Source organism: Peromyscus eremicus, chromosome 12 (assembly GCF_949786415.1).
Source record: "Peromyscus eremicus chromosome 12, PerEre_H2_v1, whole genome shotgun sequence".
Taxonomy (NCBI): Eukaryota; Metazoa; Chordata; class Mammalia; order Rodentia; family Cricetidae; genus Peromyscus; species Peromyscus eremicus.
The window spans coordinates 72,604,360-72,671,023 of record NC_081428.1 but is presented as its reverse complement, the minus strand read 5'-3'; the positions used below and the strand labels follow the sequence as shown (position 1 = coordinate 72,671,023).

At 52.2% G+C, this 66,664-nt stretch overlaps 2 protein-coding genes across 2 annotated transcripts; both read left to right on the top strand.

Moving 5' to 3' along the window:
- Window positions 1-44,323: 44,323 nt before the first annotated feature.
- Septin5 (septin 5) lies at window positions 44,324-52,574 on the top strand. Its single transcript, XM_059277141.1, is given in 13 exon segments — window positions 44,324-44,452; window positions 44,605-44,615; window positions 48,915-49,011; window positions 49,109-49,195; window positions 49,419-49,542; window positions 49,643-49,777; window positions 49,872-49,989; window positions 50,083-50,184; window positions 50,877-50,937; window positions 50,940-50,972; window positions 51,071-51,206; window positions 51,389-51,491; window positions 51,613-52,574. Coding segments are annotated over 13 exon segments (1,107 nt in total). The 5' UTR covers window positions 44,324-44,409; the 3' UTR covers window positions 51,670-52,574.
- A 217-nt stretch (window positions 52,575-52,791) lies between these two features.
- Window positions 52,792-53,913, top strand: Gp1bb (glycoprotein Ib platelet subunit beta). Its single transcript, XM_059277142.1, has 2 exons — window positions 52,792-52,801; window positions 53,036-53,913. The coding sequence occupies exons 1-2, from the start codon at window positions 52,792-52,794 to the stop codon at window positions 53,644-53,646; spliced, it is 621 nt and encodes a 206-aa protein (XP_059133125.1). The 3' UTR covers window positions 53,647-53,913.
- The last annotated feature ends 12,751 nt before the right edge of the window (window positions 53,914-66,664 follow it).

Here is a 66,664-nt window from a genome sequence, read left to right as displayed (position 1 = left end):
CCTGAGTTTCCGAACACTGTATCGTCCAAGTCTTTCCAGGTGAAGTGGCGCATGCCTGTCACCCCAGAGCTGAGGAGGCCGAGCCGGAGGCAGGTGAATCTCCGGGAGTTCTAGGCCAACTAGTCTGTCTCAAAAGTAAATAAATAAATAAATAAACTTTCCAGGTCTCAGTGGAAATCATCACCAGAAAGATGGTTCTGGGTGCCATGAAACTGAAGGGCCTGTTGAGTGGAGCTAAGGGGAACGGGGCTGTCACCAAGCTGGTGGTCAGGCAGCAGAGGAGGCAGAATGTTCCCACAAAGATTAAAGCAAAGTCACTAAAATGCTGTGGCAAGAGATTACAAACACGCTTGAAAGAGCTGAAAAGACAGCATGTGAGAGAGAGAGAGAGAGAGAGAGAGAGAGAGAGAGAGAGAGAGAGAGAGAGAAACGGCCAAGAGACAGGAAAGGTGTTCGGGTGGAAAATCTGGAGGTGAAAACAACTCAGGGTGAGCTCAAGAGCAGAAAGGAGTGAGGAAGAGATGGGAAATCAGTGAATACTAGAGCAAGAGAAATCAGCCAGCTAGTCAAGACAAGGAGGAAAGAGAAGGAAGTAGAAGGGGAAGGGGAAGTGGAGGAGGAAGAACAGGGGGAGGCTGGGGATGCTGTGTCCTTGGTAACCTGGAAGGAAAGACAGCAGAAGAGGCTTAGAAAGTCAGAACAGAAATGATGGATTCAAAACTCTCCAATTTAGCCGGGCAGTGGTGGCGCACACCTTTAATCCCAGCATTTGGGAGGCAGAGGCAGGCAGATCTCTGAGTTCAAGGCCAGCCTGGTCTACAGAGTGAGTTTCAGGACAGCCAGGGCTGCTCAGAGAAACCCTTCTGATTACTCCAGCTTCCGACAGGATGAGACTACCAAGAGGCCTGAATTACAGTTCCGCTCTTAGTCGAGAAATGTTTGCTTTTCTTTGGGGTCTTTTCACCCTAGCTTGTCTTGGCACTTTTTACTTCCTGTTTTCATCATTCCCTTCTTCCAGTGAAGAGGTGACCCTAAGTGCCATTATAGAATTGGAACAGGAACTGACTGGCTCCTTAAAGCCAAATGGGGCTGCCGGGGTACCCCTCGAGTGGGCCTATCTGAGTGGGCTGAAAGTACATCGGTAGTTCCATTTGTACAGTAGCCAGGGTCTGTCAGGAAGGAGGTCCCTGACTGGTGATTGGGAAGGGGCATGGCAGGAAGAAAGGCCAGAGTCATTTGCATTATGAGTCCTAGGCCAGGAGCCAGAAGAAGCCAGGACAAAGGATTGTTTTCAAATGTCCAAATCAGAGTCCATTAAAACCTTCTGATGACATCACAAGAGCATCCACCCATCGGCCTCACCTTTTCTCTTTGATTTCTGTCTTAGTTAGGGTCACCACTGCTGTGGTGAAACACCATGGCCAAAAGCAACTTGGGGAGGAAAGGGTTGATTTGGTTTACATATCCCGAACCACAGTTCACTGAGGGAAGTAAAGTCAGGAATACAAACTGGGCAGGATCCTGGAGGCAGGAGTTGATGTAGAGGCCATGGAGGGGTGCTGCTTACTGGCTTGCTCCTCATGGCTTGCTCAGCCTGCTTTCTTATAGAACAAAGGGCTGGGCCCTCCAACATCAATAACTAATTAAGAAAATGCCCAAAGGTCTGCCCAAACCCAATTCCCCAATCCTGTGGTAGCATATTCTCTCTCTCTCTCTCTCTCTCTCTCTCTCTCTCTCTCTCTCTCTCTCTCTCTCTCTCTCTCTCTCTCTCGTCTCTGATGATAGTGAGGCAGGGTCTCACTGTGTAGACCAGGCTGGCCTCGAACTCACTGAGATCTGCCTGTCTCTGCCTCCCAAGTGCTGGGATTAAAAGTGTGTGCCACCATACCCAGCAAGGTATTTTCTCAATCAAGATTCCTTCTATCAGATAACTCTAGTTTTATCAAGTTGACATAAAAGTAGCCAGCATAGTCCACAAGGCCGGAATCCAGAAGAATGAACCCAGAATCTGCTTTCAGGCCCTTTGGTAGATGTTAGACTTGTTAGGATTAGTACTGAGTACCTCCCAGATAAACGGCTTCAGGAGAGGGAGCAAAAAGAAACTCAACCATCATTTAATTTTTAGGCTAAAAACAACAGTGAGCCTGTGTCTCTTGGCTGTAGGCAGGTGCTGCAGTGAGCCCAGTGTCTTATATCTAGACAGCATTTTCCTTATCAAGGGAAAATCCTTAATCAAACATTGGTGGTTTGAACGGGGAGACCCCCACAGGCTCATGTGTTTGAATGTTTGTTTCCCAGTTGGTGGGACTGTTTAGGAGTTATGGCCTTGTTAAGGGAGGTGTGTTGCTGGGAGTGGGCATTGAGGTTTTGTTAATCCCACCAGTCAGAAATAAGACCACTACTACAGTTTAAAGCCAAATTTGAAGCAAGTTTTAATTAAATACTGGCCAGGTGGATGGGCTCTGGCCAGGTCCATCTCTGGTTCCTCCGAAAAATGGCCTTGAATCATGGTTTGCAGGAGCTTAAAGTACTTCCCATCAGGTCCAATCAGGGGCAAGCCTAAATCCTGACATACCTCCAGCCTACATCCAATCAGAGGCCACCGTACATCCTGATGTATTTCCTGCCTTTGAACCTCCCACCCACATATGATCAAGCACATCCGATGTAGTTTAGGGGAGTGAAAACATGTGGCCTGTTACCTCCCATAAACAATAGCCTCTAGCATTTCAAGAACTATCTGTCCTTGGGCAAGGGGCTTGCAGATTAGAGGCATTCTTGTTTCATGGATCTCTAAGGCATAGTAATTAAAATTTAAAGTGTAACTCTGGCCAGGCGGTGGTGGCACATGCCTTTAATCCCAGCACTTGGGAGGCAGAGCCAGGTGGATCTCTATGAGTTTCAGGCTAGCCTAGTCTACAGATCAAGATCCAGGACAGGCACCAAAACTACATAGAGAAACATTATCTCAAAAAAAAAAAAACAAAAAAAAAAAAAAGAAAGAAAAGAAAAGAAAAATAAAGTGTAACTTTGTCTCTCACAGTTTCAAAGCTCAGGCCCAGTTTCTCTCTGCCTGTCAATCAGGATATAAGCTCTTAGCTGCTTCTCCAGCACCATGCCTGTCTGTGTGCACCATGCTTTCCCACCACGACAGTAATGAACTAACCCTCTGAAACTGTAAGCAAGTCCCCATTGAAATGCTTTCTTCCATGAACTGCCTTGGTCTTGGTGTCTCCTCACAGCAATAACACCGTAACTAAGACGGAAGTTGTACCAAGGACTGGGCTATTGCTGTGAAGGCCTGACCATGCTGTTCTTTGAAGAAATGTGGAAGACTCTGGGTTGGGAAAGTGGTTGAACACTGTAAGCTGGGATTAATGGGTCATCCTAGTAAGAGCACAGAAGACCCTGGTGCTGAGAACAATGTGAACTATGGAGGCCCAGAGATTTTCAGATTTCAGAGGGGACAGTAGCAATTGGCAAAGAATGTGGCTGCTTCTGTCCTTGTCCTAAGAATCTGCCAGAAACTAAATGGAAGAGTTCTGGACTAGCATCATTAGCAGAGGAGATTTCAAGACAGCCTAGTACTGACTGTGTCACGCGGTCATTACTGATCACTTATACAGATCTACAGTGAAAACCAGTAAGCAGGGCAAAGAGAAACACAAAACGTACAGTTTGAGGAGAAAAAGAGCACCAGGAAATGTAATGTTGGAGCAAGTCCTGTGTTCAAGGAGTTGAGGAGTTTTTAAAAAGGCCTAAGGCTAAATGGAATCACCTCGGGGTGATGTCCCAGCTAATCCTGCAGTCTGTGAAAGAAAAGGTCCAAGGGATTTCCTTGGCCTGAAAAATAGCTGAAAGTTTATGCAAATGAAATTCAAGGAAGGGCCCAGGTTCCAGCCTAAGCCAGCAGCAAAACTCTATCTTCAGCCCCAGGGTTCTGGCATTAACAGGAAAGATGCAGATGTGAAGGGGTTGTGGAATCTTCCTCCATGGTGAAGGAAAACCACCGAGGCCAGATGTGTGGCAAGGGCGTCCTTGCATGAGGCTGGAGAAGCCATTGCACGAAGCTTTGAAGATAAAGCCAGCATCATGTTAGAGAGGCCAGAGCCACAGAAAACCTGTCAAGGAGAGCTGCAGACAGGGTGAGAAACCAGCCTGAGAGAGAGAAGTGTGTCGCGCTAGCAAAGCAGGAAGGAGTCGGAGGTCTGAGGAGGCATCTAAGCCCTTGGACGTCAGACAAAACTACAGGATTTGCAGTTTTTCCTCCTGGTTTTAGGTCTCGCTTTGGTTCAGTATTTCCTCACTGTACCCCCTCTCCTCCCCTTTGGGATGGTAATGTATATTCTGTGCCAGTGTATGTTGGAAGTATGTAACTTGATCTCTTATTTTACAGGGGGGTTACAGTCAGAAGAATTCCATGTGCTGTGATTAAACGCAATGCCTGGTGTGAAAGGGGTATCTTGAATGGGGTGGGGGAACCTCTGAGCCAGCCATAAGAGTTGATTCCCCCATGTCCGGAGGAATCCATTTCTTTTCTTTATTTTTCTTAGAGCTTGGTTTGGGCAGATTATTTCAGATTATTTCTCATTCTGGTCAGAATCCCTTTGATCTCAAGTCCCCATCCCTAAAGAGGAGGTTTCTTATAATCCAAGTTGTTCTCACTCAAACAACTTACAGAACGTCCCAACAACCAAGAAGTACTTTGCCATTTCCAGGGTTTCTTACCCTGGTCTGGGCACAGAGTTGCCTGGTTGCCATGGGATTTTCCTGGGCCCTTCTCCCACATTACAGAGAAACTTTCTGTCCTGGGATCCTTACCAATTCTAAACAATATTGTTTGCCTGAGACCCTGAGGCCAACACAGTGGGGCCACGTGATGCATCTCCCCAAGAAAGGGGATTCTAACATCTTTCTGAATGGATTTGAAATCCTGGATGAGCCCCCAAATTGATGGAAAAGAATTTTCTCAGTGCTACACCAAGAAACACATAGATAAAATGAAAATAGCCTGAAATGGCAGATTCTTTTTGCAAAAAGAATATGCCATGACCCCAACTAAGCTGGCAAGCATGGACCACAGTGAGCAGTTGCCTTTGTTTTCCTTCTAATATAAGTAGTGTTTCGTCACCTCACTGATAGGGTGGGATAGTTCCAGACTTCACCATCATCTGATCAGGATTGGCTAATGCATAATCTGCACAGAGGAGAAGAACATGGTAAAGTCAGGTCTCAGGAATGTCCAGGGGTTAGGCAAGCGGGCACAGGGGTTCAAGACAGAGGCTGTTTATGGAATATGAGCCTTTTGTAGTGTTTGCATGAGAAGGCACCCAAAGGCTCATATGTTTGAATGCTTGGCCTCCAGTTGGTGGAACTGTTTGGGAAGGATTAGGAGGCGTGGCCTTGTTGGAGGAGGTGTGTCACTAGGTCTCTTCTCCCTCCCCCACCTCTTGATTAGATATAAGCTCTTAGCTTCTGCTCCAGCATCATGCCTGCCTGCTGTCATGCTCCTCACCATGATGGTCATAGACTCTAACCCTTTGGAACCATGAGCCCCAAATTAAATGCTTCCTTTTATAAACCTTTTATAAACTAAGATGCCACTCCCCACCTCCACCTCAGCCCCTACCTCATCCCACCCCCATCCCCATGAACATGACCATCCACCAGAGATTACATCCTGGAGGAAAACAACTTCTCCTCCTTTGAGGAAAAAAAATCCTATCAAAGGTAGCTATCCCACAATGGGCCAACATTCCATAAATCTCTTTCACTCTTCCTCACAGTAAAAGTGTGGTTATTACACAAGTTCCACTCTGTTCCCAAATGGTGATGGCCTGGAGCACCCATGTCTTCCCTCTTTCTTTTCTCTCCTCGTGTCAATTCTTCTTTTTAAATTTCTTTTTATCAATGATGAGGTTCCCCCTAGGGACTATGACATCCCTAGCCACGAGCTTTTGACAAAATTTATAGACCCAGACATGATGTCCCTCCTGTGGAGCAAGACTCAGATCCAAACCAAGTGGTTAGTTGTGTTCATGAGCCACTACTGAACCAGCCTGCACGTCTTGCTTGGCCGGTCAGTGCTGTAGTAGGTAAGGTCTACCACTGGGCAAGTCCATTGGTATTCCTCTCGCCCAGCAGCCTACATAGTACCTTCCGGCATTGTGAAAGCCAGCCAGCAGATGGCCAGATGACACTTTTTTTTTTGTTTTTGTTTTTTTAATTTTCCAAGACAGGGTTTCTCTGTGTAGCTTTGCACCTTTCCTGGAGCTCGCTCTGTAGACCAGGCTGGCCTCGAACTCACAAAGATCTGCCTGGCTCTGCCTCCCGAGTGCTGGGATTAAAGGTGTGCGCCACCACCGCCCGGCTGGACTAGCTTTTTGCCTCTGGAAGACAGTTATTCTGCTGGCTTGGTGGTTGCAGAGACACCCACATTCCACCATGTGGATTTTGGGGGACTGAACTCAAGCTTTGCAGCAAGCACTTTCAACTTCTGAACCTACTAACTGGCCTAAATAAAGAATTTCTTTTTTTTTTTTTTTTTTTTTTGGTTTTTGTTTTGTTTTGTTTTGGTTTTTTTGTTTGTTTGTTTGTTTGTTTTTGGTTTTTCAAGACAGGGTTTCTCTGTGTAGCTTTGTGCCCTTCCTGGAGCTCGCTCTGTAGACCAGGCTGGCCTCGAACTCACAAAGATCCGCCTGGCTCTGCCTCCTGAGTGCTGGGATTAAAGGCGTGCTCCGCCACCACCTGGCATAAAGAATTTCTTAATGGCCTTGTTCCTGGACCAGATCCAGGCACAGTTTGTGTAGTGAATTGGCTGTGCATGGCTGTAGCCATTGGCATAGCTATTGAGTGCTGTTCTTTTAGTGAGTTGGGTTTGGTTGATGTGCGTGTGTGTGTGTGTGTGTGTGTGTGTGTGTGTGTGCGCGCGCGCGCGCGCGCGCGCGTGCGTGATCTTGGAAGACAGAACCTGAAAGAGACTCCACCTTATTTGTTTACTTATGTATTTTATTGCATGGGTGCAGATGTACTCATACCGTAGCCCACACGTGGAGGTCAGAGGACAGCTCTTGGTTTTCTCCTGCCACTTGTGGGATTGTGAGGGGAAAAAAAATCAAAGGTAGTTAGCCCAGCAAGAACTCGCGTTTCTTGAGCCTTCCCTTCCCCTTTGCTCCTATTGACGAATCACATCCAATCATGAGATTCAGCTCCCACCAATGGCATGAGACACGGTTGCCACCTACATCAGTGATAGAAGATAGGCCCTGCCTTGTCCCTATGTGCCTACCAGCCCAGTCTAGTCCTGCTGCAGCTTTTATTACAGAAAGAACTGCTTTGCTCAGTTACTCTCACCTTGTTCCCATGATCCTTTGTGTGGTTATTCTGAGATTATTCTTCGTTTCTAACAAATTATTGACTTGGGCCCCAGTGGGGCATGGGCTCATTTTATCATGGATGCCATAAGCAAAAAATGACCCTGGTGCTTAGTCACCGTCTTGGCTAGTGGCCTCATGAAGATGGCAACAATAATGTGTCTTCACCACCATCTTAATTACTAATTAATTGTGCATTAGTTATTAATTAATGCAACGATGTGGCATGAACCAAAATGGCAACACCTATAAAATTCCCCAGTACCACGGAGCCCGGGAATCACCACACCGCTTTCATATGAGACAGTAACACCAGACCTCATAGTGGACTTTGTTGGTTTGGTTTGGTTTTTGTTCAGTTTTAATTTTGACATATTACTTTGCAGGACATATTTACTGGTAGAGAGGACTTTAGAGTTTTCCCAGCCACGTGCCTCCAACGCCAGCTGGCTATCAAAGCCACACTGTGAGGTGTCTAGATTTGGAAAACTCCTGTGAATGTGCAGCTCTGGGAGAACTTGGGAAGGCCCAGACAGGACCAGGACCCAAAGGGTAGATGTCCAGGTGCCAGACAAGCTGCTGCCAGCGGACAGCGACCACAGATGGAGAATCGGCCTGCCTGGAGGAGGCAGGAGGTGCAGGCTGGGCTGGGTCCTGATTCCTTGAGAAAGGGTCTCACTGCGTAGACGAGGCTGGCCTCAAAGTCACAAAGCTCTGCCTGCCTCTGCCTCCCGAGTGCTGGGATACAAGGTGTGGGGCACCGAGCCTGGCCTCTGTCTCATTTTTCATCTGGACAAACGTATACAGGTTAAAAGGGCTTTGGCTCCAGACAATTGTCACTGGACTCAACAGCAAGTCCTCCTGTCCAGTGTAAACCAATGGCTTGGTTTTATAAAGGAATAATACCTTTTGTACGTACTGTTCTTTACCTCACGAGATAAAGATGTCTGTGGTAAAAACAGCTAATGGGATGCTCATCCATGGAGAGGATAGAGAGGACTCTGTCTGAAGACCTCTCAGTAGCAACTCCAGAATCAGAGCAGGGATTCCTTAGTTGAGTTTTGCCGGGTGTGGTAAACATCTAGTTGATAATGCTTTGCTCTGTATCTGCTCCTTCTCTGTATTTGCTACAAGCACTCATCCAAAACCAAGGGCACAGCTACGGTAGCGACTCCATGTACTGTATCCAGACCGCCTTGTGTTCTCCATGACGTTTACCTGGGAACTTACAAAGCCTCATAGTTTAATAGTGTGCACATAGGCATACTATTTATTAATGTTAATTTATTCCATTAACCTATGTGTGTCAGTTGAATTCAGCTTTCTTTTATTAAGTTGACATTGCCCAGCACATCCTCTAAGCCAAACAACTGCCATCTTTGTGAGACCCATGGTGGCTGCTTATGAAAGATCATGACAGCTGGGCTTGATTGTAGATATTCCTTCACAGAGGAGGGATGAGAAGAGTCACAGGACCCTCACTGAGTCCTCATCCTCTCCTCTCAGCCAGCTGTGTGCAGTTCTGCCCTAATTATCCATGGCCTTGTGGGTATGGGGCAGGGCTGGAGTATATACCCTGGGGAAGACAGAGGCTCCATCTGTACAGCTGTGGGAAGCCCTTGTCCCTGCAGGCTAGGTGAAGGCTGCCTGCTTGTCACAGCCTGTCGTAACCTGTCCTAACCCCTCACCTGTGCTGGGTCACTCAACCCAAAGAACTAGGTGTCCAGGGTGAACTTAGAGAAGATTGAACTTTGGTTCTCATTGGGCCTTCATGGTGGGTGAAAAGACATAGCTTAGTCCCTTTCCTGCCCCCAACCCCAGGGAACTTCTCGCCACAGACAGTGAATTTATTTGCTGTTGGTATTATGCCTCATGGTGTTAAGAAAGAAAACCAGAGAGTAAAGTGAAACTTTAGAAGGATGTAAACATGGAAATAGTTTAGTCAACAAGGATTTGTGTGTGAAGATTAAGGTGGCTGGATGTTTCCAGAATGGAGAAGAAAACTAGAAAGCTTATACAAGTTATGAAGGTCTGAGTAAGCTGTATTTTGAGGTGTTTGTTTGTTTGTTTGTTTGTTTGTTTTTGTTTCGTTGTTTTGTTTTTCCAGACAGAGTTTCTCTGTGGAGTCTTGGTTGTCCTGGAACTCACTTTGTAGACCAGGCTGGCCTCTGCCTCCCAAGTGCTGGGACTAAAGGTGAGAGCCACCAAGCCCGGCCTAAGTAAACTGTTTAAGGCATATAAAAGATGAGACTTTAAGACTTCAATGTATATGATATTAAAATTTCTAAGGTCAACATTGTTATGATATATTGCACAGGGGACCCTGAGGGTATCCCTCCTGTGCAGGGAAACATGCTGGCATGCTGGGCACATGCAGCAGCAGGCTGGCAGGTGACCCACACTATGCGGGCATGGCGGCGGGGCGGCGGTAGACAGCCATTCACAACCCAGATGCTGCATCCAAGCAAAAATGGTTTATTATAATGGAGAGATGAAGAGAAAGATAGAAAAGAGGGAGAGAAGAGAAAGAGAGAGAGGTGGGTTGAGGGTGCACACCTTGTGGGAGAGAGAGAGAGAGGAAGGGGAGGGATTTTTCCTTAAAATGAGGCTTTTACATCAGGATGCCAAGGAGCGGGATTTCAAGGAGCGGGATTTCAAGGGCTGGGATTTCAAGGGGCGGGTCAGAATATTAACAAATATATTGATGTCAAACTCTGATTAAATCAATGGCGCTGTTAGTCTTCTCTTTATGACAATTATAAGGACTTAAAGGACAAAAAATGTCTAATTGAAGCTTCTTTATAAGTGTTTTTGGTTTTTGCTCAAGCATTACACAGAAATCTAAAGCACCTGACTGAGAACTGGAGAGATGGATCAGTGATTAAGAGCACTCACTCTTTCAGAGGTCCTGGGTTCAGTTCCCAGCACCCTCATGGTGTCTCACAGCTGTCTGTAACTCCAGTTCCAGGGGATTTGACACTCTAGCCTCCATGGGCATCAGGCACAGATGTAGTGCACACAAGTACACGAGAGCAAAGCACACACATAAAATAAAATAAAATAAAATAAATGAACTTTTTTTTTATTAAGTTCTAATGTTAAAGTACCAGACTCCTGTAACCCACCTTCTGGGTACACAGTAACTGTATTTGAAGGCTATACTGAGATGGCCAGAAGGATTAAAAGGTAGAATTTTAACTTTGCACTCCTCGGTCACAGAGGACTGTGGGGCATCTCTCTATGTGTCCTATAACTGTGGGGAGTCACCTGATCTTTTGTTCTGGGAGGCTCTAGAGACCTACTGTGGGGGGGCCCCAAAACAGCTTGACCACACAGCTGCCATGACAGACCTAGAAGCCCAGACATAGCTTCTGGCAGGCAACACCTGCACCCAGGAAAAGCCATAAGCTGAACCCACCCAGTGGAGCCTGCATCTAAGAGGAAATACCTAGCATTCCAAACATTCCCTATACCCCTAGACAAATGTCAGCCAATCAGGGTCCTGAGCCCTGGAAATCCCCTCACCCCAACCTCTGCTATAATAAAAACCTTACCCTGCCTGGGCTCTGGGCTCTCTGTTCTCATCACTATGTCAGACAGGGAGTCCAAGCTCTGAGCTTGAAAATAAAGGCTCTTTGCTTTTACACATGGGATTCAGTCTCTGCAGTCGTCTTTTGGGGGTCCCCCCAAATCCCATATGTATTTGGTCTCTGCAGTCATCTTTTGGGGGTCCCCATGATCTGAGGGACCACAAAAAGACCTCATTTGGTGAACTCTAGCCACTGTCCTATACCACATGCCATGTGGCTTGGGTTCTGGAAACTTGGCTGGGGTGGTGAAGGAATAAAGGAAGAATAGACACACAGAAACATGTACAGAAAACCTGGCATCTGGTGATCTGTGCGTGCTCTGATAGAGCTGTATCAACCCTCCAACAATCTAGGCACTCAGCTCATTTATTATTTCAGCATAATAAATGGGAGCAAAGTTGGCTAGCCCGGGTTGGAGGTCTACAGGTGAGCAGCCTCGGGCTATAAACATCCTGGAGGAGGAAGCTGCAGCTGCTAGTTTTTATACACACTGGTCAACCATTCACACACTCAGATGATTTGTACTCAGACCAAAGGAAGTCTTTACTGCCTCTGAGCCTCAGTTGACATGCCCTTGCCCATATCAACAATATACATTCACTCAGAGCTTCTTTGGTTCTCCACAGACCAATCTACACACAGAAGGATGGACACAGAGCAGGGTGGGGAGGTGGGGAGGTGGGTGGGGAGGTGAGGAGGTAGGGGGTTGTTGGTTGGAGAGATGGCTCAGCAGTTAAGAGCACTGGCTGCTTTTTTTTTTTTGGGGGGGGGGGGTTCCAAGACAGGGTTTCTCTGTGAAGTGTTGGAGCCTGTCCTAGAACTCATTCTGTAGCCCAGGCTGGCCTTGAACTGACAAAAGATTCACCTGCCTCTGCCTCCAGAGTACTGGGATTAAAGGTGTGGGCCACCTTCCAGAGGTCCTGAGTTCAATTCCCAGCTACTACATGGTGGCTCACAACCACCTATAATGAGATCTGGTGCTCTCTTTCTGGCCTGTTGGCATACATGCAGGCAGAATACTGTGTACATAATAAATAAATCTTTAAAAAAAAAAAAAAAAAGAACTGGTGCACAGGAAATGAAAGGCCAGCCACATAAAAAGTCTTACAAGTGGGGGAGATAAAAAAGATGTGAATTCAGCTGGGTGCTGTGGTACACACCTTTAATCCCAGCACTTGGAAGGCAGAGACAGGTAGGTCTCTTGTGAGTTTGAGGTCAGCCTGGAACAGCCAGGACAGCCAGAGCTACATCGTGAGACCTTGTCACCACCCACAAAAAAACAAACAAATAAATGAAAAAATTGTGAATTCCTTATTGTTAGGATGCTGTCCTCACTCCTACACATGCACAGGTTGGGGTCTTGAGTCTTACATCATTAGTGACTGCTGGTGACTACGTACCCACCTTAAAAAGCTGGACGTGAACCCCCACCCTCTCTGTGTGCTCTCTCTCTGTTCCCCCTCTGCTCCCACCATCTTCCTTTCTCTCCAGGCCTGGCTCTCTTCCCTCCTATCCCCTACTTCTTTCTAACAAAGCCCTCTATAACTCTGATAGTCATGGCCATGGCTCGTGACTTTTCCACCGGTAACCAGCGCTGCCACCAGTGCTGTTTATCATAACCATCACTTATGGTAAACACAAGTTTTAGTATTTGGTAGAAAAAACTCATATTTAATGTTTCTTACAACATTAACTTGTGGAAGAAGAAAACTTCAACTGAGGTGAAAATTTTTTTCATAAAATTCAATATCCATACATGATTAAAAATAGTTGCCAACTTAATAAAAATCACTTATAAAACACTCCTATCCAAGACAACATTTCATCAAAAATGAGATGCTTTCTGTCCATCTCAGGAGACAAGATTAAGGACCTGCTGTTACCATTTTTATTCAACATAGTGCTGGACATCCTCACCTATGCAATAAGACAAGAAAAGGAAATAAAAGGAAACAGAAAAAGGGAGTGAGCCCCTGTGAGTAAAACACAGTAAGTGATTAAGACTCAGTTTCGCCGGGCAGTGGTGGCGCACGCCTTTAATCCCAGCACTTGGGAGGCAGAGCCAGGCGGATCTCTGTGAGTTCGAGGCCAGCCTGGGCTACCAAGTGAGTCCCAGGAAAGGCGCAAAGCTACACAGAGAAACCCTGTCTCGAAAAACCAAAAAAAAAAAAAAAAAAAAAAAAAAAAAAAACTCAGTTTCTACTACAATACACCCATGACACAGGCATTGTGAACACTAAAGAGTTCTTCCCACCAGCCATCGACTCAGCAGCAGACACTGGCTGAATGTCCTCTAATCCAGTTCGAGCCTGATGCTATCTGCCTGGAGATAGCATCAGATCCCACAGGCTGAAGTCTCAGTCCCCAAAGTTGTCTTCCCACACAGGCATAGCTCAGATAGATGCCAGTCATAGTCTGGGGCTGATGACTTCTGCTGCAGTGACCGGCTGAGAGTAGGCTTCCACAGGCTGCCCTTTGGGGTCAGTTCGTTTGCTTGAATAGCTAACAAAACTCAGAGAAACACTTACTGTCAGTTACTGATTTGTTTTCTTCCTGTAGTTGTCAGTTTGGCTTGATTTGGAGGGTTTTGACCCAGGATTTCAAGTAGCCCAGGCTAACTTCAAGCACCCTCTGTAACCAAGGATGATCTTGGACTCTGGAGCCTCCTACATCCATCTCCTGAGTCCTGGGGTCACAGGCATCGGCCTCCACATCCAGCCCACTGGTTCATTGTAAAGGATAATACAAACGGCACAAGTAAGAAGCTTGGGGAGAGAGGAGGCGTTTCCTTATCTTTTACGTACCACCTTCCGGGTCCTACCAGAGTTAGCTATCTGGAAGCTCTCTGAACCTTGCCCTTTTAGATTTCTCTGGAACTGTAGCGCTAATAGACTGGGTGGAGGAACCCAGCAAGGCCTGTCCGTCCAGATTCTTCTCACCTTCTTTATGCAGCATTTCTTACTCTCAAGCAAGGGACTAGGACTTCTGAAATGGAGGTCTTACATAACTTCTAGAAGTTCTCGCTGTCTCTACAGAGGGAAGAAGCTCAGAGATTTTGGTTCCTGGGGCCTGATTCTGATTCCTAAATCACCTCCACATCATTCTAGTCACTTAGGAAAATAAGAACAGCTGTGGGAACACTGAGCCTGATAAGTGAATGAAACCAAAACACTCATCACAGCACCACACCCTGTTCGTCAGTGACAGGATTGTCTGCATACAAATACCATGGAATCTACATTAAAAACAAACAAAACGAAAAACTCCAAGGACTAGTTGAATTTCGCAAGGTTATAAAACATAAGGTTATCACTTAATAGACAATTGTAAACCAGATCTGGTGACTCAGTCTAGTAATCCCAGTCACTAAGGAGAGTTCAGGCAAAAGAATTGAAAGTTCAAGACCAGTCTGCACAATTTAATGAGACCCTGAAATCTTGTCCCAAAATGTAAAAGTGCACACACACACACACACACACACACACACACACACACACACACAAATGCTGAGAATACAGTCAGTGTCTGCAAGCTTGCCTAGCATGTATGAGGCCCTGAGTTTAATCCCCGGTACTAAAAACTAAATTGTATTTCTGCCAGGCACAGTGGGACACACATTAAATTCCAGCAGATAGATCTCTGTGAGTTTCAGGCCAGCCAGGGCTACAGTGAGACCTTATCTCAAAAAGAAAATAAAATGTATTTCTATACACTGACAATGAACACAAGGACATAATTTTTCTAAAGATTATTTTTATTTTGTGGAGGGGCTCCAAAACAGCTTGACCACACAGCCACCATGACAGGCTTAGGGGCCTAGACACAACTTCTGTGACAGGCTTACTGACAGGCAACGCCCAGATCCAGGAAAAGCCTTAAGCTGATACCACCCAGGGATCCACGCAGGGATGAGGAAATACCTAACATTCCAACCATTAGATAAGGTGGCCAGGTGTCCTTGAGCCTAGTACACACCTATCTCTCCTTCTTACCAAGACAATTGTCAGCCAATCAGGGTCCTGAACCCTGGAAATCCCCTCACCCCAACCTCTGCTATAAAAAAACCCCACCCCACCTGAGCTCAGGGCTCTCTGCTCTCACTGCTGCATCGGACAGACAGAGGGACCAAGCTTGGGCTTGAAATAAAGGCTCTTTGCCTTTCCCCGCGATCTGGGCATAACAATTTTATATGTATGAGTGTTTTGCCATTATGCCTGCATATAGCATGGTGACTCAGTCCATATATAGCATGGTGCTCTTGGAGGCTAGAAGAGGGCATTGGGTCCCCTGGAACTGTAGTTCCAGACAGTCATGGGCCACCAGTGGGTGCTGGGAGCAGAACGCAGATCCTCTGCATAGCAGCAAATACAGCAAGTACTCTTCTTTTTCTTTTTTTTCTCTGTGTAGCCCTGGCTGTCCTGGAACTCTCTTTTAGACCAGGTTGGCCTCAAACTCAGAGATCTGCCTGCCTCTGCTGGGATTAAACTAGTGTACCACCATCACCTGGCCCACAGCAAGTACTCTTAGGATTGAGCCAGTTCTTCAGCCTCAGGACACTGAAATGTAAAATATAATATTACATCAAAAATGAAATACTTAGGCATAAATCATTTTTAATATAATTTATTTTTATTTTATGTACATTGGTGTCTTGCCTGCATGTGTGTCTGTATGAGTGCATTGGATCCCTTGGAACGGGAGTTACAGAAGTTGTGAGAAGCCATGTGGTTCTGGGAATTGAACCCGGGTCCTCTGGAAGAGCAGCCAGTGCTGTTAATCACTGAGCCCTCTCCAGCCCTGGCACAAATTGTTTTTAAGGACTTATTTGTGAGTGAGTGTGTGTGTGTGTGTGTCTGCTTGTGTGTGCCGGTGAGTGCCCCTGTGACAGGAGAGAGTGTCAGTCAAGTGTCCTCATCTGTCACCCTCCACCTGTTCCTTTCCCTGAACCTGAGCTCGCAGTTTCCTGGCCAGGCTGGAGGCCACGAAACCTCAATGTCCTCTTTTTTTCTGCCTGCCTTGGAGCCAGCGTTACAGGCATGGATAGATCTGAACTCAGGTCCTCACAACTGTGCAGCAGGCAATCAATTGCTGAGCCATCTCTCCAGCCTCTTGGGCATAAATCTAAAAAAACACAGAATGTTTGTGTGCTTAGTTGGTTGTTTTTGAGACAGGGTCCCATGTGCACCAGGCTGAACTTGAATTCTTTTTTTTTTTTTCTTTCCTAATTGTGTGTGTGTGTGTGTGTGTGTGTGTGTGTGTGTGTGTGTGTGTGTGTAAGAGAGAGAGGTGCGAGCATCAGCAAAGCTCAGGGGACAACTTTCTGGAGTCAGTTCTCTGCTTCCACCATATGTGTTCATGACGAGTTAGAACCCAAGTCATGTGCTTGGTGGCAGTCACCTTTACCCACTGAGCTCTCTCCAGCCCTAACCTCAGTCTCTCTATGTAGCCAGGGACAAGTTCAAACTCTTGATTCTCCTGTTTCAGTTTCCTGGGTGCTGGAATTTCCAGTGTGTGTTGCCTTGCCTGGTTTATATGCGTACAAAATGTGGATGTGGGAAGTGTGAAGAGCTAATGGCAGAGAGAGTGAGTGAATGCTTTGCTGGATGGACATCCAGAAAACCACTCCCATAGTCCTGAAGGTTCCATGTCTATTCATATAACTGTTGAAATGACAAAATTACAGACATGGAGATTAGTTCCTGGAGACTGGAGAGAGTGGGGTGGGAGGATGTGGATACAGCCGTCGAAGTGGGACAGAAGGGGCTTGTGGTGATGAAACTCCCTGGACTTGATGGCACCAAGGTCAGTGTGAGGACTGGGAGGAACGGGGTACGGGATACCAGGAGCCTCTCTGTTACTCTCCACAGCTGCATGTGAATCTACCATTATCCCAAAGTAAAAAGTTCAATTTAAAAATCTTCCAAGTGCACAACAGGCAGTAATGTGTGATTTGGTCCTGCAGAACAAATCTGAATCTTGCAGCCTGCCCCTTCGCTGGGAGTCTGTCTGGCAATAAATCGGCATCTGTATTTTTTTTTTTTTTTAATTACAAAGTGCAGGGCCACCCTCAGAGAGGAAGGCATTCAGAAGCAGAGCACAGTGCTGTGTTTTCAAAGCTTTTAAGCTTGGAAACCATACTGGAGAACAAGCTTTGGGTTGTCTTCTTTTGTGCTCAGTCTGCTCGCCTTGCTTATCTGGAGCCCGTGGCCACCACAGCATGCTCTGTGCTGTTCATAAGGCCCTGGAGCCCGAACCCCACAGCCTGGCTCAGCTCACCTCCCTTCCTCAGCTCCCCTACCCCACCCCACCCCTGCATGTGCTTCTGACAAGCTCCCCCACAGAGGCTCCTTGTCCTCCACAAGGGGCTACTAAGCAGGGCCACGTGCTGTCGACACCTCCCCTCTGACAAGGACAGCCTGCAGGAGGGAGTTATTCATCTTCCTCCCTTCATCCTCTCTACACTCACTGGTTGTTGTTACCAAAGAAACGGCTTGCAGTTTGCAATAGGGTTCTGAGTGTTGCCACACACTTAGGGCGGGGGCTGCCCCCATCTCCTGCCCCCGCCCTCAGGAACCTGTCGGGGAAGCTTGGGTGTACTGCATGTAAGGCCATCACCTCTCTTTCCTGCTTAGAGTCAACACTGACAGCTCCACCTAGAACTGGGTGGATGGGGTGTGCGTGGAGGGGCCTCACAGCTTAAGATTTTGTGTTTGTGGTCTTCTGTTTGTGGTCACAACCAATGAGTGTGGAAACAGCCTTTTAAATGGTACCAGTGGCTAGAGTTGCCTCACGGCTGACTCTTCAGCTCTGCACTTGATGGGCATGCTTGCCTTTCCTGCTTGCTTCTCTTCCTCCCTCCCTTCCTTCCTCCTTTTTGGGTTCACTGGCACCTCAAAATCTCTTTGAGCAGACCCTAAGATCTAGGCGATACGTCTGCAGCCTCCTGGGTGACAGACCTGGTCACCCCTGCCTCCCTGGGGATCTGCTGCACCACGGTCACCTCCCTAAATCACAGAGGCAATCGTCCTCCTTCAAAACTGCCTGGGGTCCCTCTCCACAGGTGTGACGTATGGACTAGAGGTGGTCGCCAATGCCTGTAATCCCAGAACTTGGGGCTGATAAAAGGATTGCTAAAAGATGAGGCTAGTCTGGGTTACATAGTGAGACCCCCATCTCAAAGAACAGAGGAGCTGGAGAGATGGCTCAGTGGTTAGCAGCATGTACTGCTCTTACAAAAGACCAAAATTCCATTCCCAGCACCCACGTCAGCTCACAGCTGCCTATAACTCTAGCTTCAGGGGATCTGACGCCCTCTTCTGGCCTCTGGGGACACCCACACCAACATGGTGCACACACAGACAAGCAGGCACACAAACACAAATAAAAACAGATTTAAAAATGTACACAAAACCCATTAACCCCCAAGACAGAACCAATGGAGGACACTGCTTACAACATGGCAAAGGGAAAGCGCTCTGGCAGGCGGATCTAAGTACTGAGGAATCCTGGGTGATCTGTTTTTAGGTGCTGAGGTGAAGCCCAGGGCCTCCCACATGCTAAGCACATGCTCTACCATGGAGTGGCACTGCCACCTTCCCCTGTGGTTTTTCTGACCTGTGTGACCATCCCACCCCACCCCACCCCCCACTGACTCCTGTGGATTTTTTCCTGGCCTTTATGCAGAGATCTGGGTGTCTGAAGGCGTCAGAAGCACCTTTATGCTCCCCACAGGTCCACAGTCTCCCTTCCCAGAAGCCAGAGACTCTTGGTGCCATGACCCACAAGAGGACGTCTAGCACATTCCCCAAGGCAAACCAGTTCACTCTGTTTCTGTCCTTGGTGCTCGTGTAGACCTGCACCACGCACTCACGGCTGTACTGGGATGCTTGACAGGCAGCAGCATGCATCAGCAGCCTTTACCCCAGGTCTTAAAACAGCACGGGCTACTCAAGTATGAAATTCAGGACGCTTGCTGCTGCTGCTGACACAATATTGTTTTGTTTGTGTGTATGTGCTGGGTGGGCGTGGCAGAGGCCGGAAGAGGAAGTTGATCCCCTGGAGCTGGAGTTCCAGCCGGTTGTGAGCCATCTGATGTGGGTGCTGGGAACGGAACTGGGGCCTCTGGAAGAGCAGCAAGAGCCCTTAACTGTTGAGCCATCTCTCCAGCCCCTCATCAAGCCCATAGCCCAAACACGCCCTCTCCTCTCTCAGCAGCTCCAAGACATCCCATTGGATGCTGAAACGTCAGTCTCCCCACATAAACTGTATTTTCTATATACATATTCCTGCAAAAAATTAACTTATAAATTAGACACATCAGATTAACAATAATGTCCAAAACTTGAATCAGTTAAAAAATATGCTGCAATAAATTATTAAAATATATGAATTATTTATTTCTGAAATTTTCCATTCAGTATTTCAGACCATAGTTGACAGCCAGTGTCAAGAAGTCTTAGAAAAGCAAAGGGCTGCCTTATGCAAATCTCACCAATTGTGCCAAAACATGTGCTTCCCCAGGCCAGGACCATAGTTCCACTCTGTCCCCATGTGCCTTGAGCTCTTCCTGTCTCCTCCTGGGCACAGAGGCCATCTGTTCTGCATGTGTCCCTCACCTGACACACCTGGCCATTTATCCCCATGTGAAACAACATGGCTGCATGTTAAGACGCACACTAAGTCCCTCTCGGGGCTCACAACACTCCCAGGCTCAAGCATATCTGCCAGGTGTCTCCACCCGAGGCTGAGTCAACACCAGGTCCACACCTGTCACCCAGAGACTTCCTGGCACTCGGTGCTCGCTGGATGGGTTGTGACTAGGGAGGCTGCAAGGCAAAGATTTTCCCAGCTTCCTCCTCCCATGGCCCCCAGCTGGCATTCTCCTTGTCCTGCTTCTTTATTAAAGCACGGGCTTATAGGTTTAGTCCAGAGCCACGGTCTGTCAGCACCATGGCTCCTCACGCAGCAGGTGGCTCTTAGGTCCTTTGCATGAGCCCTTGTGGGGCTTCGGCATTGCCTTGCTTCCTAAAGCTACAGGAAAAGCTCAGCCTGTGCTTTTCAGTCCTGCGGCTCTGAACTAGAGAAAAATACTTTGACATCCTCTCTATACATTATTTTATAACACTACACACAAATAAAAATGCATCTAATGATGCATAATTATATATCAACTATCTAGTGGTAGTACCATGTTAATATAATATATAAATGGCCATATAATTATTAATGACATTTGCAGCCCTCTGGGACTGGCATATCAATTAATAACATCACCGTTACCGCTTCCGCTGCCCTCACGAGCGTCCCTTGCTCACCTGTCCATACTCATGCCTGCTTCTTCCACATGGAGTCTGAATCTCTTTTCTGAGCCAGAGTCTTCCTTTGTAGACCAGGCTGGCCTCAAACTCACTGTCCTCTCACCTCAGCTGTAATCCCAAGGGAAGGGATTACAGACATGTGCCACTCACCGTCCACTTACGTCTGTCTGTTCTAAAGTTCTTTACTTTCAGATAGCCCATCTTCCCCCAGTGATCTGAGATAACACCTTTGCCACATGTCAGGTCTCCAGATAAACTTGGACCCATTCCCAAGTCGTCTACACTTCCGTGAGAGTGTGCCCTCAGATGACCATCAACGGCTCTGTAAGAAGATGGAGAGATGGCTAAGAGCCCTGACTGCTCTTGGAAGGAGCTGGTTTAACTCCCAGCACCCACATGGCGGCTCACAGCTCAGGGGATCTAAAGCTCTCTCTCTCTTCTGGCCCCTGTGGACACTGAGTGAACGTGGTGCACATAAATGCAGACAAAATGCCCATACACATTAAGAAAATAACTTTAAATTAAAAAAAAAATGACGTGGCAGGGGTGGTGGGACACACCATTAGTTCCAGCACTTAGGAGGAGAAAAAGGTGGATCTGAGTTCAAGGCCAGCCTGGTCTACACAGCCAGGGTTACACAGTGGAACCCTGTGTTTTGTTTGTTTGTTTGGGTTGGGTTGGTTTTTTGAGACAGGGTTTTTCTTTGTAGCTGTGGCTGTCCTGGAACTCTCTCTGTAGCCCAGGCTGCCCTCGAAGTCAGCGATCTACCTGCCTCTGCCTCCCAAGTGCTGGGATTAAAGGCGTGAGCGCCACCACACGTGGCAATTGTTTATAAATGGTATATGAATGACTTCCGTCATTTTGTTATAGCAACAAAAGATGAACTAAGACATAAATCAGTGCCACTCCATAGAAGCATATAGAATTATCTTTTTTTTAATTTTTGAAGAACCGCGTTGCATTTGCTTTGCATTATAACACATTACTTAAAACAGTCATCTTATAAAGAGAAAAGTTTCATCCCTCAGTTCACATGAATTCAGTTGTTTGTCTTGAAAATGACCCAAGAGAGCTGGCTTCCAGGCTGACTTTCAAAGTAGAAATGAAGATGATGCCATAGAGAATCCTACTGTTGCCTCACCGTGAGCTGTCCTTCCTGTAAAATCCCTCTGTACCTTGAGTTCCTACTGTTGCCTCACCATAAACTGTCCTTCCTGTAAAATCCCTCTGTACCTTGAGTTCCTACTGTTGCCTCACCATAAACTGTCCTTCCTGTAAAATCCCTCTGTACCTTGAGCCTCCAAGGATGGAGGTCACAGACGGAGATATCCTCTCTCCTCGGGGCTGGCCTTGAATTAATCTATTTCAGAGAGAGACAGAAACAGAGATTGATTGTTTTGACTCACAGCTTTAAGGATTCCACAGGCCCCTGTATGTGCCCCTGAAGCATGGCCACACCATGGCAGGAAGCATGGTGTGGTCAAACGGCTCATCTCGTGGCCAAGGAGCAAGAGAGGGAATGGGGCCGCAGTGTGGCTCAGCTGGTGAGCAGAGTGTTTGCTGGGCATGCGTGAAGCCAGGGTTCATCCCCAGCACCCCACATCCAGGCATAGTGGCAAATGCCTGTAACCCTAACACTTGGGAGGCAGAGGCAGGAAGATGAGAAATTTAGGGTCTCCTCAGCTACACAGTGACTCCAACTTTGTCTCAGAAAGAGTATTAGAGAGGAGGGGAGGAAGGGCCAGGACCCACCATCCCTTTGAAGGACCCCTTTTTTTTTTTTTTTTTTTTTTCCGTTTTTCGAGACAGGGTTTCTCTGCATAGCTTTGTGCCTTTCCTGGAACTCACAACTCACTTGGTAGCCCAGGCTGGCCTCGAACTCACAGAAATCTTCCTGGCTCTGCCCTGAGTGCTGGGATTAAAGGCGTGCACCACCACCGCCCGGCGGACACACACTCTGGACCTAAGGTCCTCTCATTAGGCCCCACATCTTAAAGGTTTTCATCCTCAACAGCATGTCAACAGCATGTCACAGGGAGGGACCAAGCTTTTAATGGGCCTTTGGGGGCATTCAAGATCCAAACCACAGTGCACGTTAAAGAAAAGGTAAATAATTGTCATACTTAATAAATCAAGAATATAATAATCTGGGCTGGAGAGATAGCTCAGTGCTTAAGAGCACTGGCTGCTCTTCCAGAGGTCCTGAGTTCAATTCCCAGCACCTACATGGTGGCTCACAACCGTCTGTAATGAGATCTGGCACACAGGCAGAACACTGTATACATAATAAATAAATAAATCTTTTAAAAAAAGAATATAATAATCTAAGCACACAATCAGTGCACACAGATGACCAGCTGAGCAGATCACACATACTTGTTCCAAGTTGGACATGTGTCATACACATGGGCCAGTGACTTCCCAGGCACTCAGCAGCCTTACGTCATTTGTGGCTACCCTATTGGATCTAGGCTGAGCCTTCCATCATTCCAGCCCAGTGTTTCGGCTACCTCACCTTGAGGCCTGTAGAGGGTGGCCATGTGTCTACCAGGGACCTTGTGCTTCCTGTTGAAGGCCCTCCTCTCCCTCCCCAGAGAAGCCTTGTTCTGTAGAAGGAGCATCGTGGTGAAGCACTGGCGGTAGCTGGCATGCTCACAAGAAAGCACAGGAAGTTTCCATGGCTTTGGCAATTTGATCTAGGAAAATTGGTCTCGCCCATTTGGCTGAGAGAAATCTGTTTATTCTTCAGACAGTAAAATGGCTTTTTCTTCTCAGTGGTGAACTTTCCTCTGCTTCTCAAATGTCCAACTTAGAAATGTTCCGAGGGGACACACACTGCGTTTAACAAGGGCAGAGGAAGCGTGTGGGGCCTGGATGCGAATCAAAGGCCCTGTTGTTTCGGAGCTCTCCCATAGGTTAGCGGTCCAGGCTTCAGCTGACTTCAACTGTCTTGACATGGACCCCACCCCTCTCTCCTCATCCCCCTCCACCGGCTTCATACAGGGCAGTCCTCAGGTTTCTGGCCAGGTGGAGTGTGTCCTCCAGAGATTCCCACTGCTCCTGAGCCAGCCCACCTGGCCCTCCACACAGTCCTGGAGTCCTGAAGCTGTGATGCCCGGAGAGGAGCTGACAGCCGTGGCTGCCCTGCTGACCCAGTGCAGCAAGTCTACACTCACAGAGCAGGCGCTACCAGTCTCCAGGGCGAGGTTCCTGCACCTAGAGCAGCTTGGGCTGCAGAGCTGGCTTCTCCTGCTGAGCCCCTGCCCCAGGGCAAGGTGGCCTCTTACCCAGAGCTTTGGCTCCTTTTCCTGGCTTGGCCTGATGCGGCAATTAAAAAAAAAAAAAATCTTGCCCCACTATGTAACAGAATGCCTGTTTTAAAATTCCAGAAGCATAGTTTGTGCGTGGAGACTCCTGCCATCCCTCTCGCCCCCCACTGTCCACAGGGTCACCCTGTTGCAAGTGCCTTTGGGATCTTTACCTGGAGTAAGTACGTTTGTCTACGTGCACAGGAACTGAACGCCTTTGCCATTTTTTTAATCCATACAGCAGCGTTCATCTGCTTGCGACCTTCTGATACGCTTTTAATAACTTTTAAAATTGTGTTCAAACCTACATTTACAATTTTAACCACCTCCCAGCATCCGGGTCTATGGCACTGGGAACATTCCTGCTGTGGAGAAATCTTCAGCACAGTCATCTTCAGGGCTCTTTCTGATCACCCTCAAATAGAAATCCAGCCCCACTGAATGCTAAACTTTTCTTCTGTCCCCAGCCCCTGGCACTCCGCATTCCATTTTCTGACTCTCCACAGCTCTGATAAGGAGTGCTGTGGGGTTGTCTTTTTTGTGAGTGGCTTCTGAAGATGGGATACCTGTGACATTTCAGACTGAAGCCAGAGTCTTGTGAGTGCCACAGAAGCACACTACCACTGAGCTACATTCTCACACTTTAGTTTCTTGAGACAGTGTGTCGTGTAGCCCAGGTTGGCCCTGAACTTTCTATGCATCTCAGGTTGTCCTCAAACTCTTAATCCTCTGCCTCTGCCTCAGGAGTACTAAAATATCATCATACCCAGAATGTACCACACTAGCTGTGACTGGCTGATTTCATTTACTGTAATATTTCCAAGGCTTATCCACATTGCTGCAGATGCCATAAATCTATGGCATATGAGAAACACTCCAGTTTTAAATAATCTGGAGTTAGTGCTGGGAATATACTAAAAACCTCTGAATGCTCTGTGAATACTCTCAATACAGATGTCGTCTAAGAAAAAAAGCCTAGCTGGGAATGCCTGCATACATACATGTCTGCAATCCCAGTATGTGGGAGGTGGAGGCAGGGGGATTAGGAGTTTGATGTCATCCTCAGCTTCATAGGCAGTTCCTGACCAGGCTGGGATACATGAGATCCTATCCTAAAAAACAACAACACACACTCATACACAAGCACACACCGGGCTTGGTGGTGCAAGCCTGCAACCCCAGCCACAGCCAGTTCAAGGCCAACCTGGTTTGGTGGGGTCCAGGCCAGGCATAGTACTTGCCTAGCATAGGAAAGACTCTGGGCTCTGTTCTCAGCATCAAACAAACAAACAAACAAACAAACAAAAAACCCCTATGAGTGAGCAGTCTGTGCTGTGAGGGGAAAGCGTGGCAGGCCTCATATTGAAGGCTGTGCATTTGAAGGCAGGTAAAACGGCCTGAGTTCAGCAGTGAAAGGAGACACTGAGGCAGGCGACAGAGTGGCCTGGGACCTCCTCAGTTGAGCCTTTCACATAATGCCATGATAAAGCCCCACAGGCCAGACAGCCCAGCCACAGCTATCAGCTGTCTAGGCAGCCATCAGCTAACTAGACAGGGTCATCAAATAGATAAGTTAAAATGAGGTCACCTGTCCAAAGTGACCTGGGTCCTTGTGAGAAGAGGATGTCTGGAGCAGGCCCAGAGGGAAGCGCCTGTGGAGACAGAGGAAAGCCCGGGAGAGAGCCTGGAGGGCTCTGTGGCCTGTGGCACTCCATCATGGCAGTCCCAGGACACTAGTGCAGATGGTGACCCCCAGGAGGGACGTGACCTCAGGGGTGTGTCAGCATAGAGGGTGAAGCAGTGACAGGCAGTAGACCCCAAGTCCATGGCGAGTGAGCTTCGCCCTCAGAGACAGGAAGGCCTGAGGCAGGCCTGTCCCTGCGGGTGCGGGGGCTTTCTGGGTGAACAAGAGATCATCGGAAGGACAGCTTACAGAGGCGTCCCATGTTCAGGGACGAGGACTCAGCACTCAGGACCAGCAGCCTCCTTTGCGGGCTTTTCTGAGAGTGTCCGTGCCTGTTTGATTCTGCAGTCCTGGGGATGGAAGCCAGGGCCTGCAGCCACTGAGCAAGTGTTCTCCCACTGAGCCATGCCCCCAGCCCAGCTGCAGATTCCTCAGTCCCTAGCACTTCACAGATGGGTCTTGACATACCCCTACACTCAAGCAAAGGAAAAACAAAAATTAGGACATGGCCTTGCATCGGCTTCTGTGTGGGAGAGGCTGCATCACCGCTGCGTCGCTGCGTCACTGCGTCAGTCACGTGCCTGGTACACACACAGGAAGCAGAGTGAAGCAGACGGCCTAGGCCCCTGCTCTCCAGGATGCGATTCGGTCCAGGGCAAGACTGGCACATGATGGGAATATGAGGTGTGCAGAAGAGCCACAGCCATGGGGTGGGAGAGCACCAGCCAGGCTGAGCCGGCTGCAGGAAGAGCCAGCCTCTACACGCCAAGGCCAAGCTTAAACAAACACCATGGGGACAGAGCTTGGTCCCTCTAGACAAGCTGTGGGAAGGCTTATTACTGAGAGGAAGGGGATGGTGTCAGAAAGACCCAGGTGGAGACCCCGCCCCCTCCACCACCCCACCCCCACAAGGCTGGACCCCTGTCGAGGGCAAACAGTGCCAGGGCTGCAGCTCCGGCAGTTCCGCCTCTCTCCAGTGATGCTGTGTTGTGGAGAGGAGGGGTCGGCTGCACAGGAAAGCCGCTGAAGTCATTAAAAACTCTGGGGGCCTCTGGGGTGTTGATACCTCAGAGACAAACGCAGCATGGGAGTCCCATTTCCTGGCTGGGCAGGGGGACAGGATCAGGCCTCACTGCCATCATGGAAGGTGCCTTCTTCCCCAGTCCCTTTTCTGGAGCCTGAGACTGCTCCATCCAGCTGGGAGTCATGTCCTGGGGCCCCAGCCAACCCAAACACCCTTGTTTGTGTGGGTGGGCCTTTCTCAGCCGGAGCAGAGCTGCAGAAGGCAGCGGGCATTCAGCAGCCCCTTGACAGCAAACCCACACTGCCAAGCTATCCCTCTTCTGTCTCACCGCCTGTCCTGTGAGCACCACGCCACGGGCCCCTGAACCCTGAGTAGTATCTCCCAGACCTCTGCACGTGTGCACGCGCACACCACACACCTTGGGTGGTTTTACCCTGGCCTGGACCTGGGAGTCCAAACGACCACCCACACGGTCTATGACATACTGCCACCCAGAGAGACTGACCAAGATCGTCATTTGGGCTACAGAAGAGAGGTTAGAGGTCAGCCCTCCTTCCCCCATGAAAGGGTGAGAATCTACTGGGTTTTTGTTTTTGGTTTTGTTTTTTCAAATACAGCCATGACACCCTCTTCTGGAGCATGGTTCTTCCTCTGGAAGCCGGGTGGCAGTAATAGACTCCCTGACAAACAACACACTCAGAAATCAATACTGCTGCTGAGCTGCTACAGCCAAGCCAGAGAGGATAGCATAGTGCTGTGCCCTGAGTCAGTCTGCAAGTCTCAGGCTTCCAGAAGGCCAGGGTAGGCCACGTCCAGGTAGAAGGTGAAGAAGCCCTGAGACCTTGGAAGACGGCCAGCTGGTTGCTCCAGCCATGGGAGCTCCCCAAGTTGCTGGACTCAAGCCCTGTTGGATTTCTGACCCCCACAGAAGATAATATATTGAAACGTGGGGGAGCTGGAGAGATTGATAGAAACAGGTTAATTTGAATTATAAGAGTTAAGTGAGTTGCACGAGCTAGTTGGAGATAAGTCTAAGGTAAAGGCCAAGCTTTCATAATTAATATGAAGTCTCTATGTCATTATTTGGGAGCTGGTAGTTCCAACAAGAAAGTACTTCTACATCTGGTGCCCAACACGTGGCATGATCACAGGAACAGAGAAGCCTCCTCAGTCACTTCCTGGACCTCTCCTTGAGCGCTCACAACAGTCAGCTGTGGCTTGCAGGGACTCTGGAAAGTGGGTTCAGCAACTTCCCAGAGCCGGGGCGAAAAACATGGTAAATGTGGCTTCCACTGGTAACCGCCAGCATAAGGCTCAGCTCTCAGGAAACCAAGGGGTGGAGCCAGCAGCTAGAGACACACAGTGGAGGGCCTAGTGGCCACCTAACAGTTTGAGGTTTGTGTCATGTGGTCAGAGAATGCCGCAGGTGTTTAGTAAATCCAAGTCCAGACACAGAAAACCTCTAAAAAGTTACAGAATGCCTTAAAAGGTGCTTAGGTGCTGAAGAAAGAAAAGAAAATGTGTATAGGCAGTCATAAAAAATAGTTTAAAACAATAAAGTCTTTAAAGAAAGAATAAAGTTATTTATATATAATATATATGCCACATAATGTACTTTGTTAATTTTGAATTTTTTAAATGCTAATGAACAGAGAACAGCAGCTACTGAGAGAAACTGGACTGTGGAAGGGCTGCTGCATTAAATTAGTTTATATACTTTAGGGGTGTCTTGGCTTCAGAATGGAAGTCGGGAAATGTGTTGCATTGAGGGAGAGGGTGTGCATTTGTTTCCACAGGAAATGAGAAGCTGTGGATTCTTTCAAAATAAATAAAGATCAGGTTTGGTTGGGGGAGACCTCCTGAGGATCTTGGCTACAGACATGAGGGAGGAAGCCAGGAAAGACTACAGGACAGATGACATGTGTACTGATCCCTCTGCATGGGAACAACTCTGAGACAGGATGAGACATGATAAATCTTGTTTGCTGCAGGGTCCTCCTGACTTATTACATGCCATCCTTTCGTATGGCATGGATGGAGATTTATATTACAGTTTGGTTATGCAGTCCAAACCATCTTAAAAAGTTGACAGATGCCTTTTACCTGCTTAAACATAGAGCAGAAAATCATCTTTAGCTGATTTGTGTACACCACACATTCCATACCTGTGTTAATGTAGATGTGTATGTTACCTTTAAAAGTTTGTGTATTTTCAGAAGAAAAAAAAAAAAAAACAGACACCAATGAAAGCAAGTAGCTCAGGTGGTCCAGCCTCCCAGAGTGCCTCTGTTGCAGTTTCCTCAAAATCTGCATCCAGAACAACTTCAAAACTACAAGATGAGATGGTCCAGCCTCACAGAGTACTGCAGCCAGGATTTCAGATAAGCTTGACACTTTCCCATTGCACAGACACTAAACAAAAAATAATACAACTAGCTCTCCCAGGATTTGACCATTATCCCAATTTTCTCAGGATCCCTTTAAGATGCCATCACCCCCAGACAACAGGAAGCAATCTAGAGAACAAGACACCCACATTCCCAAGAAGTAGGGTGATGGGCATTGAAGAATGTGGAAAGCTAGCCACTGGACAAGAAACTGCCCTTGCTTCGACTGCTGACAGCATGCTGTCCAAATTGGATGAACAGGACACAAAAGAAGGAGACTGCCAAACTTTGCCAAGACAAGGTAGGACAGTCTTTCAAAATTCCTGCTTCACAGAAAGGTCTGTCAGATATTCTAGGCCTGTAGGCTGAAGATAGATGCACAAGTGTGACGGAGGAAACTTGTGTAACCATCCAGGCAGCCAGATGTCTCTGTTGTTTCTATAGTTTTGGAAGTTGCTTGTTCTGAATTTCCTGTTAAGTCAGGTAATATTATATCCTTCTCAAATCTCTGATAGGGTTGAAGAATGATAGTTATAGTTTTACAGTTTTTTTGTTACCAGATTCAAAAAAGAAATTAACATAAGAGATGTAAAGTTTATAAGGTTGAGAAACATAAAAGCTTAAGTTATCTAAGAAGATGGTTTAAGGTTTAAAAAGATATTTTTTAGGATGGTAATACAAGTTATGATAGAAAATGGCTTACATATAAAGCTTTGGATTCACTAAGATAGGATAGATAATATGGTACTTTCTCCAAATTTGCCAAATACACATGGACTGGATATTGTGAATTTAATTCTTACCTGATAGTTGTTCTTGGTTTTTCAAGGCAGGGTTTCTCTGTGTAATTTTGGTGCCTGTCCTGGATCTCGCTCTGTAGACCAGGCTGACCTTGAACTCACAGAGATCCACCTAGCTCTGCCTCCCAAGTGCTGGGATTAAAGGCGTGCACCACCACCGCCAGGCTGATAGTTGTTCTTATTGTATGTAGTTTTACTATGTTAGAGTTAAACCCTTTCCTTTTTATTTAGACAAAAGGGGGAAATGTTGTGGGATAATCTTTTCAAAGATAGTCCAACAAGAAAGCTTGCTAAACTGGGATTATAGGAATGCACCACTATGCCCAGATTACAATGTCCAAATTGGTATATGAAGTCACTACATTTTGAGTTAGTATGTAGCCATAGGTAACTGTTTCGTAATAGAATACAGAGCCAGGCATGCACAACCATAGAAGATGCTATCGTGGTGGTTCTCAACCTGTGGGTCATGACCCATTGGGACTGTTGAACAACCTTTTCACAGGAGTCCCCTAAGACCACTGGAAAACACAGATATTTAAATTATGATTCATAACAGCAGCAAAATTACAGTTATAAAGCAGCAATGAAAATGATTTTATAAAAAAGAAAAGAAAATGATTTTATGGTTGTGGTCATCACAACATGAGGAACTGTTTTAAAGGGTCTCAGCATTAGGAAGGCTGAGAAGCACTGCTCTCTAATATTTCAGTCTAGATAAACTGAGGAAATCAATCCCAGCTCTTCCCCCAGCAGTACACACTAAAGGGCATTCACAGCTGGGCACAGTGGTGCACAAGTTAACCCAGGCCTGGGGAGTCAGAGTCAAGAGAACCTGAAGTTGAGACAGCCCGGGCTACATGGCCAGATCACACAACTCACAGGAGCTGAGGCAGAGTACCTGTCTCGCATGTGTAGGACCACAAATCCAAGCTCAACTCCACACACAGAAACATTACAATAAATCTTAATCCTCAAAACAACACCAAAACTATAAAGCTTCTTGAAGACACAGAGAATATATTCATGACCTTGGCACAAGTAGTGAGAGGACACAAAAAAACATAAAAGATAAAATTTAGAAATTAAAAAATTCGAGCTTATCTAAGCAGGCAGTGGTGGCACACGCCTTTAATCCCAGCACTCAGGAGGTAGAGACAGTTCCAGGTCTGTGAGTTCCAGGACAGCCTGGTCTACAGAATGAGTTCCAGGACAGCCAGTGCTGTTACACAAAGAAATACTGTCTTGAAAAACAACAAAAAAATAAAAAATAAATAAAATAAAAAAATTAGAGTTTATCAAAATTATAAATATCTGTTTCTCAAAAGACATCATTTTTAGATAGAAAACATCTGACAATGAACTTCTTTTATTTTTAGCTTTTTTCTAACATACTTATTTTTATTTTATGTGTGTGTGTTGCATGCATGTATGTCTGTATACCATGTGATACCTGGGGCCTGCAGGGGCCGGAAGAGGGTGCTGCATCCTCTGGAACTGGAGTTAAAATGGTCGTGAGCCACAGTGTGAGTGATGAGGATAGAACTGAAGTGCTCTGCAAGAGTGGCCAGTGCACTTACACACTCACTCTGCAAGAGTGGCCAGTGCACTTACACACTCACTCTGCAAGAGTGTCCAGTACACTTACACACTCACTCTGCAAGATTGTCCAGTACACTTACACACTCATTCTGCAAGAGTGGCCAGTACACTTACACACTCACTCTGCAAGAGTGGCCAGTGCACTTACACACTCACTCTGCAAGAGTGGCCAGTGCACCTACACACTCACTCTGCAAGAGTGGCCAGTACACTTACACACTCACTCTGCAAGAGTGGCCAATGCACTTACACACTCACTCTGCAAGAGTGGCCAGTGCACTTACACACTCACTCTGCAAGAGTGGCCAGTGCACCTACACACTGAACCATCTCTCTTCAGTTTTTAAATTACACTTATTTCTTTATTGTGTGAGTGTGCACACGCACATGTGTGCCATGGCACCTGTGGACATCAACAACTTTCATGTCATCCAGCTGGGTGTCTACACCTTTACCCAATGAGCCACCTCATTATCGCTGAATGGACAAAAGATTTGAACAGACGTTTCACTAAAGAAGATTCACAAATGCGAATGTGTCCTTCACAAGGAGTGAGGAGGGATTTGGTGTCCTGGTCGTCAGGCAAATACAAGCAAAAACTGTGACAAGGTGGGTCTATGTGCCCATTAGAGCAGCTGAAACAAAAGGCTGGTGCTAAGTGTTGGTGAGAACACAGAACAAGTGGAACTCTCGTAAGTACCAGTGTGGATGCCACACAGTAAAACCGCTTTGGAAACCATTTTGAAGTTTCTTATAAAGTTATGTATATACACCACTGAGATGGCTCCGCCATTTTGCTCCCAAGTGTATGCCAGAGAAAAAGAAATATAGGTCCAAATAGATTTATTTGTACTTACATACTCATGGCAATTGTATTTGTCATAGTTAAAGCCAGGAAACGGTTTGCCAGCTAAGGCAATTGGACATCCATACCATGATCTCTGTTGAAAGGGTTCAGATGAGACGCAGGGAGCGCAGTGTAAAAGACAGGTGGGGTCTGTTGCAGAGCAGAACAGCACACACGTTCATGGGGTGAGAACTGACAATGGCCAAAGACTCTGCCACCTGGTCTACATTTTAAGCAGAATTTAAACTTGCTAATATCTCTGGAATAAGCAGATTTCCTGTCAGGGTGACCGACAGCCTGTTGGATATGACCCTTACAGGAGGGAGCAGTTGTGTGCCTTTGTTCTTTATCTGAAAGCTTCCTCCAGATAGTAATATTTATGAGGGCCAGGGCTCCTGAAACCAGGTGTAGATAGTCGTCTATTAACGACCGACCTTCTGAGCAGTTCAGGATGTTGCATCTCCTCCCAGAACCAGAGATATGACTCAGGTCCTTTGCCTGCAGCCTCGGTTTCACAAGATGTTGACTGTAAGAGAGGTCTAGGCCCAAGGTCCTTTAATCCCGCCAGTATCTAAGTGGTCATCTAACACATCGGCAAACAAAACCTCAGCTTCAATCTTGTTCCTTCTACAAAAAGTAAATCAAAATGGAATTGTGGGTATAGTTCGTGTGTGTGTGTGTGTGTGTGTGTGTGTGTGTGTGTGTGCGCGTGTGTGTGTGTTCACAGATAAGGGGGGGCTCTTTTTGCTTAGTTGTTTATTTTGTTTTTGAGACAGGCTATTACTGTGTATCCTTGACTGTTCTGGAATTTGCTCTGTAGACCAGACTGGCCTCGAACTCACAGAGATCCTCCTGCCTCTGCTTCCCGAGTGCTGGGATTTGGTTTTTGAGACAGGATGTAATGAGCTGGCCTCAAACCCACAGCAGTCCTCCTACATCAACCTCCTTGTGCAGGGATCAAGACATTCGTGACCATGCCTGGCTTACAGCTCAATTTCTTAATTATACAACCCCTGATGACTGGCTTCACAGGAATCATACAGCCATCCGGGGAGACAGGTGAGACCAGAAGTTAGAGCACAGAAGGCAAGATGTCCGAGTACTATGGGATGGTAAGCAATTATGTGATGCTAACATAATTTGCCTCCAAATGGCCTGTCCCCTGGAGTGTTCCCAGCTCCTACTGATGTCACAGTCTGCAGCACAGCCCTGAGCAGACTGACAAACAGCACGCATCTTGCTGTAGACAGACAGCAGGAACATCAATAGGCAAAACCCCAGCGTGGCTGTTGCTGGCAATGCTCTCTCTCTCTCTCTCTCTCTCTCTCTCTCTCTCTCTCTCTCTCTCTCACCAGGCTAAGCTTGCTAACTGTTACCCCTTTCCCACCTCACTACCTCCAGAGAGTCAGGTCAGCTGGTACCTCATGTCACAGTTGAAGAGCCTGCATTCAGGGCATGTGATGCAAGAAGCCTGGACCATTCCCTCACACCTACATGAGCCTCGGCAGGTGGAGTGATCTGGACACCATCAGGCCTGGTGGTTATCACCAGGGGATGGGGTGGGAGGATGGTGAAGGCGGTCGTTAAGGAGGACCAGTGTCTAGTGCACAGTCTGCACCCCTCCTCTGCCCTCCAGGGATGTACAGATGGGTGCTTTCCTTTGCTGCTAAACACTTCTGGGGGTGTCTTGAGAGAGTGGGCTAAGGAACTGTAAGGTAATTCAGCTGTGTGTGTGTGTGTGTGTGTGTGTGTGTGTGTGTGTGTGTGTGTGAGTGTTTGTTTATTTGCTTTATGAATATGGACACTTTGCCTACACATGTGTCTGGAGCCCCGAAGAGAACAGAAGAGGGTGTCAGATCTCCTGGAACTTGTAGTCAGAAGTTTCTCCGGTCCTGGATGACCATTGCAAACACACCTTTATTCCCGGGAAGTAATACGGCAGGGCAGAGAGAAAGGTATATAAGGCATGAGGAAACAGGAACTCACTCTCTTTAGGTTGAGGATTTTGTAGAGGTAAGAACTAGTGGCTGGCTGTTCTGCTTCTCTGATCTTTCAGCTTTCACCCCAATGTCTGGTACTGGGCTTTTTATTAAAAGACCATCAAGATTCAAACAACAGGAACTGGAGTTACAGACAGTAGTAAACCACCATGGAGGTGCTGAGAATTGAACCTGGGTCCCCTGGGAGAGCAACAAGTGCTCTTAACCACTGATCCATCTTTCAGTCCCAGTATTTTGTTTTTTTTTTAAGAGCACTTAAATCACGTGGGTTTTCAAATTGTCATAGCAATGAAGTTCCAGTGGAAGCTGTTGTAGGGAGCGGATCATGGCAGGGACATGTGCCAGGTGGGCAGTGTCAGACAGTGCCCATAGATGGCTGCTAGATATGAGTCTGGGACTAGCCTTAGGTTTCCTCATTGAATGCAGTTGTCTGGCGGATGGGAGGCCACCATTTCCCTCCTTGAGTCTGGAACTTCCACGCACCTACTAAGAGTTTAGACTCTTCTTGCCCAGACCAGGGTCGCTGATGGAACTGCCACCAAGAAATACATAGATCCCAAGTGGCTTCCCTCTAAGTCATGAAGAAGGAATTGCCCTGTTTCTGCCATGGTAATCAGGCCATGTCCCCACCAGAGAGCTGTGCATCCTGCTGAGGACTCTAGAAGAAATTACTTGAATGGCCCCGGTCACCTACCTATCTGGTAGATAAGGGGCAACCAGGACCCAGCCCTTGGGAAACAACTGTGACTCAGGAGATGTCTTCTGGAAGAGATGAAAGATGTCCTACCCAAGTCCCTATCCCAAAGGTAGATGCTGGCCTTGGCTGGGCCTCCTATTGGAGCAGCTCCATGTAAGTTCTCAGTTAGCCTATCCTCTGTCTTGAGGTCCCTTGGCCTCAGTGTGCTTGTGTGCAGGACAGTCCTGGGTCCAGCACTGGACAATCACGATGCACCCAGGCCCCACTGATCAGCCCTGGAGAGTGAACACTTTCTTGACCACCCCAGTCACTGCTCCCTGTCACAGGCAGACTGGCTGTCCATGGGCCTCTCTCCTTTGCCTGGGGCTCCCTTTCTCCTTTAAGAGCCCTCTCCCTAATTTTCCTCCCATAAAGCACCCCCAGAATACTCCCAGTAACCATTTCGAGGTTCATGGTTGAGTTCCCCAAGGATACCAAGTTCAAGGGATACCAGGAGTGTGTGCAGAAACAGCTTCCCCTTGAAGGAAACATGGGATCCGCATAGATCTGACCTGTCCTTTCTGAACTGGATTCCCGTGCCTGAGCTCAGATAACAGAGACTTGTGGACGGTGGCTGGTGGGTGGTGGGGGTGTCTAGGAACAGCTCTTGCACTCCGCACCCTTGTGCTCTAGTCCGAATGCCTCTCAGATGCACCTGTTGGGGGGCGAGCACAGTGGCACATTCCTTCAACCCCAACCCTTGACAGGCATAGGCAGGTGGATTTCTGTGAGTTCAAGGTCAAGCATGGTCTACATAGAGAGTTCCAGGCCAGCCAGAGTTACATAGTGAGACCTGGTCCAAATAAATAAATAAAGCGAGCCCATGTTGGGATCCTCCCCGTGAGGGGACAGTGCTGTGGGTGGGGCAGTGACTCAGTCACTGGGCCAGAAACACTGCCTGTGACTTGCAGGCCCGTGCCTTGGTTTTCCTCCATGGTTCTTGCTCCTAGCTCCCTCCCTGTGGCAGGCCATAGCACCTAGAATCTCCTCCCTGACTAGGTTCATAGCAACTCTTCCCACCCAAGTGTCCTGCCCCCTACTCCAGGAAGGAGTACCACAGAGGCCTCAGAGAATGCTCAAGGAGACAGGCCCTGCTGGGATCCCGCCCAGGCTATTTTAGCATTAGACATGCAATGAGCTCCCAGCAAAGCAACAAAAGGACAGGGGAGTGTCCAAGTCACTACACACATGGGGTGCCTGAGGGTGGTGCCCGGAAAAGACACGGAGCGCACTCCCTCCTCCCACGCCTCCTTACATCCCTTCATCTGCAATCTGTCACGTTCTTTAAAATAAATGGTAAATATAAGTGTTCCCTGGCTTCTGCATTCCCTCACACAAATTAACCAGTCCTAACCGGGGGGCTGTAGAATTCTCAGCTGTGGCCTGCAGATCCCAAGTTGAAATCAAATTTGGGGACACTGGGCTGTGGGTCACTGCAGAACCGTCTGCTTGCGGGTGGAGAAAAATTCTCACACCTCTTAGGCCACCACAGCCTGTGTGGATTGTGGTGTGGGGCACAGGGGAAGCAGGAAGCTTGTCTTCTCAACACAATGTCTGTGTCAGTGAGCTTTTCACCCCTATAACAAAATACCTGGTGTAGGCCGCGGTGGCGCATGCCTTTAATCTCAGCACTTGGGAGGCAGAACCAGGCGGATCTCTATGAGTTCGAGGCCAGCCTGGTCTACAGAGTGAGATCCAGGACAGGCACCAAAACTACACAGGGAAACCCTGTCTTAAAAAAAAAAAAAAAAGGTTTGGGCTGGTAAGATGGCTCGTCAGAGAAAGGCACTTGTTATACCAGCCTGACAACCTGAGTTCTGTTCCCAGAACCCACCTAAATGTGGAAGGAGAGAAATGACTCCACAAAGTTGTCTTCTGGCCACCATGCATGTCCCCTCCACTAATAATAATACTACATTAAAAAGATAAATTTTAAATCCAGGACCCGTAAGGATCGCATGAGTCTCTGCTGAGAACAGTGTCTCCAGCAACTGCCAGGCTTGACCTTTGAAGGGGTACACTACCTTTCTACCACCACTCTAGGAGCCAAGTTCTCCTTTCCTTCCTTCCTTCCTTCCTTCCTTCCTTCCTTCCTTCCTTCCTTCCTTCCTTTCTCTCTTTCTCTCTCTCTCCCTCCCTCTCTCTCTCTCTCTCTCTCTCTCTCTCTCTCTCTCTCTCTCTCTCTCTCTCTCTCTCTCTTTTCCTGTTTTTCTTTTTTTCTTTTTCTTTTTTTTTTGAGACAAGGTTTTTCTGTGTAGCCCTGGCTGTCCTGGGACTCCCTCTGTAGACCAGGCTGGCCTTGAACTCAGAGACCCACCTGCCTCTGCCTCCTGAGTGCTGGGATTAAAGATGTGTGCCACCATGCCTGGCTCAACTTCTCTTTTTTTAATACAGTATTTTTAGTAACTCCTTGAGAATTTCGTGCGTTCATACCATGATTTTGTTCACATTCACCCCCCACTTCTCCCCCAACTCCTCTCAGATCCAGCCCCCACCTCCCTACCCCTCCCAACGTCATGTCCTTTTTTATTTTAGATTGATTTACTTTTCATTTTATGTGTGTGTGTTGCTCAGATGTATGTCTGGTGGCCTCGGAGTTCAGAAGAGAGTGTCAAATCCCATGGAACTGGAGTTATGGAGTTATGGACAGTTGTGAGATATCCTACAGGTCCTGGGACTCAAGCCTGGGTCCTTTGGAAGAGCAGTGAGTGCTCTTAACCACTAAACCGTCTCTCTAGCCAACCCCCCCTTTTTTTTTTACTAACCCACGAAGTCCACTCCACGCTGCACATGTGCTCATGAGTGTGGGGCCATCCGCTAGAGCATGGTTGACCCACCAGGAGCCACAATGAAAACCCGACTCCCCCTCCGCAGGAGCCATCCTCTGTCATAGTTCCTCAGTTATGCGTGGGGCTAATAGGTCCTTCCCCTCTCCTTGGTGGAATGCTAGTTAACCTGACCCTGCACAGGTCTTGTGCAGGCAACCATGACTGCTTGAGTTTATGACTGCAGTGGTCCGATCCAGTTCAAAAGACACTGTTTAACCCTGCTGCTCCCAACCTCTGGTTCTTATGACCTTTCTGTCCCCTCTTCCTAAATGGTCCCTGAACTTGGGGAGTTTGATATGGAAGTCCCATTTATAGCCGAGCACTCCAGAGACACTTATGCTCTGCACCTTGACCAGTTGTGTGTTTCTGCATGAACCACCATCCACCGCGCTGAGACTCCTCTGATGAGGTCTGAGAGCTGCACTAACCTGTGGATAGAGGAATGGGAATTCAGAGACTCAGCATGTCTTCTAAGCCGCTTGGCCTACAGCACTTTATACCACCAAACTCTAGCACAGTAGTAGTCTGCTGAGTCTACTATTGCAAGGTGCCAGAGACCGACTGGCTTAAACAGAATTGTGACAGCTGCGTCCCTCACTGCAGTCAGCCTAGCAGCAGAAGAGTCTTTGGGGACAGCCCAGGCTAAAGGCAGGGAGACCTTCTGGAGGCTACTTAGAAGAGCCACATGTAACAATTCCCAGGTCTCAGGGTTCTTCAGTCCCTGCCTCTGACTAGCTGCTCTTTGGGAGTTCCCATTTTCAGATTCAATTCTCTTTTTTGTTCTCTCTCTTCTCTCTCTCTCTCTCTCTCTCTCTCTCTCTCTCTCTCTCTCTCTCTCTCTCTCTCTCAAGCTCTCTCTCTCTCTCTCTCTGACAGGTGGGTGTGGCAGTACACACCTACAATCATAGTGCTCTGGAGAGGTTGAGCAGGAACATCATGAATTTCAATTCAGTCTGGGCTACTTAGTGTAACTATCATAAAGAAAATAAAAACAAACAAACAGGTAACAACAGGGTGCAGCTCCTTGAGGCCCAGATGGGAGAGCTGGGACTGGACTTCTGCCCCACACTGAGGGACAGCAACCACCGGCATGTAACAGGGGCCTCTGGGAGACCTGTTTTGGCAAGTCTGTCATGGTGCCTGAGTGAGCCAAGACCCTGGGCAGGAGGTCTGGCGGAGCCCTTGGGCTGTCTTGTCTGATGGCCCCGATGACCCTGCTCCTGCTGGCACACAGGCACAGAAGACCAACTTGGGCAGCTTTAGATTGGTGGCCATGCCCCTCACTGTTCTGAGCTCTTGTGAGGTCTAGAGTACCTCCTTCCAGCCCCAAGAAGCTCATTCATGCATCTTCATCTCCTGTCTACATGGGATCTTTTTCCCCCCTCACACAGAGTTTCTCTGTATAGCCATAGATGTCCTAGAACTCACTATGTAGACCAGGCTGGCCTCGAACTCACAGAGATCTGCCTGCCTCTGCCTCCCGAGTGCTGGATTAAAGGCTTGTGCCACTCCACTCGGCTTACATGGGACCTCTTAAAGACACCCTGGCACAGTGTATGCCTCTCTTCTACTCAATAGTACATGGCTCTGACCTGTCAGACACACAGCAAATACTGATAGAAATAAATAGGGACTGAGGAGAGCCCCTATCGTACCATTAAAGTATGAGCAGGCCTCCATCCAGGACAGTGGGACTGCTGGTGGCATCTGCTTCATCTCCCCTATGTCTGTCCATGGCTGACTTCCACAGGCCAAGGTGATCCTCAGCACAGTCAGTCAAAGGCAGGAAAGAGGCAATGGTTGACTGAGCTGAGACCTCCAGCGACCTTACCGGGATATGGCCAGCCACCGGAAACCTTAAAACTCAAGCAGCGGATACCTGCAGTGGGGCCCTGGTGGCTCTTCCTGGTGCTGTTCTGGATGCACTGCCCTGACTCCACACCACCCTGAGCAATGCTAGACCCTCAGCCAGGGCCTGAGGTGGAGTGCTGGGTTAGAGCCTGCTACAGAGCGTGCTAGGGCCACTGTGCCACCCAACCCTCGGGACCCCCTGGGTGGAGGCCAGACCCCTGCTTTGTGTCCTGCTTATTCCAGAAAGATTTCCAGATCCGTCAGTGGCCCGACACTTGCAGGTCAGGTCTGGGAGGTGAGATGCAGTGAGAACTGGGGTGAGCCCTAGTGCCTAGACAGATAGCAGATTCCTCTCTGAGCAGTTAGCTGGCTTATGATCCCTGGTGCTCCGGCCTCTGCACCATCTCTCTTTCCAAAGCACACATTCTTGTGAAATTTATTAGAAAAGACTTGTGTGTGTTTTGGTTTACCTGTGCATGTGTGTGCCTGCATGTGGATGTGCACATTTGTGAAGGTGCCTGTGGCAGGTAGAAGAGGGGGTAGAGTCACCTGGACTGCAGTTAGAGGCAATTAGTTGAAAGCCACCAGTGTGGATGCTGGGCACTTGGATCCTCTGCAAGAACATCAAATGCTCTTGACTGCTGGACCATCTTTACAGTCGATAAGGTGTTTTTTGTTTTTTGTTTTTTGTTTTTTTAATGCCTCTGTGCTTCTGGGAGAACCTTGATGTTGGCACCGTCTCCTAAGTCGCTCATCTTTTTCTTCCATCTTTGGTTTTCCAAAAATCCCTGGAAGTGCAATGAGGTCAGACAACCTCAGAGGTGTGCGGTACCTTGGCAGGGAGGTGTCCAGCCCTGTATATGCACCCAGTATAGGGGATCCTGGAGAGTTCAGTGACAGGCAGCCATGTCTGATACAGTCCCCACATCCAAGGGTCCCAGCCTGGACTGCACCCTATCTCCCAGACCCCCAGACTCTCCGGCTTGTCCGATGTCCCCTCCACCTCCTCAAAGTCTCGGGCTGTTGTTCTGGGCCCCTGGGCTGGCTCCCTCTCTCAAAGCACAGACACCCTTTGTAGCAGTATTTCAGCTGCCCAGTGCGGGGCTTGGTGTGGACCAGGGCTCAGCCTCACTGGAGCCTTGCATGCACACAGGCAGTTTTAAGCTGTCAGTCAGCACCTCTTGGAGGGGCAGCTGCTGGGATTCTGTGCCCTTCTGATCATTTGTTTTGGTGATGAGGGCTTCCGTGTGAGCCCCTTACGTTCCTCCAGAGGGAAATCAAGAGAAGGGTTCTCTAGAACACTTTTGTGTTCTCGAATTTCCCTGTGTTTTGAGACAACCACTGCCTTTGGGGGCAGGGAGGATGTCCCTGAGTCTGAAGTTCCCATAGATCCCCCTCTGCAAGATGAATGCACCCCTGCAGAGGGAGAGAGGTTCTGGACTCCAGAGACTGCAGTCTGCAGCCTCCTACACTCAGATTCTCTTGGCCTTTCCCATGCCCACTCCACCCGCCATGATTCTGAGGCAAGCATGGGACAAGGCTTTCCTGAGTGCTGGACTGGGCTGAGCACTAGGAGCCCAACAGAACTCATGTGACCAACTGTCTGATTCTGCTGAAGGGGGTATCACGGAGGGTGTCTGGACAGGAGGGGCTGGGAACAGCAGCGTGGGGCTGTGGGGACAGCACTACACTTATGGGCAGTGCCAGGGCACACTGGCAGGAAACTGAAGGGAGCCCTTCCTGGTGCAGAGCCCTCCAGTGCAAGTGGGTGAGTCTAGGTCTTCTGGCTCCATAAGGGCGGTGACAGCAGCAAGAACGGTGTGAGAGCAAAACCCACAGGAAGACAAAGACTGGCTGGGAGGTGAAGGGAGAGGGGATGAAGGACCACGAGTTCATAGTGGGCTGTGTGAGCAGTCAAGCCCCTGGCTGGGCTGGGGTCAGGAGAGAAGCTGACTCCACGGGCCTGGTTTTAGTAGCATGCGGATCCCCAGCTCTCTCCGACCTGCACTTGTCCTGTGCTTCAGCACTAGAATGGGGCTGGAGAGATAATGGCTCAGTGGTTAAGAGCACCGACTGCTCTTCCAGTAGGCCTGGGGTTCAATTCCCAGCACCCACGTAGCAGCTAACAACTGTCTGTAACTCCAAGATCTGATACCCTCACACAGATATACATGCAGGCAGAACACCAATGTACATAAAATAAGAATAAAAAAAATTATAAAAAAAATAAAGAAAGAAAGAACCAGGATCTCAGCTCGAGGCAGGCCTGTCTGAGGTGGTTTTGGGGGAGACCCTGTAGAAGGCTGTGGGGCGGGGTCTCGCCTGCTGCAAACGACCTCAACCCTCCACCTCGGAAGTGAACAGCAGGGATGGATGTAGTAAACAGTCTAGAATTTCGTTACTTTTGGCCCCAGTTGTTCCCATCTCCATGTCACCAAGGACAAAAGTCCCCCCCTCTAAATGCCAACCCTTGTCACCAGCCTCGTTTGCTCTGGTGTGGTCACTAGGTTTCGCTGTCTCCCCAAGAGCTTCTTGCTTCCCCTAGCTGGCCTTATGATGCCAGGGGAAAGCTTGCTCCCTCTGCAGTCTTGTGCTGAGGGGGAGACACAGCATGGTTTAACAAAGAGAAGAAAAAAATCTCTAAAAAGCGAGCTATTTGTAGCCCAAGTTGGTTGAACAGATTTTTCGTGGTGTGGCTTATTTTTTCACTCATTAACTTCTTTTCCTTATGAATTAAAAAAAAATAGCATTTCCCCACGCAGGAATCTTTTGTTTACTTCTCTCTGTACTACAAGCCGGTATGTGTGACAGCAAGACACAGCAGGTGCCCACCGGGAAGGTGGCTTCCCTTAAAGCCAAAGCGTCTTGAACAGGTCACTGTGGCCTCCCTGACACCTGACCGAGCCCACCAGAGGCCCTGCCGGCTGTGCTTTCAGATGGGCAAAAGCCAAACAGGAATTCTGTTCACCCCTCAGCCCCTGGCTATTCTGGCCAGAGTCTCTGACCTTTGTGATGCTCACACTGTCCACATGGCAGGACCGGGGACAGGTCCGACAAATCTGATGGCTGATAATGCCTTCGTGGCCTATTTTCCTGACCTCGGAAATGTCCCCTGTGCATGTAGTGGCTCTTGGGTCACAAGTATCACTCCTCCTCAGCATAATAGGGCAACCTCCTTCCTCTGTGGGCGTCCTGAAGCTGTCCCCAGGGATTATTACAGCCATAGATGACCAGGGTCCTAGGACAAGGGAGCAGTTCTCAACTCTCCCCCCAGACTGAGTGTCTCAAGCACCCTCAGGTGTATTTACATTTGGTACCAAGGCAGGCTGCCCCTTCAAAGCGTGCCTCTCAGGCCTCAGTGACACCAGTCCACTCATTTCCCATCAAGCACTGGTCTGTAGCCCAACTGCATTTCTTTGAAACATAATCTTGGCATAGCTCATCCGTTCATCTCCCATCTCCAGAACTGTTTTACTATTATTTCTTTTTCTTAATCATTTTTTTTTTTTGCCAAGCCCTTTGTGTTGAGGGCTCCTCTGAATTGTTTTATAATCTAGTCCTCTTCTACACACAAGCCTCCCTCTTACACTTCCCCGAAGGCCAAATGCAACCCCCTAACTGGAGGCCACCAGGAGTGGCCCTCCTCGGCCCCAAGGAATTTTCTTCCTTTCTCCCACTTGGTTTTTGCCACCAGAGTGACAGTAACAGTCAACACACGCCAAGTGTCCCACTATTCCTTCATGGTGTCTCCAGACTCACAGGACTGATAAGTGCCATGCTCAGAAGTCCTGGCACTTTGAGTGTGTCTGACACTGCCTCAGATGGCCTATATTCCTTTGTCAGAGTTCCAATTTCCCCAAAACTCCATGAAAAATTCAATGGTGAGGCCAAACCTAAAAGATGTGCAGACATTTACTGGAGGGATTAGTCCAGTGTTTCACTACAAAATGATGAGTGTTTGACTGCGGGTGCCCTCTAGACTCCAAAGAAGTACCACAGTGTGTCACACACTCACCCCATCTGGTCCTGAGGCTGTAGATGAGAGGCTGGGACAAGGGAAAGTCCCTGCACTGGTCACAGACTCTCTGGTGACGTATAGGTCAAAGGCACCTAGGAATGTGACATTGACACAGAAGGTAGGTGTGGCATTCACACCATGGGTCACTTAGTCCTATCAACTTATTGAAGATACAAGGCCACAGCATCTTCATGTATAAGTGGGACTCTGACCCCGAATCTGGCTTCATGGTGCCCCTCAGCCCCCCAGTTGCCAGGGTGATAGCTGAGGAGAGCACACATCACAGCCTGTGAGTCTACAGAACACCAGTGGTCAGAGCTAGAGCAAGAAGGGGTAAGGTGGGCTTCAGATTGTGCCCGTCTGGCCCCACACCTCAAGTACTCCGGTTTTGCAGTCCAGGAAAAGAGGCCGTGCAACCACACCCCGCCATGTGCTTTGCATCTTGCCCAAGTGTGTGTGCTTCTAGAGTAGGGTGCCCAGCATGACTGTAGGAGGAGAGCTGGGAATTGGATTCTGCCCAACAACCAGTACCAGGAGCAGGGCTCCCAGGCCTGCCCCTCCCAAGTGCATCTCAATGGGGTGAAGAGAGGTATCTATAACCCCTGAACTCATGCATCGGCTGCATGAAGCTGACAGCACAGTCCTGGGACAGGCCTTATAGAATGGCCACAGTGATGGAAGGTCAGAGGCCCAGGATACGGGTTCCAGCGACAGCCAAGGGAGCGCAGAGTCCAGGCCTGGGCTAGATGACAGGAAGGGGAGGGGGCGTTCCGGACTAGGCCGTGGGAATAGCCCGGCTGCTCCAGCCGAGAGAACCAAAGGCCTGGGGGGGACCACAGCGGGACGCCTCAGTCCCCGCCCCCACCGGCCGCTCCGGGTCGCGCGTGGGCGCGGCGGGCGCCGATTGGCTGGCGGGCGCGCGGGCGGGGCGGGTGGTGGCGGCGCGGAGGGGCGGGTCACCCCGCAGCCGGCCTCGGCCTCCACCGCTGGTCGCCGCGCCCCGCCCGCGCGCCCGCCGCCGCACATCCCCCGCCGGCGGCCACCATGAGCACAGGACTGCGGTACAAGAGCAAGCTGGCGACCCCAGGTGAGCCCGGCGCCTGTCCGCGTGCCCGCGCGCGCCTTTGTCCCCGCCGCCCGCCCGCCCGCCTCTCACCGTCTGTCTCCGTCTCTCCCCTGCCCGCCGGCCCGGACCCGCCCGGACCCGCCCCGCCCCGGACCACGACCCCGACCACGCAGAGGACAAACAGGTACCGGCGCCGCGCCGCTCGGCCGGTGGTGAGACCCGACCGGCTGTCACCCATTGTGGCACCGATGCTGGTGGCGCCCAGGCGTGACCCCGCCCCCGCCGGCCGTCACCCAGCCCTGTGGCGATAATCGATTATCTGTAGGGGCAGCGCCGCCGCTCCTGGGGCTACGGAGGGGAAGAGTGGGCGCCGCGCCTGGTTCCCTGACCTGCATAGCAGGGGCCTAGGCATCGCCCCAGGGTTGAGGGCCTCTCTCTTCTGGTCCAGGGCCAGCATCTCCTTCCTAACCTAACCAGAAGGCCACGTGCTGGGGGTCCAGGGTGAGGCTGTAGTTATGACAGGCCAGGAACGGGGCGGGGCGGGGGGGTCCTCCAGTCCCCTGAGCAGCATCATGGGGGCTTCTGCTTACCCCACTTCATGCCCATGCACCCTTGTGCTTCTCTCCTACACATACATTCATGCTCACCAGTCCTCGGCAGGGCCTCTTCCGAGACCTGGAACTTCCACCGCTCCCATCTGAGTCATCCCAGTGCCCAGCACTGGTCCTCCAACCCTTGGGTATAGCCAGGCTGTGGCCTTCCGAAGGGCTAGCCTGATCCCCGCCCCTACAAGAGTGCGAGGCGACTGAGAAGCTGGCCTGGGTACCCTGTGAAAACCCAAAGGAGCCGAGGGTTGTGAAAGCCGAGTGGTGTGGAAGTGGGCGACCCTGTTTCGGTGGCTTGAGTGAGGCCCTGTTTGAAGGAAGGAGTGGGGGGGAAAGGCCCAATTCTGACACCCGAAGACCTGGGCAGGCTTGACTGGGGATAAAGGTTCACACCCAGCGTTGATGCCAGGTGGACCCCAGAGTACTAGACCAGAGTGAAGTGGGCAAAGCAAAAGCAGCCGGCAGATGGGGTGAGCTGGAGCCCCCTGGTAGGGACATGCCCCGCCCAAGACTGGTGAGGCTTATCGGGAGGGGCTCCCCCAGGAGCCTTCCTAGAGAACTGCCTCCCCATCCTCATCGGCAGGCCAGACAAAGCCTGCTGGGGACACACCGTTGCCTGGCTATTGTGTAAGGGAGAGGGAAGGAGCCAGAGGCTGGGGAGGCAGGGACCCAGGCTTCTCCAAGGCCTCCGGAAGGTCCTCCAAGTCACCTGCCTTGGGTACCTGCTGCTCGGCACCATTCTCCTGTCCATTGCTGCCAGGATGGCCCGACACCCCCCCCCCCTCCTGCTGCTGAATTGTGAGCCCTTCATGCTACATCCGCCCATCTTCTGAGGTCAGTTAGGAGCCAGCCTCACATCATCCCCTAGCCCCAGGCCCAAAGGAAGAGAGCACTGAGCACTGGGTCATGGCAGATGGAGGGAGCCCCGGAAGAGTGCCAGAGTTCAGGTGCTTGGGCTGGACCCCGTGGGCCTGGGGGAAGCAGTACACAGTACCTTCAGGGCTCACTGTGGTGTGCAGACAGGGCTTAACCAGGTCTCCTTCTTACTCTACACTGGGGGGGGGGGGGGGTCAGAGCAATAGCCTGTGGAAGGAGGTTGTCTGTCTGCCCCTTTCCCTCACACCCCTTCTTGGGCAGCAATGAGACCTCTGTCGGCTGTGCCTACTCAGAATTCTAAGGATGGAAAAGCCTCGAGCGTCTCATTGGCACGAAGAGGTGGGCACAGCTGTGGCGTATGGCGTCATATCCCTGAGGAGTATTTGTTGAGCCTCAGGGACTAGAAAAAGGGTTGTGCAGAGCACCCCCTTCCTTAGGGCTTCTCCACGAGACACGCAGGCCGTGATGGCCAGAGTGGGTGATACTCAGGTTGTGAATGGGGAGCAAGACTGTTGGACCTGAACTTCACCAGAGCGTGTACCTTCCCAGTGGACAAGTGGAGGGGTCGTGTGAGACCAGCCAGCTCTGCTCGGCATCAGGGTGTGGCCCAGGCCACGGCTGTCTGTGTGGTCTTCCAGAGGTGTCCTAGGCTGGAGATACCACCTATCTGGGTGGGTGCCGGGCTGAGAGCTGTGTGTGTGAGATGCTGTGCCCCCAGCAGTGGGGGCAGGGAAGGCGGGTGGACTCAGCCTGGAGGCTTCCTGCAGGTCAGCCAGGAGCCAGGAGCCACTTTCTGGGAGCCAGAAGTAGGAGGCCGCTCCTCAGCCCTGGGATGAATGGCTCTCCTGTTCCTGCTGTGGGCCCACCCTCCTCCCCAGGTGCCAGCCACCCTCGGGCCCCATAGCAAGACCCAGGGTGGAGGCCCCTCCAAGAAGCCAAGGGGGAGAGCCTTCCTGGAGGAGGGGTGGTTCCTGCATGGGGGAGAGAGAGTTCTCCTGGTCCCTCGGCCACTGGGACAGTGGCTTGTCTAGTTTCTTGCCGCCTGGGGCTGGTGTGCTCTGATTCTGGTGGGGTTGAAAGGAGTGAGGAAAGGTTCGTGACTTCCCCGTTCATCAGCATCCTATGGTTGCAGGGACATGTGGTACCTCAAGTATTGGCATGTTGTGGGCAGAGGCTTTGCCTAGCTGCAGCCTGACCAAGGCTTCCAAGCTAGGAAGGAAGGGGGCCATCTGAGCTCTGACCACTGCACGCCCTTGCACCCTTTTGTTTGTGTTTTGAGATAGAGTCTCACTATGTAGCTCTGGCTGTCCTGGAACTCACTATGTAGACCAGGCTGGCCTCGAACTCACAGAGATACACCTGTCTCTCCTCCCCAGGGCTGGGATTAAAGGCCAGTGCCACTCTGCCTCGCCTCCCCCACTATTAACCTATGCTAAGCAGGGGGGAGAGCGAGATCCGGGACAGGTCCTGGCAGGACTCAGTAAGGAAAAGGTGCACTCTGTCCTCAGCGCATATGAAGATGCCACGCGGGAAAAGAATTACCCCCAATCACAGGCACGCGGGTGTTAGGGGAGAGTGAGCCCTCAGGGAGTGGGGAGTGGTGTGTCGGTGGGTAGTCTGGTAGCCATGGCACGGTTGTGGGGGGTTTTCGGATGAAGTGCGAGAACGGCAAGGTATTGGCTGGGGCCGCTTCCCGCGCGGTTGCGCGTGGGTCCGGAGCGTTCTGCAGCGCCCTCTGGTGGGCGGCAGCCGCGCGGCGTCCGGGAGGCAGGTCCGCGACCGCAGCCACCTCGCCGCCCGCCTGCGGACGGTCTGGACCCGACCTCGGGTGCCACGGCTGCGCTCCGGGTCCACGCGGCGCCCCCGCCCGCGCGCCTCTGCTGGGCCCTGCCCTCCGCAGCCGTTTTCTCGAGGCTCCGCCTGCGGCCCAATTTCCAGGCGACCGTTTCCCGGCGACGGCGGGCGGGCGGGGCGGTCCCCGCCACCGCTGCCGGGAGTCCGCGAAGCCCCGCCTCGGGCTCCAGTGCGCGAGCCGCTGCTGAGCCTCGACGCGGCCACAGTTCGCGGGCCCCGCGCAGGGACAGGGGAATGGCTCGCACGACTTCTGAGGTCAGCGGCCTACCAGGTAGGCGATGCTCCCTCTTCCGGCCTCTGTTCTCGAGTCTTCAAAACCCGAGGCAGAAGAGGGCTTAAGAGCAAATTTACCCAGCGCAAGTCGCTCGAGATCGCTGGCCCCGCCTGGCCTGACCCCGGTGTAGGGTCGGAACACGGCCGGCAGGGCCCGCAGGGTCGCCACGATGGACTCACTGGCAGCACCCCAGGACCGCCTGGTGGAGCAGCTGCTGTCGCCGCGCACCCAGGCCCAGAGGCGGCTCAAGGTGTGTGTGTGGTTGTGTGTGTGTATGTGGAGTCAGGGTGGAATGTGGGTCATGTGCGCACGTTTGCTTGGCCAGGACCCTCTGGCTACCAGAGAAGGTGGCAGGGGCTCCCAGGGCAGATGTCCACTAGGGGTGGGTGCAGGCAACGCAGACCCTGCGGCGGGGGAGGCTCGGTACTGCAGTCTATAAATAGTCCCTGCTCGGATGCTTGCTTCAGGAACCACCACCCCCAAGCCTGGATCTGGGCCAGACGAGCCACCCACCCCGGATACTCTGGGGATGAGTTTGTGCTGAGGTCCTTGAATGTGTCTGAGGGGTCTCAGTACCGATTCCCACCATCCACCTGGGGGGACACCTCTGTAGAGGCTGACATTCCCTATTCCTCATCCCAGTCTCAACGCTCTGCTGAGGCTGGGGCGGGGTGCCTTTTGCTGCCACCCCCCTCACCTACCTCGTCCTTCCGGCCTTTGCTCTACATCCCTCACCCCATCTTTGCGGATGAAATGCCCCTTGCCAGGGGCTGTGCTATCTGCTCACCTGAGCCACATAAGAGACAGGGCCTTGGGCTGCCCCAAACATCTAGGGTATGCCCCTGACCTGCCCCAACTCCACCCCTGCCCTCAGGACATCGACAAGCAGTACGTTGGCTTCGCCACTCTGCCCAACCAAGTGCACCGAAAGTCGGTGAAGAAGGGCTTCGACTTCACCCTCATGGTGGCTGGTGAGTGGTCAGACGTGTGGGTGGGGCGTCTGAGGCCATGGGTCAGACCAGCTCAGCCCAGATCTAACCCAACTCTCTCACGGTTCCTTATGGCCAGGTGAGTCCGGCCTGGGGAAGTCCACTCTTGTCCACAGCCTCTTTCTGACTGACCTATACAAGGATCGGAAGCTGCTGAGTGCTGAGGGTGAGTAGCCAGCACACAGTCCTCACCAGTTCACTCGCCCCTGCCCTGAGAGACCTCAGAGGGCACCCTTCCACTCGCTTGAGGCATGGACCCCTATTTGGGGATGAGGAGGAGCCAGGATGAGACTGAGGCCCAGGCACCAGGGTGGGTGAGGGTAAGGCTCCTTGCTGTCCAGAGTGAAGGTGGAGGTGGCCTGCAAATTCTGCCTCTCCTTCTCCTGCAGAACGCATCAACCAGACAGTCGAGATCCTGAAACACACGGTGGACATTGAGGAGAAGGGGGTCAAGTTGAAGCTCACCATTGTGGACACACCCGGCTTTGGGGACGCTGTGAACAACTCTGAGTGGTGAGGAGCAGGTTCCCTGTCCCAGCCGCCACTGCCTCACCCCACTACCTCGCCGCCACCGCCGCGCTCTAGGGCCAGCTTCACTCTCCTCCACTTGCAGCTGGAAGCCCATCACCGACTACGTGGACCAGCAGTTTGAGCAGTACTTCCGTGATGAAAGTGGCCTCAACCGGAAGAACATCCAAGACAACCGGGTGCACTGCTGCCTGTACTTCATCTCGCCCTTTGGACACGGGTGCGTGGCAGTCCTGAAGCCCGGCTCAGGGTGGGTGTCCCCGTCAGGGCATCCCCACCCTCCAACAATGCCCGTCTCCACCCTGCCTCTACAGACTGCGGCCAGTGGATGTGGGTTTCATGAAGGCGCTGCATGAGAAGGTGAACATCGTCCCGCTCATCGCCAAGGCCGACTGCCTGGTCCCCAGTGAGATCCGGAAGCTGAAGGATAGGGTGAGTCTTCTATAGCTAAGGGGGGGGGGGCTGACCAAACACTCCAGGGGAGCTGGCCAGGGCTGAGTCTAAGCTCTGGCCCCACTGCTGCAGATACGGGAGGAGATTGACAAGTTTGGGATCCATGTGTACCAGTTTCCAGAATGTGACTCAGATGAAGATGAAGACTTCAAGCAACAGGACCGCGAACTGAAGGTGAGCACGTAGCCGGGGAGGGGGGAGGGCAAAGGAGGTTGCCAGGGCAAAACATTGGAGGCCACACGGCCCCGCGGGTGGGCTAAGCACCCGGGTCCAACGTGATCAAGGCAGGAATCATCTGTTCCCAGAGAAGAGGGACTACACCCGCTGTCACAAGGGCCACAGGGTCACCTGTATCCCTGTCTAGTCTGTGGTGGATCATTTGGACCTCCCCTGGGTGCTTACTGGAGCACTTACTGGTACCATTCTGGCCTGCTTTCCAAGAATCAGCACAGTGGCTGTGTAGAGCCCTAGTTCCCAAGATTCTGAGCTCCGGAGGGCGCTGGCTTTGAATACCCGGAGGCTAGAAAGATGACGACAGAAAGCCAGGAACTAGGGGGCCGCTGGGCCTGGAGCAGTGGGCAGGGCCGTCTACCAGTAAGCTTGGTCTTGGCTCTGCCTTGAAAAATGGAGGAAACTCCAGGAAGCATCCGGAGCCAGAGAAGCTGTGCACAGCCTGGCAGAAGCCCCAGGGCTCTGAGCTATGCAGAGGTTGTGGCTGTAGTGGGTAACAGAGGCACCACCAGAAGAGGGGCCGTGCGGGTTGGGACGGAGATGGTGGCAGCGCCCGGACGGCCACGCCCCCTCAGCCTCTGAGCCGGCCCTCTTACGACGCGGGGCTGGGCTGGGTCCTTGCTCCCCTTCCCCAGGAAAGTGCGCCCTTCGCCGTGATCGGCAGCAACACTGTGGTGGAGGCCAAGGGGCAGCGAGTCCGGGACGGCTGTACCCCTGGGGGATCGTGGAAGGTGAGTTGAGGCAGGGAGCGGTGGGTGCGGAGGAGGAGGCTCCCTCCCCCCCCCCCCCCCGAGGCTGAGGCTGCCCACCGCCTGCTCCTGCCCCACAGTGGAGAATCAAGCTCACTGCGATTTTGTGAAGCTTCGAAACATGCTAATCCGAACTCACATGCACGACCTCAAGGATGTGACGTGCGATGTGCACTACGAGAACTACCGTGCCCACTGCATCCAGCAGATGACCAGGTGGGCTACCCTACCGGAGTTGACCTGCCCACCCCTGGCCCAGGCCCTGGCGCCGCGGAGGACCGCCCTGCCCAACAGACACCAGAACTGTGTCCCAGTCCCTAAATCATCCCAGCGTCTTGACGTTGGCATCCCCATCCTCCTGACCTGAACCTCCCAACAGCTCAGCCCCTCTTTCACAGCAAACTCACACAGGACAGCCGTATGGAGAGCCCCATCCCTATCCTCCCGCTGCCCACCCCGGACGCGGAGACGGAGAAGCTCATCAGGATGAAGGATGAAGAGGTGGAGTGGACGTAGAGAGGGAGGCCATGATTGCCGGGTGAAAGGGTAGGATGGAGAAACAGAGGGCGGGCCTAGACCTCCTGTCTTCTCTCACTCTGACTTGGGTCGTCCCACCCACCAGCTAAGGCGCATGCAGGAGATGTTGCAGAAGATGAAGCAGCAAATGCAAGACCAGTGACACCCAGCCCCATTCCCACATCGCCAAGGATAGACGGCCGGTTTCCGGGCTGGCCCTCCACCCCTGGATCCCAGACTGTCCTGGATTCAACTCTGGGTTCATCTGGATCTCAGACGGCCTGGACCTAACCCTAATCAAAGTGGCTTTGTCCAGACTGTCAGACCTGGAGCCACAGAGCCACAGCCCCCAGATGACCCTAATTTATTCTCAGCATCCACCCTTCCCGGTCATTTGTATCTGCTTCTGAGTGGTCTGAACCACGGCCCCTCCCCCAACTTCTGCCGCCCCCGGCCCCACCCGCCTGTCTTAAGGGAACAAGTTGTGCATAATCTCCAAGATCTCTCTTCCTAAAAGATCACTGCCCCAGCGGCCAATAAACCAGGGTAGAGGAGGGACATGGATGCAGGATCTCGGGCCTATTAACCAAGGTAGTGCCGCAGAACGGAGTTGGGAGGCCCCCTCTGCGGGTTCCAGTGGGCTAGGAAGCATATGCTAATGTCCTACTGTGTGCGGAAGTAGGCCGGATCCCCCTCACTACTTAACCACGCTCTGTTCAGGACCAGAGCACACGGGTTTGGAGGCTGAGGCGTTTAGGAAGACCCCAGACCTAGAAGCGTCTAGGAGGAAGGCGGGGACGCGATGCGCTAGACCGCTCACGCCCCCTTCCTGGGTCGACCTGACGGACTCCGGGGGCGGCTGGAACGGGGTCCCCCATGCCTAGACTACTTTCACCTACCTATAGGTCAAGGTCTTCTCCCAGCAGCTCTGTTGCTCTGGGATTCCAGCCCTTGGCCTCCTCCATCTCTCCACCCGCATGTCCCCTCCCCGCACACCCCATTCTGTTTTGTTCAGTTGTGAATGCCGCGTCCTGTCCTGGTGGCAGGAGAACAAAGTTGGTGAACGTCGCAGCGAGTGTCCGAGTGTTCCATGAGGCCCAGGGAGCGGGCGGGGGCGGAAGCCCGGGATGCCTGCGGGGCCCTGGCGATAGTACCCTATCTGTCACCGCAACACCCTTGCGCGCCGGCTCAGAGTTATTTTTGGCCAGGCGGCAGAACTGTGGTCTGTTGCTGCAGTCTCGGGCCGTCGCCACTCCAGAAAGAATTGGGCTGCCATCCTTTCGCCATGGGCTCCCGTGAGTTCTGGGGTCGGGTCTGCTGCTTCCTGGACAGAGCCACACCAGGTGTTCTGGTTTGGGCAGCAATAGGCAAAGGCTTGGGTCAGACTTGGAGGGAAACACTAGCCAGCGTGCAGGGTGGCCGGGGTGGAGGCGCCTGCGGACTCGCGGGACGCTGGCCTCAGGAACTGGCGGGAGCAGCGCTGGCGCTCCCGGTGATGCTCGCGGCTCATGCCAGCGCTTCTCTTCCAGGGCCGCGCGGGGCGCTGAGCCTGCTGCTTCTGCTGCTAGCGCGGCCCAGCCTCCCAGCCGCAGGCTGCCCCGCGCCGTGCAGCTGCGCAGGGACGCTCGTGGACTGTGGGCGCCGCGGACTGACCTGGGCCTCGCTGCCCGCTGCCTTCCCTCCCGACACCACCGAACTGGTGCTGACCGGCAACAACTTGACGGCACTGCCGCCCGGGCTTCTGGATGCGCTCCCTGCGCTGCGCGCAGCGCACCTGGGTGCCAACCCCTGGCGCTGCGACTGCCGCTTACTGCCGCTGCGCGCCTGGCTGGCCGGCCGCCCCGAACGCGCGCCCTACCGCGACCTGCGCTGTGTCGCGCCTCCGGCGCTGCGCGGCCGCTTGCTGCCCTACGTGGCAGAGGAAGAGCTGCGGGCAGCGTGCGCGCCCGGCCTGCTCTGCTGGGGGGCTCTGGTGGCGCAGGTCGCGCTGCTGGTCCTCGGGCTGCTACACGCGCTGCTGCTGGCGCTCCTACTGGGTCGCCTGCGGAGGCTGCGTGCGCGCGCGCGCGCCCACGCCTTCCGCGAGTTATCGCTCACAACCCCGCTGGTGGCCGAGCCGGCCGGAGCCGTTGCATCCTAAGAAAGGACAGGCGCAGACCTGCAAACTTTACGGGTCCCTGCTGGAGCACCCTCTCCTTCGCCTGGATCTGCCTCGGCCTCTGCCCTTCCCCAATCTTCCAGATCCAAGCTCGGCAGGCCTAAATCCACTTCGGGCCAAACTGCCGCCAGCACTACCGGAGTGAAACAACCCTGAGCCTTCAGCGCCTAGGGAGGTGGAGCGGCCCAGCTCAACACTGAGCAGTCTCCCCTGCCAGACTCCACACTGAATAAACCTTTCTCCTCCTCATCTGGCGGTTTCTGTACCATCTGACCTTGCCAAATTCCAGAAAGGGCCTGGGGGAGGTTGTTCAAGGGAACATTTTCATGCACTGCCAAACTGCCTAGGGTAAACAGGAGTCAGTGGTTAAAATTCTCTCTACCCAGCTGTCTTCGAGGTCATTCACAGTGAGGATGCTACGGACAGAGAGGTCCCGCTGGCACTGAGGAAGCTGGAAACAGCATGGGCAGGCAGCTTAATGTTCAGGGGAGTGGCTCTTGTGGGAAGCCAGGGCCATGAGAACCTTTGAAGGACAGCTCAGAAACTGAGGTGTTCCTGGTCAATGGACCCCCGCTGTGTGGACAGCTATCAGAGCACCCAGAGACAGATGGAGGTTGGCGTGACTTGAAGGCAGGTGACTGTGGTCTGTGGTCCACTGGCACTCCAGGGATCGTCCCAGTGGGGAACTGGACTCCGGAAGAGGAGGCAAGGCTAGGTTACAGAGACATGATACAAGGGCCTTTAACCAGTCTCTGAAATATGGCCTGGAGTGAGCCAGGCCTCCTCCCACACCCCCGGGCCCTCCAAGTGTTCCCATCCTCGATCACCAACCCACAGCAGCCTCAGCCCTCCCGACAGCACAGGACTCTCTGACAGCACACGTTACCCGTCTCTGCCTCCTTGCCTGCCCAGCTGCAGCACACCTGCCTGCCTCCTGCCCTTTACACATGCTATTCCTAGCCTGGCCCACGGCTCCCTTCCCTTTACAGCTCACTTTCTGTCTCTCCAGCAAGTCTCCTTCACTGCTCAGGACGACAAGGAGCACTCCATTTCCCGTGTTCCCATTCTGGAGCAGAGAAACTGGGTAATCGGGTTCCTTTCTGGGTGCCCAAATGAGCAGAATGGCACCTTCCTCATTGGAGGTACCAGGCTCAGGGGTCCCTGTCCTGCCCTTAATGTGGGTCCCACCTGGCTGCCTCTATAATGGAAGTTTTTGTTCCTGTCGATCCTCATGAAGAGCCTTGGGTCTCAACACAGGGAAGCACAGGGTCCTGTGACCGCCACTGACCAGGTCGGGGAGGCTGTAGCTGACATGGCCTTTGTCCTGGCCTTTGTGGGACAAGACAGATGACCCTCCAGTAGGCTGATTCTATCTAGAGGCTGCCAGTCAGAGTGAGGCATAAGCCAATCCCTCCTTTGTGGGCAGGTGCAGGGCATCCGGCCCATTGTGGGCGGCAGCGAACTGTGTGCTTGTCTATCCGGCCTTATCACTGCATCAGGGACAGTGTCCTCTTTGTCCACCCTCCCAAGGGGTGGCCTGTCACCCTCAGGACCCCTGGTTGAGGCACACAGATAACACCTTGAAGTCAGTTGAATGCAGTGTGGGGAGGGGCGTTCCTTCTGCTTTTCAGAGGAGCAAATCGGGTCTTTAAGAATCATCTCATGCTTCCGTCTTTCCCTGTGGCTATGAGGGAGCAGAGCTGGGACGAGCTTCCTGGGGTCCCCAATCTCCTTCTCACTATGAACCCTTAGGAGGCAGTTTGGGGGCCTAGAAGAAAGTGACCAGAGGTCCCAAAATGTCTCCAAGCTAAGGAAGGATGTAACCCCAGACAGTGGAATGGGTCTTAGCAGGAGCCTTAGGAAGGAGCCCAGACTCAGTGCTCACTGCTCACAGGGCTTGAAGGCTCCAGGACCAGACAAAGTCTTGCTGAGAGGATGGGTTTAGGAATCCTGAAGGTCAGTTGCCACAAAAGCCTGGGCTCCACTGGGGAAGAAATAGGGCTGGCATCACAGTGAGTTCAGACAGAAGGATGGACCTCTTGCTCCCTGGTTAACGGGGCAGCTGTACGTTCCCCCAGGAGACCCTCTTGAGGGACCCTCCGTGTCTCAACTGGCCAGTGCCAAGACTGGCCTCAATGGCTGGCCCTCCTAATGGCCTGGAAATTTCTCCAGTGCTAACTCCTGACCCTAAGCTGACCCTCCACGTGCTTAGCCTGGGGTCTCAGCCTCCAACAAGTGTGGGGAAGTGGATGGTCCCAGCTCAGTGCTTCTGAATGCACACACCTCCTCCTCAGCCCGGCCTCCAGCATTGTCTTCCACTTCAGAGACAACACACCTGCCCTGGAGGCTCCTCCCCAGCCACCGACTGGTCCCCTCTGTGGTCTGGGACCCCTCCCGGGTGAGCGGATGAGTGTAAGTCACAAAGCCGGTCTCGAAGGCTTACATGGTACTGCTGCACACATACAGACCCAGGCTGGCTGATTCTGAGCCCTTCCTTTGGAGCTCAGGAAGTCAGGGGTGACTACACCACGCTGCCCACCCCTCCCTCTGTCTGCCAAGACTTTACAGCAAGGCCCAGCCTTTGTGCGCCTGTTCCACAAGCTGCACACATCACTCCTTTGCCTGCCACAGTGGATCTGCCCTCTCTCCTGAGACCTTCATCCTTATCCAAGGCTTCATTCAAACTAAACGATTCCCGGCCTCAGCTAGTCTAACACAGGGCGCAGAGGTGCTCTTAGAGAGGTCAAGCCGCTGTCCTGTCAGCCAGCCAATGACTGACCAAGGAGCTGAATAGATGGAGTCCCAGTAAGGCCACACAAGGCCACCAGCCTAGGCATAGGCAGAGCGGTGACCTCCCGCAGAGAACCTCTACCTCATTGTGAAATAGACACGTGTTGCGGGAGGTGGGGGCTGTGGCCATCCTTATTTATAACTGCCCATTGCTGAGCCCTATCGTCCCCTCGAGCACCATGACCCCGACTGGCACCAGAGGGCGCTCGCAATCCGCAAAAGACGCAGAGCTCAGCGCACAGCCTAAAAGCCTGGGCGAACTCTAAGGACGCCTAGGATGTCCACCTAGAAAGCAGGGGACTGTCCAGACTGCACCGAGAGGGGTTGGCAGGTCATTCCCTCGGGGGATGGAGCGGAGGGCGCTGCGAGGCCGCTGACAGACGCAGAGAAGATGAGTGCGGCGGGGGTGGGGGTGGGGGGCTTCTTCCTATCCTTTGGCGCACTGACAGCCGGTCAACCGCAAAGATAAGGACCTCTTCCGCCTGGCGGGAAGGACGTGGACCAGTCCAGGTGCGCCCCCCACCCACCTATGTTTGCTCCGTAAACATTCATTGGCCCCCCGCTGTGTGCATTGCGAGGGGGCGGGGCTGATGACAGCGGGTGCTGGACTCCTGCCATTTCTACCCTGGATGATGAGGGGACGCTCAAAGATTCAGAAAAAGAGGCCCAGGCATCTGGGCCACTCTGGTGACCCGGAAAACATTGGGATTCTCCACGAGTCTTCCATAGCCTGGAGAGACCTCGGAACTTGGCTGACCTGCTTGAAGCCACCCCAAGGAGGAGGCCCTGGGAAAGGTGTGGGCCCCCCACCCCAGACTAGACCACGTAGGAGGGGGAGGCCCGCACCCGCTGCCCAGACAGAGCAACAACATTGGGGTGGGTGGCCCATAGCTCACCGCAGCGTCTGCGCCCACCCCCAGCGTTTCCGATGGAAGACAGGCGGCTGGTGATAAATCACCAGCTCCCACTCCCACCCACCCAGGGCTAACTGGTGGGCAAGAAGGGCTGCAGGGACCGCGTATCACAGAGACAAGGCCTGGGACAGACAGGAGACAGGACAGAGCTAGAGGCCGTCTGACACCAACCAGTCCTTGCTGGGGTGTCTGAGCTTCCCGGGGGTACCCTTTCCATAAAGCCCATCTGGAAACCAGCTGAGAGCGGTCCCCACCCTACTGACCCCAACTGGAGGTGGTGGGCCAGGCCTCCGCAGCAAGCTTCAGTTCCCCCGGGAGGACCATAAATCAGTAGGGGGCACTTGGAGTAGCGCCCCCAGTGGAGTGAGGGTCTTCGGGGGTCACTGATCCTAGTGACTAGGCCTGCCCTTGACTGTGTCTCTCCCTCCACAAACAGCTCTTGTGGGACCTCCCAGCCCCCAACCTTTCCTGGCCGGTGTAGTCTGGCCTGGAGCCCTCTACACCCTGTGCTGTCAGTAATGGCTGCTCATGCCTACTGCCCTCTTTTCTCAAAGACAGAAAAAGTCTTTCTTAGGAACTCCTGAGGGCCAGCCTGACCCTGGTCCCTCAGAACCTGTGGGATCAGCAGGCCCTCCCCAGTGAAGCTGTCTCTAGGGTCTCTAGGAGACTGCTCTGTCCAAGGCAGTGCTGTCCCTGGCTCCTTCATTCCGCCCTGCTATCAGCTCCCCTACCCAGAGTGCTGAGGGCTGACTGGACAGAGTGCTGAGGGCTGAGCCAAGTCCAGCCCCCAGGTACGTGTGAGCCACCGTCCTCACACACACACCAAGACAGGTGTGAGGAGAGGCTGAGGAGAGCCCAGGCCAGGCTCTAAGCCCTGCAGGGCACAGTCCACAGCCCCACTGCCGGTTTCCCTAGCCCTCACAGAGCTTTCTTCAGGACCCATGTGTGGAGCCAAGACCACTTGCGCACTAAGAACTCCAGATTTCCCCTGTAACTTGTCTCTGGAATGGTTGGGGGTATCCCAGGGGCTCCTTCTCTGGAAAGATCTTGGGAACACTTAGGATTGTGCCTGAGAGGCACCGAATGGCTGCGGCCAGCCTGCACCTTGACCCTCAGAGCAAACCCTCAAGTCACGCACTAGAGACATCTCACGAGAGGGAGAGTGAGGGTAGAGGCTGGAAGTTGGGGCTAGGGCTCAGGTCTTTTGGCCTCAAACCCAGTGAAGGTCGATGCTCCAAGCCCCGTGGGATTGCCCCTTCTCCTGGGATTGCTCTCCCAGCAGTGACCCCAGGAGGGGTGTCATCTAGCAGTCTTTGTCTGCCTATACCAAACAGATCCAGAGCTCTGGGCCTGGCAGATTCACGTATGGCAGGAGAACAGTGCAAAGCAACTTTGACCAAAGCCAGCCTGTCCTATCTCTACTCAGGGCGTGGCTCTGTCTCCTTCTGGATGGCAAAGGGACACTTGGAAAGGCTTGGCTAAGTGCCATGCCAGCTTGGCCCAGTGGCTCCCCAGGATGTGTGAGCAGAACCCTGAGAAGTGACTCCCTACTGCAGCTGATTCTCCTGTCTGGATTGTGTGGGTAAACCCGGCATCCTTTGATGGAAGGCCACAGTGGGGGCTGAGGAGACACAGTGAGATAGAGGCAGGACCCTGGGCAGCATTGGCCAGTGGAGCTGTCCAAGGCCTCTGCCTTGAGCTGTGTGGGGCAGCTGTGGCCCTGGTGCTGGCGGGGAGGGGGGCTTCTACTTTAAGGCCTGCTGGCAGGCCAAAGGCAAACTCCACAGAGTGTCTGCATCGGACTCTATTGTGATGTGATTTGTATGGGGTTTGCTTTGCTCTGGGCTTTGTTTATTTAAAGATGCTCTAGAAGAATTCCTGCCAGTCCTCACAGACACAGGGCAGAGGCTTCTGTCTGAGCAGGACTGGGGGCGGAGCACTGACCGCACCTGTCTCGGCTCGCCCGCTGTTGACTGTGTGAAGCATCACACTCACTGAGGTGCTTTCGCTCGGCTCGCTCGCTCGTAGACTGTATCACCTTCCTGCAGGAGTGCAGATTGGGGGCCCAGGCCAGAAAAGCACAGGACAGCCCCCTGTAGGGGCTGGGGGAACAGAAGACACCATGGATTTTGCCTGTGGGAGATGTGAGGCAAGATGTTAGAGGGAGCCTGGGTTCTTTGCTTAAGGGTCCCTATTTTGTGGGCCTGTACTGACCCCTAGACTGTGGATCCCAGTGTCTGTGTCCGGTCTCAGAAATTTCTTCCTACTGAGCAAATCTTTTTGGCAGATACCTGTTATAGAGTTGGGGGTCTTGTGGGTCAGGGGCCTTGTCTCCTTATTTGGGGATGCCATGGTTGTGCTGTGCCTACTCCTGGACATCAACCAACCCTTCCACTGGAATGGCCCCAGAAGACTCCACTCCCAAGCTCCACGGGGCAAAATCAGGAGGACTGGCCAAAGCATGAGCTCCCTAGAGGAGGTGCTGACCAACACTCACAAAGAGAACGAGTCTCAGCCTCCACTCACCCATAGCCCAAGTCCAGGCCAGACTCCACTGCTGAGAGTCCTCCTGGAGTGCTCCTAGAGGATCTATGTAGTCCTCCCCAAGACCTCAGGGCTGGGCAACCGTACTTGGCTGGGTAGCAGCAGATGACAAGAAACAGAGCTGTGTTGGAGCCTAGAGAGCTGCCAGCCTGGGGCTCTCCCATGTCCTGGTATGCAGTGGTCCTGGGCTGACTACACAGGGACCAGGCTGAATGATAGCCCTGATCTCTTGCTGTTATTGTCTGCCTCTGTTCGGTGGCCAACTGACGGGGCTGGCTTGCAGGGCTCCCCCACCTCCAGTGCTGGTCAGACCTCAAGGACGAAGATCCCCAGACAGGTCTGAGGCACCACCTGCCCGGGTCTTGCCTGCCACGGTCTCCTGACACTCCTACGTCCTCTCTACCTCTGTCTTTGTCTCCCACGCAGTTTGTCCCATCTCCCACCACCCTCCTTGGGGCCTGCCTCGGGGGGTAGAGATCCTGAGCACACACATGTGCACACACAGCCTCCAGAGAGCCCCCTTCCCAGCCTTTTCTTCCCAGGGGTGAGTCAAGGCCATGCAGTTAGCCACACATGTTCTGGATCGCAAGCCTCTGTGTCCCCAGACATACTGGCTGGGCCACCATCTAAGAGTATGTAAGCACAGCGTTCACTATGTGTCAGGATGTGGGTGAATGCATCATGGTACGTGTCCCTGCACCCCCAGCCTCATCCTGCGATCTGTGTCCATCTCCACTGCACCCAGCAGGCCCTACCTCCCCACAGTGCGCTCTTCAGATAGCAGCCCGTCCATGCCCAACATACCATGCGTATGTACACTCTTGTTTTCTCTGCCTTGTGGGCCAGGGGTGTGATCGTAAATTCTGCAGTTGATGACACATTTATCCCTCCAGCGGCTGGTGGTGTGAATTTATGGCCGTACCTCCAGGCTGGGACACCTTCCGGCCATACCGCTGGGCTTTCGTGGGGTTATAGGGGTGGGCCAGAAGAGGCTCTGGAACCCACTCAAGGTCAGACCTAGCTCAGAAACAGAAATTTGGGGGTATTTAGAGCTGGCCAGGGGCGAGAGGCCAGCTCTGCCTGGGTGTTTGCTAAAGGCTGAAGCTGGCCACCAGCCAGGAGCCGTATCTGCTGGGGAAGGCTTATCCACTCTTCCCTTCTCTCCTCAGTCTTCCCACCCAGGAGATGGGGGGGCAGCTTCGGGGCTCCAGGCACAGCAGGTGTGTTCCCTGGGCATTAAGTCAGCTGACTGCGTGCTGCAGGGCCTGCTGGGAACCTCATTTGGGGGAGGGGGAGGAGGTTGAAGGCAGCTGACACTGTTCGCAGAGAGGAGAGGTGCTGGTGTAATCAGCACCAGAGGGCTGCCTGCATGGCTGCCTCTGCCTTGCAAATGTGAGTAGACTGAGGCCTAGGAGTAACAGGTTCAAGGCCACACAGGCATGGGGTAGAAGACTGAGAGACCAGGATTCCTACTCTTCAGAATGTATTGTGGGGCTCCTGAGTTTGGACACCCCGCTTTGTCTTGCCAGATCTGGCGGTAGGGTGGCTGCTGGGTTTAAGGAATGGACAGGGAGATGATGGAGCTAGCTAGGTCCTGAGGGGCCACAGCTGGGGGCAGGAGCCTGGCTGACTCCCCTCTGCCTGTCTGTTCGCCTGTGTGTCCATCCATCTGTGAGTAGGGTTGGGTCTCTGGGGGATCCTTTGTCAGCTCTCAGGCTCCCCATCTCTGGTCCTAGCTCAACCCTCCCACCCACCCCCCTGCACCGCCTGATGTCAGGATGAGCGATGGCCGGGGCCCCTCCCCAGGCCCTCGGCCCCAGGCCTGGTTCCCGCTCATTAGCTGCTGACACTGTTTGCTTTCCTGGGGACGCCCACCCCGTCACAGGCCATTTCTCCTGGTACCCCCTGCCCCAGGGGCCTGCCCAGGGGTCCAAGGTGCTGGGCTGCACAGAATATCAGCAGAGGCAGGACTGGCCTTCAGCCTCTGAGGGGACGGCCAGATGGAAAGCGAGCCTTACCTTTACCTATGGGCCTGAGAAGGGGTGTCCCTGGAGGCCCACAGTCCTGCCCATGCCACACAGCCTGGCCCAGTGGAGACTAGGCCAGCTGAAGCAGCGTCGGGTCCTGTTGGCTTGGTGTGACACACAGCCTGTCCGTGGGAGGGCCACAGTCTGGGGGAAGTTCTACCTGCAGGTGATAGTCTCTATCTCCAGCCACCATCTCTGATTCTGTCATTGTTTCCGGGTCTCTGCCCCACTCCTGACCCATGAGATGATCGCTGGACCACCAGCCTTCTGAGAAGGCACCCCACCTCCCATCCAGGGCCCCTCTGCCTCTCCCTCTAAGCAAGAGAACACAACTTGAGGATACAGGTCCCAGGACTGGGCACTCCTCCCTTGGGCTCCAGGCCCAGAGTGGCCACAGCTGGGCGGCATCAGGGCCCGCAGGCCAGTGGCAGCCGGTCCTTCACTAAAAAATGTGTTTGTGATTTTGGCGGCGGGGCAGATAACGGTGACTAATGGCCCGCCTGCCCCACGGGGCCCCTGGCCCATCTGGTTTGACTTTGGTCTGTCGGCGAGTACCCTTGGGCCCCCACTCACCCCCTCAAGCCATACCCGCAGAGCAAGGCCAGGGGCTAGCGTGGGCACACTCAGAGAACCTCAATATCCTTCTGATGCTGGTTGGTTCTCTTCCCTCAACCCCGTCTGTCCCCTCATTATGGGTCTCCCTCAGATGTGCCCACCCAGTACCCCTGCTGATACTGAGCACCGGCTCAGGTTCACAGGATGATGAGATGGCATGGGCACAGCAGAGGCCAAGGGCCTGTCTACTGTGGTAAGCGCTCACCCAGGCCAGGACAGCTGGATACGACAGAGGATAAGAGGGACCTAGCAAGAGGAAGCGAGCAGCAAGACTGGCCCCGGCCCCAGGCAGCACTCATGTGGTCATCGTCATCGGGAATTTCTGACAGGGCCCCAGACCCTCCTTCAGCTTCCATGGCCTCCAGATCATTTATTTACAGCTGCAGGGCAAGTTTCCTGGCCAGGCCTGTGCTCAGCCATGGTCAGTGGGGTTGAGGGCGACATACACTCCCCTCACACACAATGTCTCCCTTCCTCTGCTCTTCGGGGTCTCCAGGGTGGCTAGATAGGTCGAGAGGGGCCATCTCTGGACATGAGGTGTCACCATGCCACCCAGACCCTGAATCCTGCCCACAGTGTGGCAACAAATTCCTTCCAGGCTGGCCACTGCACCCCTAGAGGTGGGAAGGTAGCCCCTGTGGGCGTGGCCAGAAGTCTGCCAGGGTTGAATGGGTGCGTTCAGTCCTCAGAAGACCCTCTCGAGCCCTGCTTGCCCAGGTCACAGAGGGGAGCTGGGCCAGCCTTTGTCAGGAAGAGGGGAGGTGGGATACTTAGAGGACCCCAGGACCATCTCGGGGCGGAGAGGGGCCTCATGGGAGCTCTAGGGCACTGGCGGGTTACCTCAACTGCTCCTGCTCTGGCTGGGGACAGCTGGAGGGGAAAAAGAGGGGAGAGGCGGTGTCCTGTTGGGGCTCCCGTCCCCCTCGGCAGGTTAATCCCACTGCCTCTGTGTCACATTGTTGAGAATTAACTTTGTTGAAATAAAAATTGGTCTTGGTATTAACTCGGCCTCCAGGATTTTCTCCGGGATCCAGGAGGCTGCATAGAGTCAGACGCCCATTCCCAGAGCTGAAGGCAGCTCAGGTTGCAGGGGTACCAACGACCTCCTAATCCTCTGCAAGGCTCTGAACCTCTTCCCACCCACCCCAAGACCCTAAGCCTGGTTCCCTGGGACCGAGAAAGCTGCGTCAGCCCCTACTTCTCTGGGCCCCAGCCTGGAAGGCCCAGTGTGGATGTAGTCTGGGTCTCTGGGGCCCATCTCTGGCCCCCACCCTGTCCTCACCCTTCCTCATGTCTCTGGGTCACTGGGAAGCCACAGTTGGCAAGCACAGGGTACCTCTCCCCTCTACCCCTCCAGATTTAGCCATAGCCTCATCTTTACAACTTCTCTGGGCCTCAGTTGTCCTGCTTGTGAACCAGGAGGCTTGTCCCAAATGGGGAGGAGGTGAGAAACACTGAGTAGATGGTGCAGCTAGCCAGGTCCTTGGGAGCATTTAAGATGTCCAGTCAATGTCAGAGAGATGGAAGCTGAGAGAAAACGCGAGAGAGGCAGACAGCCCATCATGCTGCTACGGCTGAAATCTTCTGAGGGACGGGGCGTCAGGCGCGTACAGGCCTTGGTGTCTCAGCACAGTCTTCTGGAGACAGAAGAAGTTAAGATCCCCAATTGCCGGACAGTGAGGCTAGGACAGGATCACTGTCTAAAGCTCCCTAGAGCGGCTCCTAGTGAGAGAGGACAGAGCTATCAAAGTCAGGTGCAGCTGTCCCTCAGAACCCAGCATCCATCATCCTTGGGTCCCGACTGCCCAGGGATGCTGAGTCCTGGTGATGCTCCCCCCTTCACTTACACTCACACACCTTAAACCAGTTCCGCTCATTCACACTTGATACACTCTACAGATATTTGCAGTTGTTTGTGGTATAATGAAAACAACCTTGTGTTTAGCACAGACACTTTTTTACTAGTTTCTTTGGTGGGGGCAGGGCTGGAGCTCAAACCTGGGGTCCTGCATTTGCTCTCTGTCTCAAATTATACCTTCAGCACTTGTTTTGTTTTGTTTTTCTACACAGAGCCTCAGTACATGTCCAGGCTGGCCTGGAATGTGTGATCCTCCTGCCTCAGCCTCCGGCATACTGGGATTACAGGTGTGTAACTTCATGCCTTACTTTTGAAGATATTTTTCTTTTGTGGTTGATGAGACCCACCAGTTGGAAGCAGGATTGACTGTTTCAATACATGCGTAAGTCTGGGGGCAGCTGCTTCCAGAGTGAGCTGCTACAGATCTTGTACACCTTGAGTGAGTCTCTCTCTCTCTCTCTCTCTCTCTCTCTCTCTCTCTCTCTCTCTCTCTCTCTCTCTCTCCCCCTTCCTCTCTCTCTCTCTCTCTCTCTCTCTCTCTCTCTCTCTCTCTCTCTCTCTCTCTCCCCCTTCCTCTCTCTCTCCCTCCCTCCCTCCCTCTCTCTCCTTCCCCCACTCTTCTGGGGGAGCTGTTGAGTCCCCTAAGGGACTTCTACTCTTTAGAGCCTTCACTGGTGAACACAAGCCTGAGAACCTGGGGATGAAGCTTTGCCAGCCTAAGGACAGCTGGCCGTGCACCCTGGTAGCCAAGGGCAGGCAACACCCACAACTGGTGGTCCTCTAGAAGCCTTGTGGAACCACATCTCAAGCAGCGTGTTTGGGGGGTGGGTACAGCCTGGGAATGGGCTGGGCTGGGGGCCTGGGAATGAAAGTGGTAGCCCGGGGGGATGCAGGAGTGGACCCAGCTGTTGCAGCCTGGCTCCAATTCCCGCTCTGCATCAACGTTAAGTCCCTAGGGCCAAAGCTGGTGGTCTGTCTGAGAGGGAGTGGGGATGTGTGGGGGCTGTGCCTTCCTCCTGGCAGTGATCCCTGGGGGCATCAGGGGCAGGAGGAAGCTGCTTTCATGCTGAGAGGCAGAACCAGCTACTGGGGGAGACTCTCCTGTCCCCAGACTGTACAGCAGGACTCCTTGCTCTTAGCACCTGAGTCACTAAGAGCTCCCAGTCACATCCTCAACTGGCACCTGTGCCAAGCTCCTCTATGGACTTGTGTCCCAGGAAGGTTATAATCTTCTCCCTGCCCCTCATCTGTGCCCAGAGCCTCCCTTCTATACCATGACAGGTGCCAGGTAGTACCCAGATCTTTGCACCAACGAGCCACCAGAGGCATCTGAAAACTCCACACCCTTCGAGCCCCTGTGCAACTGTACCTGTTGCTTGAAAGTCACTCAGAATAATGAGCTCTGTATTAACCCTGATGTCCTCTCTTCGCCAGGCCTCTTGTCTGAGAGAAGCCTGCACACAGGCCTAAGGTACACAGTGCTCACCTAAATCATCTTTAGCTGAAAGATATTCTTGGGCCCTGCAGAATCAAGCTGGAACTATGAGGGATACTGAGGCTGCCAGGGCCTTGCCTGCACCAGGCCAAATACTGTGAAGAGGCTGGAGGAGCGTCAAAGAAGCTGAGATGAACTGGTAACGGGAGGCTGCCCCCAAGCCCCCTCCCCAGCAGGGGAATGGGAGCCGAGCTGGCTTACCCACAACATTTGCCTGGCTTCAGTGGAGGCCAGTGGGGCGGGGCCAGAAGGGGACTCTTACTCTCAAATCCCTCCTGCCTGCTGCCAGCCCCCAGGGAAGTCCCGCCATGCGGGAACCTGATATTTTAAGACTTAAAGCAAATGTTTCTGGGGCCCTGAGCTGTGCCAAGGCGCCCCTTCAGCCTCATGGGGGCAGGGCCAGCCCAGAAGAGCAGACCCCGGTGGCCCCTCTGTTCCCTGGGTGGCAATTTTTGACGGGCAGGGACCACGGAGTGCAGAGACTCCTTGAGCACGGAAGAGGAAGACCTGGTCGGGCTTGCAATCTGATGGTCCCTCTCCCAGGTCTCCAAGCCCAGGTAAGGCCATCATAAGTCTTGAACTCACACTAGAGCTGGCCCAGAACCAGGTGTACAACCAACTGCTCCACCTAGCCACCAGCAGGGCGGGCACTTCCACATGCAGGGTCGGGTTTGGTGCCACTGGGAGGAAAGAGACTGGAGACCCACTGGGGGATGTCTACCTGGGTTACGGGCTGGAAAATGGTGATCTGTGTGCT